Source organism: Acinonyx jubatus, chromosome E4 (genome assembly GCF_027475565.1).
Source record: "Acinonyx jubatus isolate Ajub_Pintada_27869175 chromosome E4, VMU_Ajub_asm_v1.0, whole genome shotgun sequence".
Lineage (NCBI taxonomy): Eukaryota > Metazoa > Chordata > Mammalia > Carnivora > Felidae > Acinonyx > Acinonyx jubatus.
Genome location: NC_069395.1, coordinates 5,807,162 through 5,862,132, shown reverse-complemented (window position 1 = coordinate 5,862,132; position 54,971 = coordinate 5,807,162). Strand labels below are relative to the sequence as shown.

The following is a 54,971-nucleotide window of genomic DNA, read 5'->3' as shown; positions in this document are numbered from 1 at the left end:
TCTCAGAGGAAATCTGAGTATGCAGCAGAGAGAGCCCCCTGGGAAAAAGGAGAGGAAAGAAGGACATTGACTTCTAGAAGACACAGCAGTAAGCCCAGGGCTCAGGCCCAGGGCCAAAGCTTGAGCCACTGATCCTGAGGAAATCAGAGATAGGAGGCATCTGATAGCTTGAGAAACCTAAGGAGACGCAGGAATAAGGGCGATAGGGAGGCCCTAGCATCTCTCTTCAGCTCCAGGTGGCCTTATGGGAACCGTTGTCCTTGCCTCCGAATGTTTGCTGTTTGTTCAAGGCCTACTTAATGGCAGGGCCCAGGCCTCTGGTCACAGGGACCACATTCCTCACCCCTCCCCAGCATAACACCCACGTTGAGATGAAACAAATCATCAGAAATGGGAGAATGCAGTCCTGCTTGAAGTCAGAGGGAGGGCCAGCGTGCCCCTTCAGCTGTGCAAAAACCACAGATCAGAGCAGACCTGTTGGCAACATGGCCATGAGAGAACGGATACTTCTCAATCTAAAATAAGCATTTAGAATAGATTTTCCATTATCTGAGAGACATGTATTTTTGTGCAGGTGGCCCCAGGGACTCCAGTGGGGGTTGAAAATATGGGCGTGGGGAGAGTCAGTGAGGCAGTGAGCCCTGCAGCTGAGGTGATGTGAAAGACTCTGAAGCCTCAGAAGAGGAAGAAAATTCTTGGCCGGATCTAATAAAAATTAAGAAAATGAAATGTGTTTAGATGGACCTCCACTCCTAACACTCCCTAAAACAGAGTCCCGGGGTTAGATAGGTCTTTAAGGGCCTTCTAAACCAACCACAAAGATCTTTCCCTCTCTTTGGCATCCTTTCAACTTAACTGCCCTTGCCACAGTGTCATGACTGGATAGAGACCCTCCTCTGTACCGTCTGCATCAACTCACGAGATCTCAATATGGGAGACGAGATGGCCTCTGAAGATGTGGGGCGAAGCTATCATATTCTTGCACTTAAATTCCTACAATGGTCTCTGGGAAATTTTACCCCCTTGAAGCCTAATCAATGAACTAGTTAGTGGGGAAAAGCCACCTCGGGCCTTGCGATGCGCTTATGAAGACTGAAATCCAGTTCACGGAGGGAGCCCTGCCACCAAGATCATCCCAGAACCCTCATGGGGAACTGGGACAAGTCCCTGCCTTCACCCCATCCCAACACCAGTTGGGATGCCATTCCCAGCTGCACCTGGCTTGTCACTAGTGGGCTGGTGCTTCTTTTTTCTTTTTTTTTTTTTTTTATTGAGTAGATAAAAATATTTATAAAGATGTGAAGGTCTAAAGACTAATGATGCAATATGCAGTTTTGTGCCCTCACCCAGTGGAAGAAATAGAATATTGCCATTATCCATGAAGTACAGTGTGGGTCCCTTCTGATGACACTTCCTGCCCCATGATCATCACCCACAATCCTGATGGTGTATCTGTCACTCCCTTTATTTTATAGTTGCAATAACTTTGTACTTTTGAACCTTTAATAAATAGAATCACATTATGTTGATTGTTCTGAGACTTGCTTTCTTCTTTTTTTTTTCTTGTGAATTTCTTTTATTAGCCTTTTGCTGGGCTTGGACAAGAGGTCCTTAATTCCTTATCTGCCATCCTTCAGGTCAGGTGTGTGTGTGTGTGTGTGTGTGTGTGTGTGTGTGAGTGAGTGTATGTGTATAGGATGTTAAACAGGATTTTTTAAGAGTAGTTTTCGATTCACAACAAAATTGAGGGGAAGGTGCAGAGGGTACCCCTGTGTCCCCGGCCCATGCACAGACTCCCTCATTAGCAACATTCTCCCAAGAGTGGTACATTAGTTACAGTTGATGAACCTACATTGATACATTACCATCACTCAAAATCCATAGTTGACATTAGGGTTTACTCTTGGGGTTATCCATTCTATGGGTTTGGACAAATGTGTAATGACTTATATCCATTATTATAGTATCATACAGAGTATTTTCACTGCTCTAACCACCTTCTGTGTTCTGTCTATTCATCCTAAACCCTGGTAACCACTGGTCTTTTTATACTGTCTCCATAATTTTGCCTTTTCCAGAATGTCAGAGTTGGACTTCTACAGCGTGTAACCTTTCAGATTGGCTTCTTTCACCTAGCATTGTGCTTTTGGGTCTCCTCCATGTCTCTTTCTGGCTGGATAGTGCAAATATTTTTAGCCCCAAATAAAATAAATAAAACTGTTATGGACATTCATGTACAGGTTGTCACATGCACACTGGCTTTCTTAATTACTTAATCAATTATTTATAGTGAGATATCATTGACATATAGCATATTAGTTTCAGGTGTACAACACAATAATTAAATATTTGCATATATCACAGAATAATCACCACCTTAAGTCTCATTAACATCCATCACCACACATAGTTACAAATTTTTTCTTCTGGTGACGAGAACTTTTAAGATCTACTCTCTTAGCCACTTTCAAATATACAATCCAGCATTATTAGCTCTAGTCACCATGCTGTAGTTCTTTTTTTTTTTAATGTTTTATTTATTTTTGAGAGAGAGAGAGAGAGACAAACGGAGCGTGAGTGGGGGAGGGGCAGAGAGAGACGGAGACACAGAATCCAAAACAGGCTCCAGGCTCTGAGTTGTCAGCACAGAGCCCGACGCGGGGCTCAAACTCACAAACTGTGAGATCATGACCTGAGCCCAAATCAGACATTTAACCAACTGAGCCACCCAGGCGCCCCCACCATGCTGTCGTTCTATCCCCAGGACTTAGTAGCTTTCGTTTGTATTGAGTAATTAGGAGTAGACTGGCTGGCTCATGAGGTGTAGGTGTATGTTTAACATTTTTATTTCTAAATTTTTACTCTTTTATGTAAGTAAAAGGTAAACAAGCGTGTATTTGTATAATTTGCATAATTTTTTTATTGTCGTAAAATACGCCATCTTGATAAAATCGACCATCTTAACTATTTTTAAGTACACAGTTCAGTGGTATTAAATACGTTCATCCATCCCCGTAAGACTTTCATCTTGTGAAGCTGAAACTCTGTCCCCATTAAACAAGAACTCTTCATCTTCCCAGTAGAAGGGCAATCACCTTTCGACCTTCTGTCTCTGTAATCCTGACGACTCTAAGTACCTCACATCAGTAGAGTCACTTATTTTCTGTTGGTTTTTCTGCGAGTAGCCATCCTAATGGGTGGGAGGCAGTATCTTATTATAGTTTTGATTTGCATTTCCCTAATGATTAGTGATATTGAGCATCTTTTTATGTGCTTATTGCCCATTTGTTTATCTTCTTTAGAAAAATGTCTATTCAGGGGCTCTTGTGGGGGGGGGGTGGGTTGAGCATCCAACTTCAGCTCAGGCTATCATCTCACAGTTTGAGAGTTCCAGCCCTGCATTGGGCTCGCTGCTGTCAGCTCAAAGCCCAATTCGGATCCTTTGTCCCCCACCCCCACCCCCTGCCCCTGCCCCTCCCCACTTACACGAGCTCTCTCTCTCTCAAAAATAAATAAGCATAAAAAAATAAAAAGAAATGTCTATTCAAATTCTGTGCCTATTTTAAAATCTGATTTTTCTTTTGTTGAGTTTTAGGAGTTCTCTGTATATTCTGGACACTAACCCCTCATCAGATTTATGACTTGCAAATGTTTTCACTCATTCTGGGGGTTGTCTTTTCATTATGCGGATGTTTTTTGATGCACAAAATTTTTAACTTTTAGAAAGTCCAATTTGTCTATTTTTCTTTTGTTGCTGGTAACTTTGGTGTCACACCCAAGAAATCAATGCTAAATTCAATGCCATAAAACTTCTGCCCTATGTTTTTTTCTAAGCGTTTTATAATTTCAAGTCTATATGTTTAACTATTTAAGAAACCGTCAAACTGTTTTCTCAAAGTCACCGAGCCATTTTACAATCCTACCAGCAGTGTAGGAGAATTCCACTGTTCATTTCTTATAAAAGAAAGACAGAAGAAATAAAGGGAGGGAGGGAGAGGAGGAGGGGGAAAAGGGAAGGAAGGAGGAAAAAGACGAGGAAGGGAGAAAAGGAGGGAGGCAGGGGGAGGGGAAAAAAAGAATACTCTCAGGTCTATTTCAGGTTGTGCAGGTAGAAGCTGGAAGTGTCCGGATAAGCCAGACATCAACTGACATGCCCCAGATGCGTGGTTTTTTGTTTGTGTTTTTTTAATGTTTCTTTATTTATTTTAAGAGAGTGAGAGGCAGAGGGGGAGGGAGAGAGAATCCCAAGCAGGGTCCATGCTCAGCCCCACAAGGGACTCGATCTCACAACCGTGAGATCATGACCTGAGCCGAAATCAAGAGTCAGACGCTCAATCGACTGAGCCACCCATGCACCCCACAGGCATAGAGTTTAGAACATACATTCAGAAACCAAGCACAAGGATGCTCTGAGTCTCCCATGCACCAAGCCTCTCGCTCGATTGTTTCCCTCTCAGGGAGTGGTTCCAGTCCTCAAGCAAGCCGATCCCTTGTCCCCGGGACACTAGAAGTATGAGAAACTCATTCTGCTGCCAGGTGGGCCTCAGTTTCATGAGGAAAACACACATCTTCCTGGAAGATCGTGTCCTGAGCTTTTCCTTTAACTTGACTGCCGGCAGCAAATGAAAGAATTAAGGCTATTTCATGGAGGATAGTGCCCTGAGCTTTTTTCTCCTGGAGAAATTAATACTGGTTGAGGTTCTTGGGCCACAGAGGATTAAAAATACTTATGCGTGTATTTTTTTCTTACTCCTTTTGTGATGGGTCTGCAGGCTGATCCAGCAAAACAGAGGAATTCTGAGCTGACTCCTTTCATGATGGGTCTGAAGACTCATCCAACAAAACAGAGGAATTCTGAGCTGCCTAGAGGTGCATCACAGAGGCAGGCAGGCTTCTGCTGGGGCCCAAGATGACAGTCTACCTCCCTTCTCTTGGCTGCTTTATTTGGGCCTGTCTTCAGTTCTCAGTTGCCCTGTGTATTGGTTAATGAAATTTGTTAGTTGAAATACATCTCTCAATTTCTTTGTTGAAGTAATAGTTCTAGCAGAACCACAGGCTTTCCCCCCACAACACACACACACATGAAAAAAACTCAAGGGTCAATAGAGCAATTTTACAAGTATTTATTCTGTGCAGGAATACAGAGATGTCAATGACCACATTACTGCCCAGGCAACAAAGTAAAAAATAAGATAACCAGATAGAATTATGGGTTTCCTTTTGAAGGGTCATTTTTGCCGAACATAGCCATCTTTCAAGAAGTTCTTCCACAAGCCCCCCCTTAGTCACATTTTACTTCCATAACTAGAATTTAAATAAAAATTTGCAAAAGAAAAAAAAATTAAAAACTTGATTAAAAGAAAAAGCAAAAAAAAAAAGTTTTACTTCCAAAGACAGGTTGATATTAACAGAAGAAGTTGGTAAACAATTAGGAATATTCACACAAGTCTCTTTTTCCGCTCAAGATAACGGGATTGATATTCCCATAAGAAGTCTCTACTTCGACACCTTCTCGAGTTGGATTCTTTGGGCCAGGTTTATGATACAGAAGGATCATGCTCCCTCTATTGATTCAGAAGAGAAGGGACATTTATTTCATTTCTTTTAAGGCTCCTTTTAATAGTTATGAAACCTTGCATTTTTTTTTTAAGGTTAAAGCCTGCAATTTTTTTGGTTATCACTGTAAGTAAAAAGAAAGCTTACAAAACTCTGTTTTACTGGCAGAAATGATGTAGAAATGATTAAGATTTTTCTTCACTCAGCTAGTAATCTTATTATTGTGACTCTATATTCTGGTTCAGACATCTCACTTGTATCTGTGTTGACCAAATCTCTGGCTGTCATTCCTTCCTGTTCTTACTTTTGGGGTGAATTGTTTCGTTTCATCATTTTGAAGGAGGAAAAGGAATGAATAAAGTAAAAAAAATTTTTTTAAGAATTAAAAGCAACACAAAAAAATCAAATAAAAGATGCTAGATCCTAGATGTCTTTTGGTCTGGTTGTTGAAAGAAGCTTGATAGAGAAAAAAGGGAAAGAAAAGAAAAGGGGGAAATAAAGGGGAAAAAAGGAAAATGATTGAAAATTGGAAAAAATGAATACAATCAAATGAAATGAAAATAAAATCGAATTTTAAAAAATCACAATAAAGTAAAAAATATAGTTGAAAAAATTAAAGGAAGTTTTTTTTATAAAGACGGAAAATAAAAATAAAATTTTTCCCTTTCTGCTAAGTTCTGTAGTACAAGTTGTGCAGATTGCTGTGTTAATCCCCAGATCAGTTTTCTAGGTGTGCAAGATGGTTTGCTGTTGATCTGGCCACATTTCAGGGATGAGAGATAAAAACAAAAAACAAAAAAAAAAACCCTTCCATGCTATTCAAGATCTTTCTTAATAATATAACAGCATAAGGCACATAGGACATCAAGCTTCCAAATGTTATTTGCAATGATACATGCTAATTGTAGAAAGTGAAGAAAATACAGAAAAATAAAATAAAGAAATAAAAATCATCAGAATTTCTTTTACCTAGAGACTTTTCCTATTGATAGTTTGGTTAATTTTCTTCTTAGGTGTTCCCCCCACCCAACAAGCTCAGGAATATAGACCATGATTAATCTTATGTACTGGTAAAAAACATAAGATTAAAAATGTATATTAAAAATATAAAGCTCTAATATATATATGTATGTGTGTGTGTGTATATATATATATATGTGCACACACACACACACACACATATATATAGCTCTAGATGTCTAAAGTAGGGAATATAGAATATAGGCACTCTTCCTTATTCTCCTACTAAATACAACTAAAACTTCTGCACATTACATATAAAAATAAGATCTTTAAAACCTTTAAAAAGAAGGGGAGCCTGGGCGGCTCAGTCTGTGAAGTGTCTGACTCTTGATTTCAGCTCAGGTCATGATCCCAGGATGGTGGCATTGAGCCCTGTGTCAGGCTTCATATTCTGTGAGCTCTGTGGGATTCTCTCTCTCTCTCCTTTCTGCCCCTCCCTCCCCCTTCTCTCTCTAAAATAAATACATAAATAAATAAATAAATAAATAAGTAGAAGAAAGCAAACCAGCTAGGGATCTTGGAACCCAAGGAACAGATGAAGGTAAGTTCCCTGGATTTTTTTTTTTTTTTTTGCTTAAATTTTTTTTTTACATTTATTTATTTCTGAGAGAGAGTGGTAGAGTGCAAGCAGGGGAGGGGCAGAGAGGGAGACACAGAATCCCAAGCAGGCTCCAGGCTCTGAGCTGTCAGCACAGAGCCTGACGTGGGACTTGAACTCACCAACTGCAGGATCATGATCTGAGCCGAAGTTGGGCGCTTTTAACTGAGACACCCAGGCCCCCTTCTTTTTGCTTTATATATGCCAGACTTGGAGCTGAAAAAGCCAGCAACCCAGAAATGCAATGGCACAGTGTGGGGGGGAGGCGGGAGCCCCAGCAAAAGTCTGCTCTCTTTAGCCAAAGGACTGGGAAAGAAACAGTTTAACATGACAGAAAACATTTAGACAATAAATGTTCCACTTCAGCAACATCACAGGAAAAAACTATGGCCCCACCACTACCCACAAAAGCATTAGAAAACTGGGGCCCCTGGCCGGTTCAGCCGGAAGAACATGTGACTCTTCCTCTCAGGGTCGTGAGCTTGAACCCCAGGTTAGGTGTAGAGATTACAAAACACAAACAAACTTAAAGAACAAAAGCAAAAGCATTGGAGAAAGCATCAGTAGACTTCGGAGCAGAGGAAATTACCACAGACTGAGAGGGACATTATGTATTAATAAAATGATCGATCCATAAAAGACATCTCACATGTATATGGACCAAACAACAGAGCTGCAAAACCCGTGGAACAAAAACGATAGACTAGAAAAGTTGACAGATCCACAGTTACAGGTGGAGTCTTCACCAATCCTCTCAACAACTGGATAGAAAATCAACAAAGATATGAAAGAAGGTACCACACCATCAACCAAAAGACCTAACCGATGCTTGTAGAATACTCCACTCAGTAAGAGGAGAACACACATTCTCTGTAAGTGTCCACAGAGTATATACTAAAATAGACCATAGCCTGGGCCAAAAAAACTACTCAACAAATTTTCAAATTTAAAACTATACAGGGGCACCTGGGTGGCTCAGCTCATTGATCGTCTGACTCAGGTGACGATCCCAAGGTCGTGGGATCAAGCTCTGCATCGGGTTCTGCGGTGAGCATAGAGCCTGCTCGGGATTCTCTCTCTTTCCCTCTGTCCGTCTCCACTGCTCGTGTGATCTCTCTCTCTCTTTAAAATAAAATTAACAACAAAGTTAAAAACATACAGAATGTGTTTTCCAGCCACAATGGAATCAAACTAGAAATCAATAACAGAAAGAGAACAGAAAAATCTCTACACAGTTGGAAACGAAGCAACATACTTCCAAATAGTCCATGAGTCGACAAAATTTTAAAACAGATACACTGAACTGAATGAAAATGAAGATACAATATATCAAAATTTGTGGGACATGGCTAAAGCGGAGTTGAGAGGGAAATCTAAATTTTTATTAACATTTATTTACTTTTTGAGAGAGAGCAACAGAGCATGCGCAGGGGAGGGGCAGAGAGAGAGGGAGTCACAGAATCCCAAGCAGGCTCCAGGCTCTGAGCTGTCAGCGCAGAGCCGGAGGCGGGGCTCGAATTTGTGAACCGCGAGATCATGACCTGAGCCCAGGTCAGGTGCTTTGCTGACTGAGCCCCCCAGGCACCCCTGACAAGGAAATATATAGCGATAACTGCATGTATTAGAAAACAGAAAAATCTTAAACCAATAGTCTAAGCTCCCTAAAAAAAGAATAGTAAAATGAATCCAAGCAAGAAGAAAAAAGGAAGCGCAAAGATAAGAGCAGAAAAACGATAAAACTGAAAATGGAGAAGCAATAGAGAAAATCAATGAAGTTAAGAAACGAGAAAATCAATCTTTCTTGAGAAGATTAGCACAATTGACAAACCTCTAGCAAGACTGGAAAATACAAGCCAGAGAGAGAAGACACACATTACCAATATCTAGGTGCAACTGAGGATATCACTACAGGAACTGCAGATATCAAGAAGACAGTAAGGAAAAACTATAAGTAATTTAATACATGTAAATGTGACAACTGAGGTAAAATGGGCCAATTCCTTGAAAAGTCCGCCCTATAATTATAAAGGAAATTGAATTCATAATTTTAAAACTCCCCCAAAAGAAATCTCTAGGCCCAGATAGTTTTCTTGGAGACTTCTACCAAAAATTTAAAAAATTAACCTCAGGGGCACCTGGGTGGCTCAGTTGGTTGAGCGTCCAACTTTGGCTCAGGTCATGATCTGACTTTCATTGGGTATGTGGAAATCATAAATTGATGGGTTTAATTTATTTGACTCACATAGTTACAGAAATGTATGTAACAAGGTGTTTGAGGAAGTCCTAAGCCATCTCGTCGTATAAACCATAGTATAAACATAATTTATAGCATAAGTTATATGTATATTATATATAGTATAAACTATAAACTCTGTCAAAATTATGCTTTTTGCAAAAATAAAAGACGAGAAATAAGGAATTTTTAATTCAGGCGGACACAGGAGTACAGTAAACAGAGAATACATTAGTGGGGTAAATATCTTAGATGATTTCAAAAATACATATATTCCTTGGTATTTAAAAATATAAAAGTATTAGACATAAGAAAGGGGATATTATTAAGACTAAAAATTCAGACTAAAAAAGAAGAGACTATAGTGTGCAAGGTAGAAGAAACAAGACAGAAGACTTGATCAAAATATCAAAAGTTAATTCTGCGAAAGCCATAGGCCTTTGACTAGTCTGATTAAGATTAACTGAAGTATGAGGATGTCTAGGGGCACCTGGGTGACTCAGTGAAGCATGTGACTTCGGCTCAAGTCATGATCTCATGGTTTGTCAGTTCGAGCTCCGCTGTGCTGACAGCTCAGAGCCTGCAGCCTGCTTCGGATTCTGTGTCTCCCTCTCTCTCTGCCCCACCCCTGCTTGCACTTTGTCTCTCTCTCTCTCTCAAAAAAAACCAAAAACAAAAAACAAAAAAACTGAATAAATGTTAAAAAAAAGTTTTTTTTAAAGTATGAAGATATCTCTAATATTCAACCATTAAACAACAATATTTTGTTTAATATCTATGAAGTAAAGTGATGACCACTAATCTTGGTCCTGTTGTTATAGAAAATTGGGTTATAGGGAATCGAGTTTATTTCCCTAATGAGGAAAATACCAATGAGAAGCAAGATGATTTTCCTGAAAGGTTCAGGAATAGGAGGAATTAGGTACAACACAATATATAGATCAGGAATGATTTTGAAAATGAAAGGCTAGCTGGAAAGTCTACACAAGGAGAAATTAGACGCTTAGAGCCTCTCTTCCATCCAAGGAGGGGTGGGTGTTTCCAGGAGACTAATTTTTCCCCCACCGAAGTTAAACGCTCAAGAGAAATTAAACCCAGTAGCAAGTGCAGATGAACTCAGGTGAGCTCAATAGGTCGACAGCTGGGGCATCATTGGCACCTGGCATACCACCCAGACGCTCTTTTTCTTTGCCCTGGCGAAGGTGCTTCAGCCAAGCAAGGAAGTAAATGAAAAGAAAAGGAAGACATAAGATTCAGGAAAAAAAGAGGTTTAACACAAAAGACAGATGCAGGGAAGTCCCAGGACAGCAGCATGGCAGGGGGCCTAGAGATCCGACAATCCAAATTAGTGCCAAAGACCCGTGGATCTCAGGGGACACTTTTTGCTGATGAAAATCAAATAAATAAATAAACAAATAAATAAGAAAAAGAAACCGAAAAACTTCTTGGTGCTTTTACCCATGTGGGAAATAGTATTAAGTGGCTTCAGAATGTTTTTCAAAGTCTTAGGGAAAAGCTAATAATAGGCACATAGAAAACTAACCAAATGACCAAAATGAAGCAGCTATTATCTCTAGAGAGGAAAAGATTGTTCGGGAAAGGAAACGTAATCAGCGAACACTGTGTGTCTCAATAACGAGCAGCAGCCATAAATTGTGATAAAGCTGCATCGGAGCGGTGGCTAAGGAAAGAGGGAAGTTGCCAATGATGGTCTGATAAGAGCAATCTTCATATTCTATGGTAGGAGTTCAAATGGATAATATCTAATGTTGAAAAAAATCAAGAAATAGCAGCATATTCCATACCGAGGTGAAGTAACAGAAGACATAGCTAAAATTGTTGAAAACTATTATTATTTAACTGCCTCTGGGGAACAGGGCTGAGGGGTGTGAGGAAAGGGCCAATAAACAGCTATCTTCTTACATGCGTTGCATTCTATTACACAATTCAAATCGTGTGTGTGCTCCTTTAACTGAAAAAAAAAATCATTTAAAAATGAAAGAAAGCAAAAAAGAAAAAATAGAAAATAAAGAAAGATGAAAGAAAGCGTTGTCTTCCCACATACATTTAAAGATATTTCCCCGGGGAAAAAATCACACAGGCCACATCACTGTGTAGCGAAAGTGGAAAATAACAACAAAGGAGATAATGCTTATTCCTCTTGGAAAGAAAACCATGAAGAAAATAAAACAGGCTTCTATATCAACCGTGAGTTAAGAAGGGAGTGAAACTGAAGTTATAGATTATTTAGAAATAAGGAACAAAGACAGGAATACATACAAAAGTCTAATGAATGTGGCCAAGATAACAATAAGAGGAAAAGTGATAGCCTTTGTGAGTTTGTGTAAAAACATAAGCTTAGGGGCACCGGGGTGGCTCAGTAGGTTAAACATCTGACTTCGGCTCAGGTCATGACTTCATTTGTGAGTTGGAGCCCTGAACCGAGCTCTCTGCTGTCAGCACAGGGGTTGCTTGAGATTCCCTTGCCCCCCACCCCCTCTGCCCCTGCACTGCACTCTCTCTCCCTCTCTGAAAAACAAATAGACATTAAAAAAAAGAGAAGTTTAGAAATAAATGAATAATGAGGTGAATCTAAAGTGGAGGAAGGAAATAATGCATGAGGAAATAAAAGGCAAAGACCTGATCAATAAGACGAAATCTATGACAGGACTAAGAAGACAGACAAACCTTTGGCAAGTCTGATTAAAACAGATAGAGTGGTCAAGGGGGTTGCCTCCCCAACAGTCATTCCACCTCAGAATGGGTAAGCTGAGGAAGTTATGGTGGCCAATCTCATTCCCCTTTCTAGTGATTGACTTAGAAATGGGCAGGTTACCCTGTCCTGACCAATATGGTATGGCAATATTGCTGGAGAAAGTTTCGACACTCAAGAAAGAGACATGTAGAAGAGGTACTTGGTCCCTTTCTTTCTCTATATTTTTGGGTCTGATGCTTGGAGCTGCTAGAATCATCTTGCTGCTAGCCCAAAGGCCATGCCCAGAGAATTGCAGAAAACTGGGTCCAGAGTCCTGATGTACTGGAGACATCCTGTCTCTACACTTTTTGTTGTGTGAGATAATACATTTCCTCACTGTTTAAGCCAATTTGAATCATGCTTTCCTGTTATTTCCAGCTGAAATCATCTTGCTGATAAAAGAAAGAGAGCTCCAAAGCGAGGTATGAGAGGGGGAATGATTTATGTGGACAGACACATAAATTATTACCAAAAAATAGAAGAAAATGTGTACAGCCGCATACCAATAAAATGGATGATTCTTCAAACTTGACTCCAAAGGAGATAGACAAGCCTGATGAGACCAATAATAATAGGGAACAAAAGTTTGTCAAAGATGTATCCCAAAAAAGGGTATCGAGTCCATGTGATATTATAGGAGAAATCTATCAAACCTAAATTGCCTATCCTAAGGGGAAGATGACTGACCTTAGAAAGTACAAGAAACAGGGCAGGTTCGAGGATGTAGGAAGTTGGTCTCATCCAGGCAGCGTCACTGGGATGAATGAACCTCACCTGCCTTCCGTCATGGTCTAATCTGTTCCAAATTTAATTTTTTTTATGTTTATTTATTTTTGAGAGAAAGAGAGAGAGAGAGAGAGAGAGAGAGAATCCCAAGCAGTCTCCAAGCTCTAAGCTGTCAGCACAGAGCCCAACGAGGGGCTCAAACCCACAAACCGTGAGATCATGACCTGAGCCAAAGTCGGGTGCTTCACCGACTGAGCCACCCAGGCACCCCTAATCTCCAGATTTAACTTCCAGGGAGACGGCACCTGCTCGACCTGCTGGGGTGCGTGCTGTCCTCTGGGATCCGATAGGTATACAGTGAGCCTACCTACCCACACGGACTGACAGAGGCAGCAGAATCGTGCCAAAGCAAAATCAGTCTGTTACGAAAATTGGGGGGAAATTCATGCTGGGTCGGGAACAGTAACATAGTCCATTATAATCAGATTGGCACAAATGTAAAATTTTAAATGCCCACCATGGACAAGGGCGTCAGGAATTGGGCACCCTAATATACGCCGGGGGGTGGGGTGGGGCACGGAGGCTGCTTTCTTAGAGACAATATGAAAGTATCTTTGAGCCAATGATGCTACATTTAGGACTTTATCTTTCAGAAACAGTCACACGTGCAGTCAAAAATATCCCCCCCCCAAGCATTGTTTATTGCAGCATTGTATGTAACAATGAAAAATTGGTAACATTTAAAGTGTTGGCTAAACAAAATGTGGTATTGTACTTTCACTGTGGAACACTATATAATCCTTAAAAAGAAAAAAGTTCCATGGAAAGAACTCCATAATATGCGGTCAATCGAAATAAACCAGCTGCATAAGCATTTGTAAAATATGGTCCCACTTCCGGTCTTAAAAAGACCGTAAATATGTGTTAGATGCATACCAAACAATTCAGAAATACACACATGGTCAAGAGCAGTTACCCACAGAAAGGGGAACAATATGGGGATGGTTAAAGGGAGCATTTGCTTTTACCTGATATATCCCTGTATTATTTGAGCTACGTACTTACAGTGAGCATGAATTTCTGTCTATGTGCACTTATGCACATGTGACAATACGATGTGATCCGATTTTTAAAATACATATACCTATTGCTACAGATGGGAACACGGATTGGCACCCTTTGAATGTCGGCATTGACTGTTTCCGGTTACTAGGCGTATAGGTGATTTTAATGATCTCTTTTGCTTACCTGTATTTTAATTTTATGCAAAGAATATTAGTGTAGTAAAATAATTTACAGAGAAATCTTGATTTCCTTTTGGAAATAAGTTGCTACCAGGAAATTTATAAATAGACATACATTATTCCCATAAAAACGAGCATGGGAACAGGAAGAAGAAATGTGAATGGCTAATACTCTGAAACTCTCTAATTCTAAAGCACCTAGTCTGGGATAAAGTAAGCCCTCAATAACCTAGTAATTAGGTTATTGCATTACTATTCCTTATTATTATAACACTATGTGCGTGTGAAATCTGATTGTGGGACTATAAGATGTATCCTAGAAAGCTATGAAAACTATACTGAGAAGGAAGCTGCTAAATCCCAAATGCAAGGATGCTGTTCAAGGAGGCTGTGTTAGCGTCCCAGGAAAATGAGGCCGCTCCAAGGGCACCCACCAAACCCTCAGGGGAGCTGTCAGCCGTGTTTCGAACCTGCCAGGATGGCTTCTCTGAGAGGGTCACGTCCTGCTGGTAAATATAGGAGGACCTCAGCAGCAGGAAGTCAGCAATCTCTCCTGAGGATTCATCTGAAGCTTGGCTTCCTGAGAACAAGTGTTACAAAACAAAGCGATTGTTTTCTTTGCCATCGGAGGAAAAGAAAGAAGACATGGAAACCGGAAGACGTGTTTGCTGAGAGTAGTCAGTTTTTTTTTTTTAATTTTTTTTTAATGTTTATTTATTTTTGAGAGAGACAGAGACAGAATGCAAGTGGGTTAGGGGCAGGGAGGGAGACACAGAATCCAAAGCAGGCTCCAGGCTCTGAGCTGTCAGCCCAGAGCCCGACATGGGGCTCGAACTCACGAGCCGTGAGATCGTGACCTGAGCCGAAGTCGGACGCCCAACCGACTGAGCCACCCAGGCGCCCCAAGAGTAGTCAGCTTTAAGTGGGACATTCACCCTATACTCCAAATCTTCCCTCTCTTCCAACTCCTTCCCATCACCACCTACCCAAGATTTGTATCGCTGGAAAGAAATAGACCTGTCTACACTCCAACCAATACGGCCTTTAAAAGGTAAAGGGAAAGTTGTTTTCATAGTATTTTATTATAAAAGGAACACACGGTCCGTGTAGAAAAATAAGGAAGGAACATGGAAAGCACCCATAATTAACGCCATGACCCTGAAACAACCACTTTTTAAAAAAAATTTTTTTTTCAATGTTTATTTATTTTTGGGACAGAGAGAGACACAGCATGAACGGGGGAGGGGCAGAGAGAGAGGGAGACACGGAATCGGAAGCAGGCTCCAGGCTCTGAGCCGTCAGCCCAGAGCCCGACACGGGGCTCGAACTAACAGACTGCGAGATCGTGACCTGGCTGAAGCCGGACGCTTAACCGACTGCGCCACCCAGGCGCCCCCTGAAACAACCACTTTTAATGTGTGGGCCAATGTTAGTCTGTTTCATCATTTCTGAAATTGTACATACTTCCGTCATGTTTCTCATGTGCCTGTGACATAAATATTTCCCATGTTGCTACAATCTCTTAATAAATGTAATTTTTTATCTGCCGTGTGGATGTATGCAGAAGAGTCTCGATGGTGAGAAGGAGAGAGACGCAGAAGGACTCACTGCAGTCAGTTATCTGGGGCCGTATTGTCTTTGAGGACAGGGAGCTTCAGGATTCACACAGGTCGCTCTGGAAGAGTCCTTCTCCTTCTTTGGAACCGCAGCATCCTCTTGTCCTCCCCAAGGGGAGTTCAGGCCAGGCAAGAATTCTGATTCTCTGATTCTGGCCCCTCTGATTCTCCTCCCCCGGTCTCAGGCAAGACAATGGAGATTAAATGTGGTTCTGGTAATCCGGGTCCTCTGCTTCTTCCTCTATGGCTTCCGGGTGCAAGAGAAGTGAATAGGTGATGGCATTCTCAGCCTAGAGAGAGCAGAAAGGAGAGTCACAGGGATGGAGGCAGCAGAAGAGGGGGGAGAAGGAGATGGCTGGGACGGCTCACCTCAACTTTGGCTGCATCTTCAGCATCTGTGAGATTGGCTGTGGGCAACAAGAACAGAGATCAGCCAGGGCACTGTTGCAGAAGAGGACCTACCACACTGCCGCAGAGGCTGCAAAGACAAAGCCCGAACCAGACCTGCAAGAAGGACCTGTAGGCCAAGAGCTCCGTTCACCACCCAGGCTCCCCACCCTGGCCAAGCTGGCAGAAGGAGGCAGTCTGTGCTGCGTGCGTTTCAGAGAGTGGCTGACTTTTTCTAGAGGCAAACTAGCCAGCTTGGGGGATCTGAGAACCGGGGAAGAGCTGGGAGCTGTTCAGTATCACAGGGAAGTCAAGTCCAGATTTTTGCCAACCCCAGGAGACCCGGGGTGGGGGTGGGGGGCGTCTGGGCATCGGCCAGATGCCCTGCATCTTGCTGGGAACTCTCAGAAGAAGGTGATGCTCCCTGACGTTAAAAGGAAAGAAAGCACAACGGTGAAAGCGAGGGAGGGAAAGAGGGAAGCAAGCAAATCAGGCCAGTCGACTCCCTGGTAAATCGCTAAAACACACCAAATTCCCACATGTGTTTTGCCAAAAAGCTCACTTCGCCAGGGCGGGAAGTAGCCTCAGTATCTGCGAAGCAGCATTCCTCAGGAAGGGGCTGGAGGGTCTGGGACAATACGTTTAGTGTCTCCACTCCCCCTCTGAACACAAAGAGTCTCTGTTCGCCATGCTGCAAAGTCTGGAGCAAACCTCTTCCCCAATTCTCCTTCCAATACATTTCTCAATAATCCCAGCAACCTCGCCAGCTGATGGGAAACAACCAGCCCCAGTGCCTGGCTGTGAAATAAATACTCGTGGAATATATTTATGCCAGTATGGACGGAGCCAAACCTCCAGGTGGCTCTTCCCAGTTGTGCTGGGGCTTTACTCTACATCTGCTTTGGCCTGGTGTGGGCTCAGGCCCCGCGTCCCCGCGTGACCTGGCCAAGAACGCAAGGGCCTTGCTCAAAGCACAGCGGGACGAACGCCATTTTGCTCAAGCTCTCGAATCTGTTGGTCCTTTTCTGAGTCACACTCCTGCCGTCTGACCCAGAGTCCTCGAGGGCCTCCTGTTCTTCTCTTGTTGCTGCTGGGGAGCCCCTCGAGAATGTCTTGGGTTCCCTCGTGCTCCAGCTAAACTACAGTCAGGAGGTCGCCTGGAATACTCCTGTTCCTACCTCAGCCGGGGGTTGAATGGTCACTGACTCTCAGAGTGTCGGGCCTGGAAGGGCTTCAAGGTCATCCAGGCCACTCCACTCCTGTCCTCAGGGAGGTCCCTGCACCCCCATGGTGGGGAACATTCAAGATTCCACCTGATGATGATGACAGAGCTAGGACCACGTCCGTGTTTAATAAACTTACTCAAGTGGGCATCAGAACCAAGCTTTGCCCACAAGTGAAGCTCACTGATGAATGCACCCAGTCCTCTAGAACTTTCTCAAGCCCAGATCTCCCCCTGATGCCCCACCCTTACCGCATCACTCCCAGAAACTCCTCACCATGTCCTGGGAGTATTCCCTAGGTCTCCCCCTCGTTTCCTCTCAATCCTATTCGTCTCAGTCTTACCACTTCTAACCTCTGTCCCGTGCCAGCTTGGCCAACCCCCCCAGAGAGGCCCAGATATCTCTTATTTCCTGCTCTGGAAACGTTCCCAGCGTTCCTGGCTCCGAAATTCGGACACGGCCCTCCCCTCTCTATCTGGGACAGGTGGTCTTCTGCCCCTCATCCCCAGTGAGGTCCTCTCGAAGCCCAGGAGTTAGTCTCAGAATTGACCAAGCGACTTGAGCCCCTGTCCTCCTCCCACTGCCCCCTCCCTCTCCTGCGCTCCCAGCTGAACTCACACAAGCCGCTTCCTGCTGACTCCAATCCACCTGGCAGCCCCAGGCAGGGGAGCTGCACTCACCTGGTTCCTCAGGGAGGGTCTCTCCCATTTCCCTGTGCTCAGGGTATCCTAGGAGAGCCATGGGGGAGGGGGGGGCACATAGAAGGTTAGTAGGACTACGGGCTGGGGCCTGAGTCCTGGGACAAGGACCCAGGGCAGGAATGGATTAGAACCAACACAGACCCCTCCCCCACAGAGACTCCTCCCCACGCCCTGGCTCTCCTGCCCAGGCCCTGCCTGTAAGAGGGCTGGTCCAGAGAGACAGGTTGGGCGCTTGGGTTAACGGTGGCGTCTCCTGGGACCGCCAGAAAGGCCCCTCCGAGGCATCTTTCTCAGGCTCGTTCTGCCTTTTAAAAAAGCACTACTTTCTCCCACTCAGTGTCTCTCTCTGCATCTCCGCACTTGCTTGTCATCAGTGACTGAGGCGCAGGCTTGCAAAGTGCTTTGCGAGGTATTATTAGTAACAGTCTTTCCTCCTCTCAATGGTTCTGAGTCCTTTTCCGCCTTCTTCCCCTGGGTGTCTTCCGACTTCCTCTCCAGCAAGCCGGCTTTTCCACGTGAGGAACAGCGACGATTTGCCTATTAGATCTCTATGGCACCTGCCCTCCTCTCTCAGCTCCTTTGCTAACGTTAGTGCTAAGCGGGAAGGAACTGGTTTCCAAGGGCCCAGAATCTTCAGCGCGCCCATCAGTGAACGGAAGGCTGCCTGGCAAACTGTGCTGGGTGGTGCAGAGGGGAAGTGAGCGAGGAGTTACGGCTACTTCCCTCCTGTGGTCTTGCCATCCTCTTTGGAACACAGTTTCGTTCTTTAATGTGGCCTCCGCGGTCTGCGTGACCCGGCCCTTGTCCATTTGCCTGCCTGACTCACGCCTCCTTCCTTCGTGCCTTGCAATTCATGGCCTCAGTGCCTCCAACTGCCTCCAGCGCCCTCCTTGCCCTTCCCTCAAGTCCCAGCCCAGCTGCAGTGTTCCCCATTTCCATGTCTAGAATGCTCTTCCGGCCCACTTGGCCTGGCCAACTGCTCCCCTCACGTACGGCCTCCTCCATAATGACAACGGCTCTTACTTGCGTGCTGTTGGCTAGGTACTCGGCACTGTCGTGCGAGCTCGGCCTCGTTTATCCTCCTACAATCCTGCGAGGTGGGTTCGATTAGCGTCCTCACTTTCCAGATGAAGACACGGAGGCCCAGAGATGGTGAATAACTCACCCAAGCTCACAAAGCGGGGGAGCCGTGGAGCCGAGATCTAAACTCGGGTGGTCTGGCCCCTCCACGTGTGCGTGGGTCACTACACGCGCCACAGCGTCGCGAGAAAGCTTCTCTGATGGCTCGCCGTGTGCTGCATCGTGTGGGCTCTCATGTCCTCTGAACCCACAGCCTTTGCAACTCTCTACCATTGCTGTCATCCCACCCAGTTATAACGATTTACTCGGACTTCTGCCGTTCCCACGTCTGTCGTTCCCACTGCACCGTGAGCTCCTTGAGAGCGGAGATCGGACTTAGCCTCCGCTGCCTAGCACAGTGCTGTGCACGTACACAAGTTTGTTCGAGCCTTGTTGAATGAATGAATGAATGAATGAATGAATGAATAAAACGTGGGTTGTGGGGGCACCTGGGTGGCTCAGGAGGTTAAGCATCTGACTCTTGATTTCAGCGCTCATCAGGATCTCACGGTTCGTGGGATCGAGCTCCGCACTGGGCTCTGCACTGACAGCAAGGAGCCTGCTTGGGATCCTCTCTCTCTCTCTCTCTCTCTCTCTCTGCCCCCCTCTCTCTCTCTCTCTTCCTCTCCCTCTCTCTCAAAATAAACAAATAAACTAAAAACAAAACAAACCAAGGGGCTATGTCTGAATTATAAGGATTCTCTTAGCCCCAAGAGAAGGGTTCTGGAAATGTTTGGGGTTAGGGCGTTGGCCAAGTAGGAACTGATAGCAAGAGGAACCAAGAGAAGCCACAAACCTGAAGTCTGCTTTTGCCTGTGGCGGAACCAGGCCACAACGGCAGCAAGGATGGCCACGGCAGCAATGCCAGCGACCGCGACCGCAATCATCACTGTCACTGAGGAGTCGCTCCAACTGGACCCTGAAGAGGAGAGACTTCAGGACAGGCGGTACTCTCCCACCTCCCACAGTGCTCAGTGCTTCTCCCCGGGAGCTGCTTTGTGTCTGGGTCCCTTGCAGATGCTACACTCACTTCCTCCCCCACCTCCCCTGAATGGGGTTGCTGTGGCTGGATGTGTGCCTCCCCCACACCAGGTGCCTCCTAGAGGCACACGAGGGCCTGTGTGGGAGCAGAGGGAAGGGCTCCTGTCAGCTTCAGGGAGAGAAGGGAGGGGGGCCTGAAGCCTTCCTTGGTGGAAAGCACCACCACTGGACCCAGCAAGACCTTGAACTGTCGGGGACACGCCACGCCTTGGGGAGCAAGCCAATGTACGTGGCACGAGAACTAAGAAGAACCGAAACCCTCAGTTCTTGGGGACGTCCAGGAGCTCAAGGAACCTCTGCACCAATGAGGGAGCTCTGTGCCATTGCTGTCCTTAGTAGGGGCCTGCATTTTCAGCGACACACAGCCTTTTCAGCTGGGACCTGAGGCTGAGGGCTCTGAACCATAGCCCCTACTGCTGCCCCTTGGCCAATGTTTATCAAGCCCCCCCCCCCCCCGTTCCTCCCCCTTTTGCCTCAGCGCCCGACTGTTTCGGCTGTGGCATTTCTCAGGCCTCCAAGTGGGCCCGTAGGACCTCGGCCATAACTGTCCAGCCCCCAGTCCTCTCTCCATCCTGATGGGGTTCCCACCTTGGACGGTGATGGCCACGGGCTGTGACGCCTGCAGACTCTTCCCTATCAGCCCTGTGCAATGGTACTCGCCGCTGTGACTGAGGTTTGCCCGTGGGATGGAGAAGGTGGAATTCATGGCAGAAAACTGCTTGGATTTTCCATTCTGGAAGAACGTGATCTTGTACAGAGGCTTGTTCCTCCAGCTGTGGCACCTCAGCACGATGGGCTCCCCCTTCTGGAACACCAGGCTAGGGGTCTGGAGCACCAGCCAGTCTGAAAGACACAAAGGGACCCCAGGACCCAGCAGGTCTTGACTCAACTCTGAGACCCACCCTGTTCTTACTGGTGGGACACAGTGTGTGGAGGGAAGAGCTTGAGATCGCAATCCAGCGGCCTCGGTCTCCAAAGCTGGCTCCATCATTTGGGAGCTCGGCAATCTTGGGCCTCTTCTGGGCCGTGGATTCCTCAGCTGTGAAAATGGATGACGTAATACCACGCATCTACAATAGTTTCTGGCACATAGTAGGTGTTCAGGATACGCCCGTCTTCTCTTTCCTGTCCTGAGAGAGGGCAGCTACAGCCCTGTCCTGCCCAGGAGGCCCTTGTGAGAAGGATACAAGAGACCGCACCCAAAAAGGGGGGGGGCGCCTGGGTGGCTCAGTCAGGTAAGCTGTCGACTGCGGCTCAGGTCATGATCCCACAGTCTGTGAGTTTGAGCCCTGCGTTGGGCTCTGTGCTGACAGCTCAGAGCCCGAAGCCTGCTTCAGAGTCTGTGTCTCCCTCTCTCTCTGCCCCTTTCCTGCTCACGCTCTGTCTCTCTCTCTCTCAAAATAAATAAACATTAAAAAAAGAAAAAAACAAAATACCAAAAAAAAAAGACCCCAGGATGCGGTCCCTTCCTTGGGGGAGCGATGGGAGAGATCCAGTCTGACCTAGGAGGTAACATGTGAGGGGACACGGCAGCGACATGCGTCTTCCGGGAGAGTACGAAATCATGGACATGAAACAAATATTGGTTTATTTGACGTATGTTGGTAACGTGGAGTTTTACTTCAGCGGGGTCTTTGCCTGAAGGCAGCAGTGTCATGGGCAGGGCACTAGCCTGCTGCATACCCCTTCCCCCCCCATTTTCATCCTTTTACCGAGGAAGAAAAAAATATTTAGTAATTTTGTTGTATAGGGAAAAGAGCCTATGAGGGATATTTGTACTCCTGACCTCAGCCCAGGTACTCCTTTTCTTTTCTTTTCTTTTCTTTTCTTTTCTTTTCTTTTCTTTTCTTTTCTTTTCTTTTCTTTTCTTTTCTTTCTTTAATTTTTATTTTTGAGAGGGAGAGAGACAAAGAGAGACAGAGACAGAGCATGAGCAGGGGAGGGGCAGAGCGAGACGGAGACACAGACTCCCAAGCAGGCTCCAGGCTCCAAGCTGTCAGCACAGAGGCCGACACGGGGCTTGAACCCACGAAGGTCATGACCTGAGCCGAAGTCGGATGCTCAACCAACTGAGCCACCAGGCACCCCACTCCTTTTCTCTAAAGCCGGAGGACAGAGCTGAGCACAAATTGGAAAGAGAGGTGGAAGAAGAGAGCAGAATTAGAGGGAGGTAGGGGTGGAGGGGGGGCGGAGGGGGCGGGAAGAATGACAACAGCCAGGCGCCGGCTGGCCCCAACCAGAATGAGGCCAACCAAGTCTCTACACTGGCTGGTGACCCTGCCGCGGTTACAGGAAGAGATACTCAGTACCCAGGATACTGTGCCCCAGCTACAGCGGGAAATCTGGGCGCAGAGGATGACACCAGATCCTGCCACTTGGGTCCCACCAACTAGAAAAGCCTACCCCTCCTGCTGGGGAGACACGTTCCACCCACTTCCTCCCCTTTCCCTTCGGCAGATTCCTCCTCTCGGAGAACCGGGACCCCGGCTGGACACTGCACTCCAAGGTGAGGCCAAGTGGCCCTGGTCCCCTGGACTGACTGCCTCTTTCAGAAGATGGGACGAGGGTAGGCAGGAATGCTGAGACTGTCAAACTTTTAAAAACTAAAGTAGAGGGGCGCCCGGGGGGCTCAGTCTGAGGAGCATCCGATTCTTGGTTTCAGCTCAGGTCACGGTCTCGGGGTTTGTGGGATCCTGCCCCGCGTCGAGTCAGGTTCTGCGCTGACAGCTCAGAACCGGCTTGGGATTCTCTCCCTACTACGTCTCTCTCTGCCCCTCTCCTGCTCACGTGCTCTGTTTCTCTCTCTCTCTCTCAAAATAAATAAACTTAAAAAAGTAAGAATAATAAAGTAGAGCCCAGAGAAAAAGCCAAAGCTGCTGCCACGTGGCCCCAGCAACGGATTCCTGCACATCTCTTCCCTGTCTAGGTGACTGGCCCTTTCTTCCCTGCCAAGTCTGTGCTTGCACCAGGTTTGGACCTGAATACTGGGGAGTGTCCGCCTCAGGCTGGGTTGCGAGCGGGCCACCTGAGGTCTCCTTGAGCCCATGGGTCTTGGGGCAGATCTTGAGAGCAGGGCCCAGTTTCGTGTTCGCGGCCCCCATATGTTCTTCGGGTAATCCAAGGGCCTTTCTGTCAATCTGGGAACGAAAGTCCTCTGCAATCTTCTGGAAGCCTCGCCGAGAAGGCGCACACAGCCCCTCCCTGCTCCAATGACTGGCTGCGGATGCACTCTGGGGGGGTGTGGGGCGGCTGGGGGGGCTTGGTTGAGGGGGACGCTCTCACCTCCTTCCCTTCACCTCCTTCCCTTCCTGGAGGGACAGGGACACACAGGTCAAGGCCCTGCCGGTCCTCAGAGCTTTCCCTCCAGGCCTGTCACTTCCTGCTGGGCTGAGAGCGGGCCCCTTGCTTTTGAGGAAAATTCGGGAATCAGGTGAGGGAAAGGGACGACAGGAAGAGTGACAGTGACGGGTATGCATCTCAATTGCCTGGTGGCTTTTCTTCGGGGAGAAACTACTGTTTTGTCCGGAGCTTTGTATAACCGGTCCTCTGTTTAGCAAACATCCTTTAAGGCCTGCCCTCGTCAGGGGCTGGAAATGCAAAGATAGTTAAAACACAATTTTCAGGTCAAGTTGCCTGGAGGGCAGGGGGCAGGGAAATGCTGGTACCACCAGGACCTGGGGAAGGAGGCATAATTAGCCCCCAGGAGCAGATGAGGAAACAGGCCCGAGGGCAGACCGTAGCTCGGAGTTTACACGGCTGGTAATGTCCAGGCCAGGGACGCAGCTGTGGTCCATCTGCACTCCGTGACCGCTACAAAAATGGGTTTCTATGCAGTCAGAATTTCCTTCTGCTTCTCTCACACCCCGGGGCTGCTTGTTTGTAGCCCTCGTAAGGTTCTCGCTCAATCAGGAATCTCTTAGGAACACACACCGAGCAAAGGGGGTGGGCGAAAAGGGAAACGAGTGGAGAAAACAACTTCAAACAGCTCACTGGCGATGCTTCCCAGTAAACAGGCCACCTCGCTTCCCTAAAAAACCTCTGTAAGCAGATTCCGTCTCTCCTTGCCCTCCCGGACCGTCCCCGGGGCCTTCCTCCACTGACCGGAAAACACATCCAGATACACGGGGTCACTGAGGCTGGTCTGGTCCGTCTGGCACGTGTACTCCCCTCTATCCTTCTCGGTGGCCTTAAAGCTGTAGTTGGGCCGGACCTGCGTGGGGATGGAGCTCCCATTATGGAACCACCGGATGGAGTGGTCCCCGGCTGTGTGGGCCCCCTGGCACTTCAGAGTCACATCGTCCTCCCGGAGCACGAGGATCCACGGGGGCTCCAGGTCCACCACAGCCTTCGGGAGACCTGCTCCGGGGCAGAGAGAAGGGGAAGCATGAGGAAAAGGGGCCCCGAGAGCCTAAGCGGGCCCCGAACTTCAAGCACCTGAGGTCCCGCTGGGGACATCAAGCGTGGAACCCGGCCCAGAACCGTTCTGCAAATGTAGGCAGCTCCTTTTACTCGTACACCCCACCGCAGGGGCCCCTGGGAAGCCAGGTCCCCTCAGAGAGTGTCGCCGTTCCTCAGAAAGACAGGGCAAGAGGTAAGAGAAAGGGAGAAGGGGCAAGGCAAACATTCTAGAAGTATATCTCACCGGGGGCCATCCGAAGCAGGTCTTTCTTTCTTTCTTTCTTTCTTTCTTTCTTTCTTTCTTTCTTTCCTCTCTTTCTTTTTCTTTCTTTCTTTCCTCTTTCTTTCCTCTCTTTCTTTCTTTCTTCCTTTCCTCTCTTTCTTCTTTCTTTCTTTCTTTCTTTCTTTTCTTTCTGTCTTTCTTTCCTCTTTCTTTCCTTCTTTTCTTTCTTTCTTTCTTTCTTTCTTTCTTTCTTTCTTTCCTCTCTTTCCTCTCTTTCTTTCTTTCCTCTCTTTCTTTCTTCTCTTTCTTTCTCTTCCTTGTTTCTTTGTTTCTTTCTTTCTCCTTCCTTCCTTCCTTCCTTCCTTCCTTCCTTCCTCTCTCTCTCTTTCACACACACACACACACACACACACACACTACACATGCATGCCCTTTTGGAACTCACTTTCCTCCCCTGTAACCTGAGGCATGTGAACACTGTGGATAAACTCTCTGCAGAGCTGGATGAAGACCGTGGGAGCATCTGGTGAAAGTGTCAGGCATGAGGCAGACATCAGGTTTCCGTTCTGACCTGATGTCAATCTTTATCCCTTAGACTAGACCTATCCTCACCCAAGTACAGTGGAGGCTCTGTGGCCTCAAAAGGATAAAGAAAGAGAGAGAAAGGCTGGGGTGGGGGGTCAGTCTAGGGATCCTGGGTTCAGTGCCCCAGGGAGAACCTCCGCCTCCCCCCCTGGGGGGCCTGGGACCTGGGGAGCTTAGTGGCAGAGAGAAAGAAGGCCCTGCAGAGTTTGCTTCAGCAAGCTGCACCCAGGGGTCTCTCCTCCTATTTCCATCCAGGGAAACAGGCCCCGAAGCCCTCAGATACACCCAAAGTGGAAAATTTATCAACACACGGAGACATCCCGGGCAGATGATGGGATTTTGTGTGCAGCTGAAACTAAAATTGTCTGGGCTCTTGATTTTACTTGGGGAGAGGAAGATGCGAGAGAGACGATGAGTTATGTTCTGTGACGGTATCTGTGACAGCTCACCAGCAGGGAACCAGAAGGGCTGAAGCCACCTATGCCCCCAAGGCTCCCCTGCTTCCCTGGGAGAAGGGGAAAGAGAAAGGAGGGGAGGGGACGGGGCATCTTCCGGGAGACTCCACTTCAGTATGGGGTTACTGGGGCACTCAGGGCACCTCCAGATGGGGTGCTGTGAGTAGAGGAAGAAGGTGGCTGGGGGAGGGAGAGGGTGTGGGGGGAGCACTTACCAGGTGTCCCAAGGACTGGACCTGTAAGAGAGAAAAGCAAAGATCAGCCTGGAGTTTAGATCTGATGATTCATCATTACAAAGTATCCCCTCTAAAAAAAAAAAAAAGCCCCCTATGCAAATCCCCTTAACTTCCTTACCCTTGGCCGTCTCTGTATTGTCCCTGTCTTTACTGGTTCAGCCGTGTGTTACTAAAATCACCTACACAAGCAGGCAGATGGATGTTTCTATAAATTTGCGGTCACCATATTCAAAAGGACACTGAACTGTCATTCTGAAAATTTTTTTTTAATTTTCTTTTTTAATGTTTATTTGTTTTTGAGAGAGACAGAGACAGAGCCTGCGCAGGGGAGGGGCAGAGAGAGAGAGACACAGAATTGAAGCAGGCTCCAGGCTCTGAGCTGTTGGCACAGAGCCCGACGCGGGGCTCGAACCCATGAACCCCATGAACCGCGAGATCACCACCTGAGCCAAAGTAGGGCGCTTAACCAACTGAGCCACCCAGGCGCCCCTCTGACAATTTTCTCCAGTAAATTTGCTCTGCTGCCCAGTAACACTCATCTTTTCTCGCTGCCAAAACTTCCCTGCCCTCTGCCTTGGAACCCTTCTCTCCTAAAGCCCGACTCCTTCCTCCGTAATTCACAGAAAACACAAGCTGGTAGGAAACCTCACGCCTTCCCCCAGCTCAGTCTGCACCTCTGTCCAACTTCCTTTCTCCCTGTTCTCTGGACAAAGCCTCCCTGCGTCTCTCCCTGGTCCGTCTCCAGGCTGTGTTGTCATCTCTGTCACCCTGGCGAGCATTTCCCCCTCTCTCTTACTCCTATCCTCTTCTGCATCATCAATTTCTCTGGCCCGTCAACGTAAACATATCCCAGGATTTTTCATTAAAAGAAAAAAAAAAGCTTCTCGCTTGATCCCACATGCAATTCTAAAAGCGTTGCTCTGCTCCCTTTCAGAGCCAGATTTCTCAAAAATGTTTTTTTTCCCCGTGGGCCACCCTCGTTTCTACTCCTTCCATTCACTGTTTCGTTCACCGCAGTTGGGACTCTGCCGTTGCCGGTTCGCTCTAACGTCTCTCCCGTTCTTCCCCGCGAAAGTGTACGTCTTCACTATCTACCCAGTTAGCCAAGCCTGGAAACTGCAACTCACCTCTATTCCCCTCCTCCCAAGCCCCCCACCCCCTTTCACATCAGTGAATCTTGTTGATTCTGCTTCCCGCTTAGGCCTGGAGTCTGTCAGCTTCACTCCGTGCCCGTGACTGCCGTGCAGGTTTAGGTCACCACCAGCTTTTTCCACCTCCTAACTCCTCTCCTCACTCCTGTGTCCCCCTACAATCCACTTCCCACAGAAAGGCCGGAGTTATTTTTAAAATATCGCATCAGGGGCGCCTGGGTGGCTCAGTGGGTTAAGCGTCCGACTTCGGCTCAGGTCACGCTCTCGCGGTCCGTGGGTGGGTTCAAGCCCCGCGTCGGGCTCTGTGCTGATGGCTCGGAGCCTGGAGCCTGCTTCCGATTCTGTGTCTCCCTCCTTCCCTGCCCCTCCCCAACTCATACTCTGTCCCTCTCTCTCTCCGTCAAGAATAAACAAACATTAAGAAAAATTTTTAATATCAGATCAGAGGGACGCCTGGGTGGCTCAGTTGGTTGAGCATCTGGCTTTGGCTCAGGTCATGATCTTACCGTTTATGAGTTCAAGCCCCATACTGGGCTCTCCACAGACAGCTCGGAGCCCGGAGCCTACTTTGGATTCTGTGTCTCCCTCTCTGCCCCTCCCCTGCTCGTGCTCTCTTTCTCTCTCTCAAAAATAAACATTAAAAAATAATAATAAAAGTATCAGATTGTATAACATCACTCCCCTGCTTGCAAGCCTTCAAGGGCCTTTCTTTGCTCTTGAAATAAAGTGTACATCTTTATGAGGCCACACGGGGCGAGGGCTCTGCTCCCCTCTCCCCTCCCATCTTGAGGCCCTCTTCCCCTACTCACTGAGCTCCTTTTTAGATTCCTGACACTTGGGGTTTTTGTGTAAGCTCATCCCTCTTCTCTAGACCTACTTCCTTTTTCTCTTCCAATGGCTAGATCCTTGCTATGCTCAAAGTCTCAGCTCAAGGTCACCTCCTCAGAAAATACTTTTCCTATCATCCTGTTTAAGTGGGCCGCCCTCTCTTCTTCCCCACAAGGATTTCTCTTATAAGAGTCTCCTGTTTACATCTTCATGGCCCTTTCCAATTTATATTTACGCCTCTGTGTTTGCTTACTTGTTGTTTATATCCCCCAGGAGAATGTAAGCTCAAAGAGGGCAGTAGCCGTATCAGTTGTATTGGCCAAGGCTCTGGAAATCGCGTATTGAATGAGTCTAGGTGGGAAATAAGAGGGGCCACGGTCGTACTGACAATGGGAAGTGAAGAAGATACACACACGAGAGAAATTTAAGAGGCAGAACCGGGGACGGTGGTAATGTAAGCGGATGGCTAGGAGAAAGTTACTCCCGCTCGCACAGGTCTATGTGTTAGGAGGAGGTGTGCATTCGTAAGGCGAAGATGTTAAGTTGAGTTTGAGTATGTTTTGTTTCTGAGCTGGCATATCAACGTGGAGGCGTCCAACCGGCAGGTGGAAATACGCAATTGCAGTTGATGCAAACAAGAGGGATAGGTCTGGAAGCTGTTGACGTAGAGGTGAGAGCTAAAAACCAGCGTGGGACTGGCGAGAGGGCAGTGCGGGACAGGAGAGCAGATAAAGAAGTAGAGCCTACGAGGAGGGGAAGAGGAGAAACAAGAAAAAGATGAGAAGAGCAGAGAGAAGTCATCGGCCATTTATTCATTCCACACTCAACAAATGGTAGGGAACACACCCTCGGTAGAATCATTGTAAGGGAGACAAAGACCGCGTGCTTTAGGTCAGGAAGGCCGGCTGTCTTATTTATTGGTAAATACCCAAGTCGTAGAACAGGGCCTGTACATAGCATTTATTTAATGTTTCAACAGGGCAGTTTGTGGAATCTGCAGAAATTCTGCAGGAAACGCAACGTACACATTGCCTGGCTGTAGAGGAAGATCCACTTGGGGCAATGGGAACATGGTTAAGAGGGTAGAAGTGGGGCTTTACTGGGGCGCCTGGGTGGCTCAGTCGGTTGGGCGTCCGACTTGGGCTCAGGTCATGATCTCACCGTTGGTGGGTTTGAGCCCCGCATCAGGCGCTGTGCTGACAGCCTAGAGACTGGGGCCTGCTTCGGATTCGTGTGTGTGTGTGTGTGTGTGTGTGTGTGTGTGTGTCTCTCTCTCTCTCTGCCCCTCCCCTGCTGGGTGCTCTGTCTCTATCTCTCTCAAAAATAAATACACATTAAAAAAAACAAGGAAAAAAAAAGAAGGGAGGCTTTATTCAGTAGAGCAGCACTGGAGGCGTTTCTGAAGTGCCGTGACTCAGCTGTGGCTGTACTTGAAGAGGCCATGGCCTCAGTGTAAAGCATGGATTCAGAGTAGAGGAGACAAGAGATTCGAGGTGGGGTCAGAGGCCGTTCTAAAAGTTGAGTTATCGAGTGACGAAGACCTAAATGTGGTGGCCCAAGGAAGAACGGGAAAAATGGACCAAACCCTAGGTGACTTAGCAAAAGGGCAAACGGGAGAAAACATCAAGTGTCGCCCAGGTGACCTGCACGTCAGTAGCACTGTCAGCAGAGAAGCATAGCCCCTCTCCAGGCCTGAGCTTCCCCCTGTGAAAAAGGAGACCGCCCAGCACCCTTTTAACATGCTATGCCCCTTCAGTCCATTTTATCCTGCTCCTGAGGGAACACTCTCTCTTGCTCACCTCCACCCCCTATCCCAGTATCATTCAGCACTGAGGGCCGAGGGCTCCCAGAGATGCCCAGATTTCATTATCAGTCAGAGCCCCTGACTTGCGGGGTCTGGGGCCATCCTGAGGTGTATTTGAGGCTGGAAACTTTAGCAGTTGAGCTTGGAGAGACAATCCCGGCAATAGAGCTCCCCTAGTTGGTCTCCCCCGACTTCTGCCCAGCCGGCACCATCAGTCTTCGGCTCTCCATCTTGGCCTAGGACTCTGGCTTTCTCCACATCAGACCCAGGACCTAGCCCCGCGCGCATGTGTGCAGTACAAAGAGGCATGCGTGGTTTCTCTGGTCCTACGACGGGCGATTCCAGAATTGCCCAGGTCGGGTGTTCTCTGAGCCCCTGTTCCCTGGATAACCCAGACCCTCTTGTGCTCCTTCCCAGGGAAATCTGACACATGAACAGAAGAGGCTTCTGCTGCCTGAAGTGGTTTCAGGGGCACAGAGAATGGCTATTGCTTCCTCCCTACCCCTTGTCTCAGACAGCCTTAGCCCTCCCGCCTGAGATCTGGTCCCTGGGAGACACAAATTTCTAAGGAAGGGAAACGTGCTGGCCACTCATTAGTCACTCAAATCTAGGTCACTGGACTTTTCGGGTGTAGTGAGTGGCAGAGCACCAGTGACCTGACTGCCCCGGGATCCTGGGCAAAAGACACTAAAAACAACCACCAAAACCGCCAGTGTTCTTGTTTGCCAAAGGCAGCCGGGTTGTCCGAGTTTGCTCTTCATCAGCGGGCCTTCACCTCCTCGTTTCCTTGATGTGCTTCCCGTGCCACCCCTCATCCTCGCCCGACCTCTGCCCCACCAGGGTGGCAGCAGCTGAGGTAAGAAAGTGCACCTGCCTCTGGGGACCCAGACTCACCCAAGAAGAGCAGAGCTGTCCACAGTAGCATGTCGCCCAAAGGGGGGCAGGGCACACACTCGGCTCGGTCACTACGGGCAGCAGGGAGGGGGCGGGTTGAAGGGATCTGCATCAATTCCTGGCACACGGTGGCCCTGGCAGCACCGGCGTGGCAGTCCCAGACTTCTCTCGAGGCCTGACCGATTCCACCCCGGGGGAGGACAGACCAATTCTGAAGTCCCAAAGAGGAAGTGAAAAGAAATGTTGTTTTACCATAGGCCCCTCCCCTTCCACCCTTTTTCCTCTCAACTGTTCCCTCCCAGAAGATTCGGAGCTTCCCAGAATGGATCTGGCCCAGCCCAATTCCAAATTCACAGAAATTTCAGCAAGTGGGAAACAACTTCTGTGTCTTTTGGGACACAGCCGGGCTCAGCCTCTGGGAGCAAGAGGGGAATGGCCACCCAAGCTCAGCTCAGACCCTCCTATCTGTTCCCAGGCCTTTAGAAAAAGCAGTGGAAAAGAATGTGGAGTCAGTCTTCTCTGACTTCTAGTTCCATTTGGAGGCCCAGGCGCCCACCATCAGTCGATTTTCTTTATTATCCAATCCCTGACTCACTCCTGGATGGTGAAACAAGAACAAAGAGGTGTGTCAGGTGGAATCAGGATGATGATCCCTGTCCCCTTATTCCCCTTGGACATGCGTTCTTTTGCTCGTTCCTTCAACAGGGATCTTTTGAGCACCAAGCTGTGCCCTGGTTCTTTATCTTCGCCACCCTCGTTCCCATCCCTGTCTCTTTCACTATGGCGAAGCAGCACGGGCCTTGGAGCTAGATAAGTCTAGTTTTGAGTGCTAGGTAGCTTCTCAGAACCTCAGATAGCTCGTCTGTAAAAAACGAAGGTAATCAGGGACACCCGGGTGGCTCAGTCGGTTAAGCGTCCAACTTCGGCTCAGGTCACGATCTCCCGGTTCGTGAGTTCGAGCCCCACATCAGGCCCTGTGCTCCCAGCTCAGAGCCTGGAGCCTGTTTTGGATTCTGTGTCTCCCTCTCACTCTCTGCCCCTCCCCTGCTTGCACTGTCTCTCTCAAAAATAATAAATAAACATTAAAAGAAGAAGAAGAAGGTAATCAGGACTACCCTTCAAGCAGAATTTCCCAGCCTCAGTGCTTTTGATATTTGGGGCCAAACGGTTCTCACGGGGAGGGCCTGTCCTATACATTGTAGAATAATTAAGAGCACCTCTGGCCTCTACCAGCGAGATGCCAGGGGCCACCCTAGTTGTGAAAATCAAAATGTCTCTAGACTTGGACAAATGTTCTCTCAGAGGCAGAGTTGCCCTGGGTTGAGAACCACTGCATTCAAGGTTCTTTTGGAAGAGAAATGAAAATTGGAGGGCTAGCCAAGTGCCTGGTACATCATGGGTACCCAATGAAGGCTAGTTTCCTTTTCTTGCTTTCTATCACCATCCTCATCACCGTTTCATCCCCAGAACATAAGATTCTCTTCTCAGGGCCCTTTCCTGGGGCCTCTTTCCCAAATGCCCTCACAGGAAGCAAGCTTTAATACTCAAGGAAATAACACCATCACACCTCTTCTCACACCCGTAATTTTCAGAAACCTCAACAGCCTCAGCCCATCAGCTGCAGGCTTTCACTACTGGCTTCATTCAATGCTCCTAACCCCAATCTATTTCCAGCCCTTATCTGATTTTCAGGTGAATTTCTTCCCCGGTGACAAGACACCAATGATCGGACATCAATACTTGAAACCTATCAAGTTAATTTGTATCTCGAGACTCACAAAATGGAAGCACCCCTGCCAGTGGCCTGGCCCACATCACAAAATCTAAATCTAAGTCAGCCTGTGCTTACAGGAAACACCTGTCAAGGAAACCTCATGTACACCAATCACAATCTATGTACGTGGCTTTGGCTAGCTTTCCATATCCTAGAAAAGAGGGAACTGCCAGCCTTATAGGGAAATCTCCAACCTTCCAGCTGATCAGGCCATTTCCTAGTTGCCTCTTCCAGTGATCTATAAAACTCACTGTTCCCCCAAATCCCTCAGGAAGAGTGCTCTACTGCTTGTGAGGTCCTGTACTCCCCCAACCCATGGAATGTTTTCCCTTAAATAAAGGACATTGAACTTGTTATTAATTGTTTTAGTTTTGTCATTTGGCAGTCTTGCCAATGAGGATGGGAGCCCAAGACCGTTACTAAGAATCTGGGGTTGGTGCCTAGATGCAGGCGAAGGTCTCCACAGAGCCGTTTTCATTCCCTGCCTCTTTGGCTGCTTTCTGGGATCTCCGGCAAACTTCCTTCCAGTTGAGCTCTGCCTGTTTCATACGCTGAGTTCTTCAAGTGTCTTTGTTCTACTCCTTCCAGGAGGAAAATCAGGGTGTGAGAGACCGGATTTTTCACAGTGAGACATAGTGAGCCACCATATTTGGGTTTGGAGTCCACCTCATCTCCAAGGGAAGTGTCTTTCGGAGGTGCTGATAGGTCTCAGGGACGGTGCTCAGGCAGCCTGAGACAGCAAGTCTGGTTGAATTAAGGAGGATTATATCAACAAGGGAAAATAGTGGGTCTTCTTCAATCAAAGAAAAGTGTGATGGGAGCCATTAGGGGGACGCGCAAAGCCTCAAGGCAAGTCCACAGCATAAAGAGTTGGAGGACTTAAGGAAATAAACAAAGACCCAAAATGTGGACCTTTCTGGTGGACAGCACATCAAAATCTAAGAAGACACAAGCAGACCACTGAAATTCACTAGAGGGGCACCTGGCTGACTCAGTGGGTAGAACATGTGACTTTTGATCTTGGGGTTGTAAGCTCGAGTCCCCCATTGGGTGTAGAGATCACTTAAAAATAAAATTTAAAAAAAAATCCATTTGAGTGTCTGCCACTGTAAAGAAATATTCTCGGGGGTGAAGGTGGGGAGATAATCTTTATAAAAAGGATAAGAGATCTATTGCTAATGAGAATCTTTGAAGCCAAAGCCACAAAATTAGTAGGCATGGGTCAAGGTCTTAAAAGCCACTTACCACCCAAATCTAAGGTTCCCATGCTAGCAGAAGTTTGGTCATAGAACAGTTTGGACCAACACTAGGTCACCTGCTAACCCAAGAAAATTCCCAAGCACTGATGTCTGCTGGACAACACTACACAGCCCTCAACCCAGTGGCACATCCCTCTCGGTTATTAATTTGGCTCCGAGAGACCCACGCCTTGGCTAACGAAATGGGATCCTCAATTTGCAAAGAATCAAGCATTGTCGCCTGCCAGCACACCTGCGTCTTTGATGTCTGAGAACCACGGTCCTAGAAGCTGTAGACATCTATAAATAATGGCGAAATCTTACTAAAACACACGAGAAGGACCACAGCTATTCCGGGAAACATTCTAATAAGGCAAGAGCATTCATTTAAGAAGTGCACTTGGGGGGCACCTGGGTGGCTCCGTCAGTTAAGCGTCGGACTTCAGCTCAGGTCATGATCTCACGGTTCATGGGTTTGAGCCTGGAGCCTGCTTCGGATTCTGAGTCTCCCTCTCTCTCTGCCCCTCCCCAGCTCCCCCTGGGTGTGTGTCTCTCTCTCAAAAGTAAATAAACATTAAAAAAAAAAAAGAAAAAAAGAAAGAAAACAAGAAGTGCACTTAAAAGTAAGGTTTCCAACTCAAACAGAGTGAGCTACCTATTTTTTAATTAATCAATTTATTTATTTATTTATTTACTGAAAATTAGATGTTACAGTTCATTCCATCTTCATAATTACAGACCTTACAAGGCAAATAAAGCAAACTCTTCTCCCGTTTAACCAGGTGCAGCATTTGGGCACTTTTCTGATAACACAGGTTGGCCTAATTAATCAGCCTGGGTTGAAAGCTGGCAACCACAAATCTTTGCAACGTAGGATGTTCCTCCACAGTGACTCCAAGGATCTTAACTCCTCAGCTACACTGTGAGCTCTGAAATGGTTTTCACTGCAACATTTTTCAAGCTTTCACATCTTAACCTGAAATCTGACCCCTCGTCTTACGGCAGGGAACTCTGTTCAAGCGGTCTTCCTGTTGGCCAACCCAGTCTGCCAGCGATCTTAACAGTTATTATGTACAAATACAGCCGTGCTCCCGAGCGCTGATTAAAACTTGTGCTGGGATCCCATTTCAGAGCATCAGCTCCCTGAGGGAAAAGAGAGATCCAACCAATTGCTTCCATGAGTCATAACCCCAGTACCATGTACCTAATGTCCTTTGCAGCAAAACTCAAGAGGTCAGGCAATCTTCATCATCCTGACAAGTTTATCAGTGTTTCCATACAAAGGACATTCGGAGCTGATCCCAGACCAAGCACTGCAACCACAATCCCAAGAAATCATTCCGTTTTAGCACAAAGAGTGCCTGCAAGATGCCAGAGTACGCGAGAAATCATCTCGAAGCAAAGAGTGATGGTTCATCGTCTTACAAGCGAGAGGAAATCCAGGAGGAAAGAAACCTCCTCCCTCCTAACCTCCTCATTCACACTGATGGCTACTTTCACAGCCTTAACTGACGAAACCCAGTGCCCTCTACTTCCTGATTCAAGGAGTCCATTTTTAAGGTGACCGTCAAGGTCAAGAAGAACTGTGATCTATGAATTCTAGTTCTTCAATGGGAAGCTCCTTCTCCATTATCGCTTTCTGAACACATTGCTGGTAGCGCTTGAAGAGGTCGGTGCGCGGGTCCCCAGAGCCGTCCCCGTTGAGGAACCTCTCGGCAAACCAGTGATTAAAGCACTTATCTTACGGGTGCTTCCTGTCCGTGCAGGCCTCCCCTGCGCTGTTCATGGTCATGGCGACGGAAGTGCTGGGCTACCTATTTTAATTGGCATGAAGAAGCTTCCAAAAGTCTTCAAGATTCGAAAATAACTTCGTTGAGAGATTCACTGCAAAAGGCCAATGAAAAGTTAGGGACATAAGAGGCATCTAAAACAAAAGACTGTGAGACTAGCATGACTCCCCTTTTTCACTCGAGTATTCACACCCTACTCATTCCTTATCTGAATTGCCTTCCACTCTGAAAAGACTATAAGGCCATAAACACGAGCCTGACAAGGTAGTGACCTTATGGACACCTCCCGTATCTACCCTCAGAGGAATTCTCCAGTAAATTGCTATCAGTTATTCCCTTAAATAGCCGAGGGGAAACTAAAATTAAAATTAGGGGTGTCTGGGTGGTTCAGTAGGTTAAGCATCTGACTTTGGCTCAGGTCATGATCTCAGGGTTTGTGAGTTCGAGCCCCGCGTCGGGCTCTGTGCTGACAGCTCGGAGCCTGGAGCCTGCTTCCGATTCTGTGTCTCCCTCTCTCTCTGCCCCTGCCCTGCTCACACTCGCTCTCTCTCTCTCTCTCTCTCTCTCTCAAAATAGTAAGTAAACATTAAAAAAAATTTTCTTTAAGCTATTTTTAAAAAATTAGTGGAGGGGCACCTGGGTGGCTTAGTCAGTTGAGAGTCTGACTCTTGGTTTTGGCTCAGGTCATGATCTCATGGTTCATAGGATCGAGCCCTATGTCAGACCCTGTGCAGACAGCTCAGAACCTCCTTGGGATTCTCTCTCATTCTCTCTCTCTCTCTCTGCCAAAATAAACAAACTTTTTTTTTTTTTAATTAATGGAAAACCTTTCCAAATTCAGATAGATAGTGGAGCTACCCTTGACTTTAGATCCCTCTCAGTCTAGAATCTGCAGATGGGATCTTGGGGAAACTGGCAAAAACTGGCCAAGAGTAAGAATTTTTTTTTTTTTTTTTTTTTTTTTTTTAGAGAGAGATGCAGGGGCTTGATCCCACGACCCTGGGACCATGACCTGAGCCAAAATCAAAAGCCAGATGCTCAACTGATGGAGCTACCCAGGCACCCCGAAGAGTGAGAATTCTTATCCGAGTCAGCTCTCTTCCATCTCTGTAGTGCCTGGCCAAGAGAAGAAAATACAATTTCGCATTGTCTTTTCCTTTCTAAATTCAGGCTCCTGTGACTTTGGTTTGGGGGTATCCATTACTTCCCAAATCTTTCTTTCTCAGGAGCATCTACTGCCTTCTTGTTTGTTTTGTGTCCTGAGAACTTCATGTGGCAACTGTGAGGTTGGAGGCCCCCAAAATACGGCTAGACAGAAACATGGGTTGCCCCTGGCTCTAGCTGGAGTCTTTCTAACTGCTGCCAGCTCTCAGAGAATTGTCTAAGTCCTTCTTTTGGCTGTCTTCGGGAATGGCTCTGGATCTTGGGAGGATTAATACCTTTTGCACCCTCTTTGGGGGTGCCTCGTAGGTCCATGGGATTGTTTAATATTGCAGGAACAATGGGGTGCCTAGGTGGATCAGTTGGTTAACCTTCCAATGCTTGATTTTGGCTTGGGTCGTGATCTCAACAGTTTGTGAGTTTGAGCCCCATGTCAAGCTCCACACTGGCAATGGGGAGCCTGCTTGGGATTTTCTGCCTCCCTCTCTCTCTATCCCTGTCCTGCTCACTCTTTATCTCTCTCTCTCTCTCAAAATAAATAAACATAAAAAAAAATACTGCAGGAACATTTACAGTTTGTCCTAGCTGAAACCGGACAAGATATTTGAAATGATTTTTTAAGTAGCTCTATGATCAGAAGTTGACTAAATTTGAAGCGGATAATCAGAGCCCAGTAGAAACTTTGTTTTTTTCCTAAAGATGATGTATTTATTTTGAGGGAGACAGAGAGACTGCGAGCGGGGCAGGGGTAGAGAAAGAGGAAGAATTCCAAGCAGGATCCCTGCTGTCAGCAGAGTCCATGCACGGCTCCAACTCACGAACTGTGAGATCATGACCTGAGCTGAACTCAAGAGTCGGATGCTTAACCCACTGAGCCACCCAGGTGCCCCCCAATAGAAACTTTACATACTCAGAGGAGAAGAAAAACATTCCACAACAAAGAACTGTAAATCTAGAACATAGGTTCTTCTGATTTCTAAATTAGTTGAGATGTTTTTCCTGATATAAAGAAGCAAATTGAAGAAAATGTAGTTGGCCTAGTGGGCCAGCCCTTTAAATGTCATTCAGGTTGCAACCCAATTCTCTGAGGAATTAAAAACAGCTCTTTTTGTCTTGTTGAATCTTTCAAGAACAGGAATTCAGCTCTATGAGCAATTCAAAGCCCACCTACCCTTTTGCTGATTCCAAAACTTCCTCTATTTATTTCAAAAGTTTTGTGGGTATTCTCGAATTCTAATTTACGGAATGGAAGTCATTCTTGAAGACACTTGCATTCTTTCCCTGTGCTTTCAATATAGAAAATTCTACCCACTCTTCTCTAGGAAACCTTATCCGGGCTAGCTCTGTGAAATGTAAGGTTTAGGAAAGCAATTCTTATCAGAAAAAAAAGAAAAGAAAAGAAAAGAAAGAAAGAAAAGGAAAGGCTATTTGGAAACTAAGCAAATGAAAAATCTTTAAAGTTTTCACAAATATTAAGGAAAAGTTTAGGGGCGCCTGGGTGGCTCAGTGGGTTAAATGTTCGATCGTGATCTCACGGTTCCTGGGTTTGAACCCCACATGGGGCTCTGCACTGACATTTCGGAGCCTGCTAGAGATTCTCTTTTCCTCTCTCTCTGCCCCTCCCATGCATGTTCTCTCTCTCTCTCTCTCTTTCAAAATAAATAAATAAACTTAAAAAAAAAAGTTTCCAGGGGCGCCTGGGTGGCTCAGTCAGTTAAGCGTCCGACTTCGGCTCAGGTCATGATCTCACAGTTTGTGAGTTCAAGCCCTGCATCGGGCTCTGTGCTGACAGCTCAGAGCCTGGAGCCTGCTTCGGATTCTGTATCTCCTTCTATCTCTGCCCCTCCCCCACTTGTGCTCTGTCTCTCTCTGTCTCTAAAAAATAAATACATGTAAAAAAAATTTTTCCAAAATCTTTTCGGTAACTTGAAATCTTAATGTTGTACTAAGATAAGTTAAATGATGGGTATCTGTTGCCTATCCAGATCATTTCTAAATAAACTACTGAAACGTTACTTCCTGAACAGAGGTTTATCCACTTTTGGCTTCCTTTTACAGAGTAAGTAAAGGTGTCTGGGTGTATTAGTAAACATGGTTGGTGCCACATTGAGTAAGGAAGAAAATGCTAGAAATTATGAAATGTGTTTGTAAATTTGCCAGTGCAAAGAATGCTAGCCTAACAGTCCATGATTGTTTACCTCTTAGTTTTCACTAAGAATTAAGGATTCTGAGGGTTAAGAATTCTAATTAATATATGTAATTAAATCTACAAGAAATATTAAGGGAAATGTCTCTAAGCAAGCAAAGTAGTATGTGTTTTTGGTAAGAAGAGGTATGAGAGACGGAGATCTTTTTGTTAAGGGAAAAAGAGAGTAAGCTTGTCCTAATTAAAATAATTGTTCCAAAATGAGAAAGAGGAACAAACAGGACAAACTTTAAATGGAGATAAAAAATGTATAAAAGACTTATAGAAAATGAATCTTGGGAAAGCAATTTTAGGTGTGGTCAAGCCGGCTAAGATTGGAATGGGTCTATTTAAGTTTTGTTTTGTTTTTTGTTTTTTAAGAATTTTAACGTAGGAACACCTGGGGGCTCAGTAGGTTAATCGTGTGACTCTCAGTTTTGGCTCAGCTCATGATCTCACGGTTTGTGAGTTCGAGCCCCACGTTGGGCTCTGGGCTGATGGCGCAAAGCCTGCTTGGGATTCTCTCTCCCTCTCTCTCTGCCCCTCCCCGGCTCTCTCTGTCTCTCTCTCTCAAAATAAATAAATAAAGTTTAAAAAAGAATTTTAATATAAAAAATACACCGATGCAAAATTAGAATTTGGCTTTCTCTTTGTCGAAAATGTAGCTGGGGTGCAGGTGTACAAGAACAGCAGGCTCTGGGAGTCCCAGACAGACGAGATCCGGCCACCCACCCCTGACAAAATCCACAGGCAGAGAGTTGAGTAGTGGTAAAAGAAGAAAAAGAATTTATTTCAGTGAGGCCACCACCAGGAAGACAGCAGAGGAACGGCTCCAAGACGGTCTCCAAAGTGCTGAAAATACTTCCAGGTTTATATAAGGAAAATGTGGGACAAAGATGGGGGAGTACATGCATGTGGGCAGTCAAGGTCAGGTGCATCATTATCTTAGGTTCAATCTCAAGCTTCGTCTTGCTGGCTCGGGGCACTCCTGATTGCTTGAGGGGTAGTTTCAGTTCCCATCATGGGAAGCTTTGCCCGCAAGGTCTTTTGCCAGAGTTGAGTTGAAGAAGCATTTCATCAATTAGAAAGTTTGAGGTCAAAGTGAAGGTAGTTGAAGTCCTCTTTCAAAAGGACAAAGTTTCCTTGGACTCTTGGTCAGCTCCCTTTTTTTTTTTTTTTTTGATGGAAGTATAGTTGACACACAATGTTACATTAGTTTCAGGTGTACAACATAGTGATTGGACAAGTCTACACTACGCTATGCTCAGGCAGGTGTAAATACCATCAGCCACCATACAGCGCTTTACAACACCATTGACTATATTCCCCGGGCTGTATCTTTCATCCACATGACTTATTCATTCCATAGCTGGAAGTCTGTACCTCCCATTCCCTTTCACCGATTTTGCCCTTCCCCCCACTCCCTCCCCACCGGCCACCAGCAGTTTGCTCTCTATTTATGGGGTCTGTTTCTACTGTTTGTTCATTTGTTTTGCCTTTTAGATTCCACTTATAATTGAAATCGTCTGATATTTTTGTTTGACTTATTTCATTTAGGATATTCTCTAGGTCCAACCATATTGGTCTGTTCTCGGTAAGAGCTGTGAAAGATTTTTTTTTTTTTTTAGTTTTGTTATTCTATTTGAGAGAGAGAGAGAGAGAGAGAGAGAGAGAGAGAGAATCTTAAGCAGGCTCCACGCTCAGCACAGACTCTGACAAGGCTCCATCCCACAACCCCAGGATCATGACTTGAGCCGAAAGCAAGGATCAGATGTTCAACCCACTGAGCCACCCACGCTCCTGAAAGTTGTTTTTTTTTTTTTTAACCTTTTGGCTAATCTACCTGGAAAGCAATGATTTTGTGTCTTACCAAAATAATTTCCTGTGCTTCATGTTGTCTTTTTCAGGTCTTTGATTACTTAAGAAAATTCAGTCTTCTCAATATTAAAAGAGCTAAGTTTTAGCTCATATTAAAAGAGCTAAGTATCAGCTCTTTTATTATTTTATTAAGCTCAATAATATTTTATTAAGAGCTCATAACTATGTAACCTTCCATATTTGCCTTTAAAATCTTTTATTGTCACTTTCATTAAATAGGTAATTATGTATTATTTCATAATGATCTGCGATTTTATTTAGTCAAATGTTCAAACCCTTTGCCATTTTGACAACTTTTCTAAATCATTCTAAATAGAGTCTTTGTGATTTCAGATTTCCTACAGGGTCCCTGGAAACCTCAAAGGACTTATCACCTCTGTGAAGGAGAGATATTAAACTAATTAGGCTTATTTGGTATGTTAAGTTATATGGGAAGCATTGAAAAATAAGAAGTGATGTTAAACCTTCTTAGGTTATACGCATGTGGATCTATTTACTGATTTAGGTATTCCAGAAATTGTTTAAAGGTTCTAGAAATTTGTCAGTAGTCTCATTGTTCAGTTATTACCCTAAATTATTTTTTGCCACAGAAATAACTACACTTGCTTGTGAAATGAACTCTCATCAGATCTTTACCCATGGGCATTTTTAAGTTTTTTGGTCATTTAGAGGCAAATACTGTTCCAGTCTGATGCTTTTGTTACTGAACGATCTATCACAGCCACTAACTCAGGAAATGAATGAGTAAGCCCCGGTGCACTGCCCTGGCCAACTGCTCCAACTAGGGGAATGAATCCCAAGGGCCCTGGACAAATCAAGGTCACCTCTCCTGTCTGGGTTTGCCAAGACTGTGGCCTAACAAGCAGCCAAACTCATCACTCAAGAAGACAATAATGCAACAGATGAGGTTTGGGAAGAGAAAGGGGAAAATTGGTTTTGGTGCCAGCAGCCAGGGGAGGTGAGAGACAATCAAGCCTTCCCAACCAACTGCTTCACCTACAAGATGGACACCTAGAATTTCATAAGGAGAGGTGGGGGGGGAGGGGCAGTACATACAAGAGAGCAGGCCGAGAGCACATGATCATGGGTGGGGGTCAGTATGTGTTCTTGATCATTGACCAGGAAAGGGGTGTATGGGGGTGGTCTTCTAAGCATCTCTTGCTATCAGGGCTTTTCTGGCCTGATGGTTGGAATGTTCTCTGGTCCTTGCAAATACTTTCATCAATGCCTCAAGAAAGTGCAATAAGAAATGAGCACAATGGGGGGCACCTGGCTGGCTCAGTCTGAAGCATATGACTCTTGATATCAGGGTCCTGAGTTCAAGCCCCACACTGGGAAAGGAGCCTACTAAAGAAACAAACAAACAAACAAACAAACAAAATGAGCACCATGGGTTTCAGTTAGAGCATGAATTAAGTGGTCTTATTTGTTTCTGTTTTTAAATGTTGGGATCTACTTTTGAGCAAGAGAGTCCCTGACACTTTTACAAAAGTGAGACTCATAGAAACAACCCTACTAAGAATTCTTGACTACTAATGATGGGGTTTTGGAGTAGTGGTTTTGGAGCTGATGGCCAAGAAAAAAGACATCTTTGGTGCAAAAAGGTGATTTTATTAAAGCACAGGGACAGGACCCACGGGCAGGAAGAGGGACACTGGGGTAGTGAGGAGTGACTCGTTATATACTATGGAGTCGGGGGAGGTAAAGGCCAAAGGGAAGCATCTACAAGGACTTTCATATGCTAAAGAAGACTCAAAAGATGCCAGGGGTTTTGCTATCATCAAGCTAAGGTTGTTTTCCCTCTAGGAAGGCATTAACATTACCGCAGTAGGGGGTTCCTGGAGAAATGTTCTACTCTGTTTTTGCCTCAAGTATTTGTCACTGGGCTGCCAGTTATAAGGAAATTTAATCTCACCTGCCATTTCCTTCTTGCCTTGGTTCCCCATATCACGATGGAAGGGTGAGGTTGGGGCTCCAAGAAACCGAGTCTACAGGTTTCTGGAGATTAGGCGATTGATAAGATCGCCTTTTTCTTGTAATTTACCAAGATATTTGTAAACTGATGGAGACCCCAGTGCTCCGTGACTGTGATCTCTGATCAGTTAACCATGTTTTCCCCTTTCCTTTGTTCCTGGGCAGCCAGGAGAGCCTGAGGAATGTCACACCTGGGGTGGGGGGCGCGCTGTGTTTGCGGGTGACAGCTTGCCTGAGGCTCCCTCCTCGCTGCCACTGTTGCCAAATTACAAAGTGTTGAAATTTGAGTGTATATTTCACAACTGAGGGAAGCCCCACCTGACATCTGGTCCTCTACAAATGCCAGAGAAATCAAAATCAAGCTCATTAGAATGAGAACATGCTGACACCACTACAGGGACTTCTTCCGCCCAACACACTGGCATTAGAATCCTGGTGCCTTCCCCTCTCATCACGACCCCCTTTCACCCTTTCATACCTGCTTTGCCATTCTTCTTTCTCATTCTGCCAGTTGGAAATGTAATGCTGTTGCAGGATTTTCTTTACCTCAATACCCACGGTTGGTTGTCCCGCGGCTTCGAAGACTACCGAGATGGGCACAAAATGAGTAGCAGGCAAGAGCTTATTAGAGTGTAAGATCAGAAAGAGTAGGAGGAAAGCTCACTTTACAGTGCAGACATTAGAAAGTGAATGCCCGAGGATCACAGGCCATGGGCCTCGTTTTGGGAGGTTCTGGTCACAACCCCCTTCCCTTCCCCCTTGTTCCTTCTCAGCTCCTACCCTTATTGGCTGGATAACTCTGGGTGCTGGGTTGTCCATTCCTGATTGACTGGTTTCCACTGTAGGAGGAGTGACCTATGGCCATACTTAGGTCTTTCAGTCAAATTCCTGAGGGAAACCTGAGGGGGAGTAGGTGGGGTCTGTTACATTCTTTTTTATTTTTTTTAATTTAGTTTTTTATTTTTAAAATTACATCCAAATTAGTTAGCATGTAGTGCAACAATGATTTCAGGAGTAGATTCCTTAGTGCCCCTTCCCCATTTAGCCCATCCCCCCTCCCACAACCTTTATTCTCTATATTTATGAGTCTCTTCTGTTTTGTCCCCCTCCCTGTTTTTACATTATTTTTGTTTCCCTTCCCTTATGTTCATCTGTTTTGTCTCTTAAAGTCCTCAGCTGAGTGAAGTCGTACGATATTTGTCTTTGACTAATTTCACTTAGCATAATACCCTCCAGTTCCATCCACATCTTTGCAAATGGCAAGATTTCATTCGTTTTGATTGCCGAGTAATACTCCATTGTATCTATATACCACATCTTCTTTATCCATTCATCCGTCAAGGGACAGTTTGGGCTCTTTCCATACTTTGGCTATTGTTGAAAGTGCTGCTAGAAACACGGGGGTGCATGTGTCCCTTTGAAACAGCACACCTGTATCCCGTGGATAAATCCCTAGTGGTGCAATTGCTGGGTCGTAGGGTAGCTCTATTTTTAGTTTTTTGAGGAGCCTCCATACTGTTTTCCAGAGTGGCTGCACCAGCTTGCATTCCCATAGGGGCCTGTTACATTCTTAAGAGGAACCTTGAGCCTGAGGGAGTCAGACACTCCCAGCATTATTCCAAAATAAGTGTTTTTCCCCCACCCAGGGACCTCAAATCCTAATCCTATTTTATCCTATCTTTTCCTACCATAATGCTATCATCTGTATTTCTGGAGCTCTAGCATAGGGGGTAACCTATATGATTTTTGAGTTTGCCACCAAAGACCACACTTGGTCCACGATGCTGCTGATCCTGTCATTCTGCCCGTTAAAAACTTCTCCCTGATTTCCAGTGCTTCAGTTTAATGGACCAAATGAAGCCCCTTCTCTGATGACTGAACATGAGGCATGCTGAGGGGGCCAAAGCACAAACTAGCACCCCGCCCCACCCCCACCCCTGGTGGGATCTGTGTGATGGGACACTCCTGCTACCCAAGAACAAAGGAAAGGGGTTTAAGTGCTTGCCATGGTGATGTGGGAAACTAAGGCAAATGAAAAATTAAATTCCCTTACTGTCTATATTCCATTGACAAGTCCTTGAAACAGGCAGAGTGACCTCCCTCTAGGAGCTCAGCTGCAAAAAGGATGACACTTTGCTAGTGGCAGAAGAAAACCTTGGCTTAATACTGTCCCAACCTTGAGGATCCTGTAATTCACTTCCTTTATTTCAACTGCCCCAGGTTATATGCCGGCAATCATGCTCCAAGCTTATGCCCCCCTCCCCCCCACCGCCCCTCATATGCATCTGAAGGGTCTCAAGACTGAGGTTTCATTAAAGGTGATAAATAGTGTTTCTCCACCAACAGCTAGCCCCTCAAGGTCCTGGAATCCTTGCTTCCAAAATTCCTTAGACTTAATCTATCCCTGATCCTCTCCCAACCTGAAGGCATATAATGAGTTACTGTCACAACCCCAGTGCAGCTCTTCCTGTCCACGGGTCCTGTCCCCGTGCTTTAATAAAATCACCTTTTTGCACCAAAGACACCATCAAGAATTCTTTATTGGTCGTTGGCTCTGGACCACCCCACCATCACTCCAAAACTTCATTATTCTCTATCATGTCAGACTCCCTAAAATAAAGGACATAAAACTTGTTCCTTCATTGTCATTTGACAAAACAAAAGCATAGAGTAATATATAGTTAACACATTAAGAGACCAAAACTAATAGTTATATAAGCATATGAATGCTTACCGGGGAGGGGGTATTTTATACATATTATCCTTAACACAACAATTTCAGAAGGTAAAGTATATCATCCTCTGCACATGAAGAAACAGTTAAAGGATAAACCGAGGCATATTAAAATGTCTTAGTTTATTTGAGCAAAAATCAATTCCTGTTGGGAATCTGGAGTGTTTTGGAGCAGTCCACCGACAGAAGCTTGGGGAAAGACTTCTATAGAGAAAAGGTGATGGCAAAGCAAGGTAATCATTTTATTGGCTCTCGCTTAAGCAGTTGCATTATTTGCAAAAGCCTAGTTGGCTGTTGTTGATTTTTTGTGAAGGGGAGCAGAATATGCCGCCCCAAAACATGCCTCTTTAGCATATTTTTAAGTAAGAGCAGACACAAGAGAAGCTCTGAAAACCAAGTAGGAGTTAACTTTATATTTACATTTATAAGGGAATCTCCACGTTTTAAGGGTGTCTCTCTCGGTACCAAGATGAGAAGGATGACTCTGAATCACAAGAAACCCTTATCAATGGAGAGGGCACAGACTTAAGTCTCTGTAAGAACTTTATGTTTTTCTATGCTTTTGCCAGTAACTTCCTATAACTGGTTCCCCCTTCCAATTTTTTATTCTTTTGTCTTTAGCTGAAGATAACATTTAAAGTGATGGCTTGGGCCATCTTGGGGAGTCACTCAGTTTTCCTGGATGTTTCCCTTGTTTTTTTTTTTTAATTTTTTTTATGTTTATTTATTTCTGAGACAGGGAGAGACAGAGCATGAGTGGGGGAGGGGCAGAGAGAGAGGGAGACACAGAATCCAAAGCAGGCTCCAAGCTCTGAGCTGTCAGCACAGAGATGATTTAAAAATCAGGAAGTCCCCCCCCACCCCCCCCACCAAAAAGTCAAGAAATTCCAGTGATTACAAGCATGGATTTTGGAGACAGACAAACCCAGATGATCAAAAATCTCACCCTTGCTAGCTGTGTAATCTGTAAAAAAAAATTTATTTTTTTTACACTTTATTTATTTTTGAGAGAGAGAGAGCACAAGTGGAGGAGGGACATAGAGAGAGAGACAGAGACAGAGACAGAATCCGAAGCAAGCTCCAGGCTCTGAGCTGTCAATACAGAGCCCCATGCAGGGCTCAAACTCACAAACTGTGAGATCACGACCTGAGCCAAAATCGGACGCTTAACCGACTGAGCCACCTAGGGTCCCCGAGCTGTGTGATCTTTGATATGTTATCTGATGAGGGAGCAGAAGGCAAGCTGAGGGCCAAGCACAAGCTAACAACCCCCCACCTCCAGGTAGGATATGTGTGATAGTCCTCTGGCACTCCTGACTGCCCAAGGACAAAGGAAAGGGACAGAAAACCAATGGTTAACTGATAGAGCTCACAGTCCTTCGGGACATGAGACGCCTTCAGTTTATAAATATCTTAGTAATATTACAAGAAAAGGGCAATCGTGTCAATAGCCTAATCTCCAGGAACTCCTACTGTGTTAACGATAATGCTTTGCTAGAAGAAAGACAACCTTAGCTTGACAATAGTAAGGTCCCTGGCATTTTATGAGTCCTCTTTAGCATATGAAAGTCCCTCTGGAGGTTTCCCTTTGGCCTTTACCTCCCCTAACTCCATAGTATATAACCAGTCACTGTTCACAATCTCAGGGCAACGCTTTCTGTCCGGTCCCCATGCTTTAATAAAATCACCATTTTTGCACCCCAAAGACTTCTCAAGAATTCTTTCCTGGCTGTCAGCTCTGGATGCCCATCGCTCCAAAATCCCATCAGTCATAACTGTCATTAAAGGACCGGGAGAGTCTAGTCTACTGCTTCCAGTGGGGAACATTATCTATGGACCCCCTTTGGAAAGGGCCAATTAATGCTATAAACTCCAAGGACCCCACTGCCAGACACTCTCCGATTCTGGCCGCTTGATACAGAAGGTGCTCTTTGCTCTTCGCTGCTTGGCTGGGTTTTGTTTCTCTTCCTCTTAATACTCTGACCACCCTTTTAGTGGATCCCCGTGATTGTTTTATCAGTTCTCTCTAGGGTTTCCTCATTACAGCCACTTCCTTAAGAACTAAGCCACCCTATGCAGCACTACAATCAGCTGCTGATCCAAAAGAAGAGAAAGCCTGGGAGGAAAGACAACCAGAAGGGAAGAAAGGAGAAAGAATGACTGAGTTATGGAGACTCTGGTTTGAGGTATCTCGGCCAGGTCCCCGCACTAACCTCACCAGTCTACCCCAGAAACGTCCTCTGAGAACTCATGTCTTTGTGCTAAAACATTGTCATCTTTAACAACCTCTTAGAAATGCAAATGCCCTAAGCTAAGTGGGTCATTAACTTCAGAGTATGCATTTGTTTACTGTTTCCCAAGGCAGCAAGGTACTGAAGAATTTTGATGACAGGAGAAGGAACTACTATGACAGGCTATTTCCCAGGAAGCTGAGAGCCATGACAAAGTGGCGGGGGGGGGGGGGGGGGGGGAGGGGGGGGGCTTAGACAACAAAAGGCTATCCCTGGGGACCTAAGTTAGGAAGGAAGAGATGAGACCTGATTTTAGACCTACCTTTCCCACTCAGTGGTCTTGGACAAGGCATTTTGCTTCTCTGGACCTCAGCAGAATGAAGGGAATGGACAGGATGCTCTTTATCAGATAGGACTTTTGCAAATATTCTCTTCCAGTCTGTGACTTGTCTTCTGATTCTCTTGACAACATTGTCTGTAGAGCAGAAGTTGCTAATTTTAATAAAATCCATCTTGTCGATTCTTTCTCTAATGGAGCATACTGCTGTGTTACACGTAAAAAAGTTATCATCATATCCAAGGTCATCTAGATTTTTCTCCTTTGTTGTCTTCCAGGAGTTTTAAAGTTTTGCATTTTACATTCAGGTATATGGTCCGTTTCATGGGCAGGAGACACAAAAAAACTTCCATGTTGTTCCGCCATCTTGGCTCCTCTCAGGTCAATGGTCCATTTTGAGTTACTTTGTGTGAAGGGTTTTAGGTTGGGGGCTAGATTCACTTCTTTGTAGGTGGGTGTCCAGTTAGTTGTTCCAGCACCATTTGTTGAAGAGACTCTTTTTTTCTCCATTGGATGGCTTTTGCTTCTTTGTCAAACATCGGTTGAGTGTATTTATGGGTCTATTTCTGGGCTCTCTATTCTGTTCCATTGATCTATTTGTCTATTCTTTTGCCAATAACCAGATGTCCCTTAAGAATTCTTGTTCTAACCAGTTCTTCCTATTCATTGACCTATATGTTAATGAAGATAAACGTGGACTTATATTGGGCCGGAAACGTTTCCTCTACCCTACAATATTCTTTTGGTTAGTCTAAGAATTAATTTGACTTGCAACAGATTAACAGGGGAAAATCAATTTAATTGCATTCATACAGGGGCTCCATCAGGATAGGAGGCCCCCGGTCAGTCAGGCAATTAAGTCTTATACGCCATCCAGAGCTAAGGAGAAAGAGGTAAGGGCCTGGAACTTGATTTTTTTTTTTTAATTTTTTTAACGTTTACTTATTTTTTTTGACACAGAGAAAGACAGAGTATGAATAGGGGAGGGTCCGAGAGAGAAGGAGACACAGAATCAGAAACAGGCTCCAGGCTCTGAGCTGTCGGCACAGAGCCCGACACGGGGCTCGAACTCACGGACTGTGAGATCATGACCTGAGCCGAAGTCGGACGCTTAACTGACTGAGCCACCCAGGCGCCCCAGGTCAGTTCATAAGGGAAGGAAGTCAATTCATAAGAAGATGAAAAAGAGTACATGTTTTGTAAACAAATATCTGCTGGACCATACAGAAACAATGGAACGTAACTTCCTCCCTGTGTACCCCTAAATCACATCGTACTGTAATCCTCTATGGTGATATGGTGGTAGCTCCCTTTCTGGAGAAGATCCTTGGTCTAAGTTCCTTTAGGCAGTTACTGTAAGATCAAAAGTTCTTCTTGAACCTTTGGTTTCTTAAAAGTAATTAACCTACAATTATCCACATGCCAAAGAGACTCATTTTGGGGCGGTGAATTTTGCTCCTTTGAAACTTCTCCAAAAAGTTTTTTAGTCCAGAGGCTAAGTTGGTAGATGATTTCATCTTACTGACAACAGTCTCTTAGTCCTGACAATAAGTCAGTTCAGTTAAACTCATTTCAGAAGACAGCGATGCAGGTATGCTCCCAAAATTAGGCCAATGGTTCAAGTAATCAGGTATTAAATAAGAGACATTTTTATGGGGATAAAAGAAAAAAAAACATTAGTTAATGATTGGAGCAAATTATCAATTCAGCTTCTGAGTGCTGAAGGCAGCCAGTTGAGATGACTTTTAAGTGTTCATCTTGAAGCACATCTAGACGGAGTGAGAGCAGGCCGTGTCAATCTGGCATGAAGATTATCCATACATGAGCTGTTGTGGTGATTTCTCTAAACTTTATGTTAAGTCATTCATATTTCGTTGGTAGGGCTTCAGGTAAAAGAGTAGCTTCATTTCCCGATGATTTCAAGTCAGATGGGTGAGACAAAAATTGAAAGCATTAGTTTGGAGAGTTGTCAACAGACATTAGAGGCCCCTGGTAGAGTCGGGATCTAGTCCAGTTTACAATGAACAGTATCAGAATCTAGTAATCCCAAAGGTGTGCTACTGAAACATTTTTTCCCTCCATAATCACCTCAATTTCTGGCAAAGATAAACAAAGTAAGACCAATCTATTTGCAACATAAGTCTAATTTCAGCAAAGTTGGCCTTTATTATTTGCATAATTTTATGATTTGCATAATGCTTTATTATTTGCAACAAGAATGGCAGTTAATCATATAGGCTGCAACTTCTCATAAGGAACCACCAAATTAAACTTCTGATCTCGAGACCAAGAAGCCAAGCCAAATACTTGCCATCGGACTTCACCTGCAAAATTTATAGATTTGGGTTCATTCCTCTCTTCTCAAGGTCCCTGAAATATCCTGAGATTCCTGCACCTGCCAGGAAGTGGCATTCTTTACTCACCTGGTAAGCTGCTGGGAACCCTGTAAGCAAGGTATCAGGCCAGTATTTCCAAAGGACTTCACTGGCTCCATAAAGTCAATCTTAGTTCCTTAAAGCTCTCTGACCACATCTGGGTCTATAGACATCTCTCTCAAAGAAGACATTCCAGTCAAAGCCTTGGTAATACAAGCAGTATTTCCAATCGTGTCCTGTTCCAAGGAGAATAGATTCTCATATGCAAATAAATATATTGGCATAAAAATAAGAATATTCACTAGGTTTTCCAATTCTGGAGGGGTCCAGAGGGAAGAAAAAGATAAATGTTTCCATTCTGCTTACAATTTGCCAAATTGCTATAAGTCATAGTTAGTTTAAGAAGAAATGTTTTGTTATATCTGAAAAAACAAAAAATTAAACAACCAGCAATATTTGAAACAAAAAGTCATAAAAGTTATAATCATCCTCAGTCTATTCAGTCCCATGTAATTAATTCTTGTTCTCCTTAAATCTGTTTTTTCCCCATTATTCCATTTTCTGGAATACTCAGTTCAGTTTCAAGATCTTTTTTTAAAAAATATTTGTGTGTTTGTTTGTTTGTTTATTTATTTAGAGAGAGAAAGAGAGTGTGGGGGAGGAACAGAGAGAGAGGGTGAGAGAGAATCCCAAGCAGGCTCTGCACTGTCAGCCTCACAAACTGTTAGATCATGACCCGAACCAAAATCAAGAGTTGGATGCTTCACTCACTCAGCCACCCAGGTGCCCCCAGTTTCATAATCTTAAAGGTGTTTTCTAGCAATCCTTATCAAAATAACACCAGCATTCTTTACAGAGCTACAACAAACAATCCTAAAATTAGTATGGAACCAAAAAAGGCCCCAATTAGCCAAAGCAATCTTGAAAAAGAAAACCAAAGCTGGAGGCATCACAATCCTGGATTTCAAGATATATTACAAAACTGTAATCATCAAGACACTGGCACAAAAACAGACACTCAAATCAATGGAACAGAATGGAGAACCCAGAAATGGACCCACAAACGTATGCCCAACTAATCTTTGACAAAGCAGGAAAGAATATCCAATGGAATAAAGACAGTCTCTTCAGCAAATGGTGCTGGGAAAACTGGGCAGCAACATACATAAAAATGAACCTGGACCACTTTCGTACACCATACACAAAAATAAACTCAAACTGGATAAAAGACCTAAACATAAGACTGGAAGCCATCAAATCCTCCAGGAGAAAGCAGGTAAAAACCTCTTTGATCTTGGCTGCAGCAGCTTCCTACTCAACACGTCTCCAGAGGCAAAGGTAACAAAAGCAAAAGTGAACTATGGGGACCACATCAAGATAAAAAGCTTCTGCATAGCGAAGGAAAGAATCAGCAAAACTAAAAGGCAACCGACAGAATGGGAGAAGATATTTGCAAACGACATATCAGATAAAGGGTTAGTATCCAAAATCTATAAAGAACTTATCAAACTCAACACCCAAAAAACAAATAATCCAGTGAAGAAATGGGCAAAAGACATGAATAGACACTTCTCCAAAGAAGACATCCAGATGGCCATCCAACACATGAAAAAATGCTCAACATCACTCATCATCAGGGAAATACAAATCAAAACCACAATGAGATACCACCCCACACCTGTCAGAATGGCTCACATTAAAAACTCAGGCAACAACAGATGTTGGGAAGGATGCAGAGAAAGAGGATCTCTTTTGCACTGCTGGTGGGAATGCAAACTGGTGAAGCCACTCTGGGAAACAGTATGGAGGTTCCTCAAAAAATTAAAAATGGAACTACTCTATGACCCAGCCATTGCACTACTAGGCATTTATCCATGGGATACAGGTGTGCTGTTTCAAAGGGACACATGCACCCCCATGTTTATAGCAGCCCTATCGACAGTAGCCAAAGTATGGAAAGAGCCCAAATGTCCATTGATGGATGAATGGATAAAGGAGATGTGGTATACATATATATATATATATATATATATATATATATATATATGTATATACACACAATGAAGTATTACTCGGCAATCAAAAAGAATGAAATCTTGCCATTTGCAACTACATAGATGGCACTAGAGGGTGTTATGCTAAGCAAAATTAGTCAGAGAAAGACAAACACCATATGACTTCACTCATGAGGACTTTAAGAGACAAAACAGATGAACACAAGGAAGGGAAACAAAAATAAAAACAGGGAGGGGGACAAAGCATAAGAGACTCATAAATATGGAGAACAAACAGAAGGTTACTGGAGGGGTTGTAGGTGGGGAAATGGGCTAAATGGGTAAGGGGCATTAAGGAATCTACTCCTGAAATCATTGTTGCACTATATGCTAACTTGGATGTACATTTAAAAAGTAATTAATTAAAAAATAAAAAAATTAAAAAGAATAAAAAATTTAAAAAAGGTGTTTTCTAGGGGTGCCTGGGTGGCTCAGTCAGTTGAGCGTCTGGCTTCAGCTCAGGTCATGATCTCATGGTTTGTGAGTTTGGGCCCCGTGTTGTCGGTCTCTGTGCTGACAGCCCAGAGCCTGGGGCCTGCTTCGGATTGTGTCTCCCTCTGTCGCTGCCCCTCCCCCGCTCAAGCTCTGTCTCTCTCTCTCTTTCAACAATAAACATTAAAAAAAAATTTTTTAAGGTGTTTTCTAGGTTCCATTTCATGAGTCTCCCTTAAGATGAAGCACTTTTTCAGGAATTCTTTTGTAAAATCATCTGAGTAAAAAAGTAAACATACGATATTTTCAGACAATAACTAGATTTATGACTGATAATGTTATACATATCACATATCATAATTTTAGGAATTTTATAGAATATCTAGAACATTTATATTGATAATATTTACCCACACAGCATAATCTAAGAAGGTTTTACGTCACTTATTTGACAATGTTTCCCATGTAATGTAACATATCAAATAAGCTTACTTAGTTTAATAGCTTTCTTTTATAAAGAGAGAACAAATGTTTTGTTTTTTTTTTCAAGGACCCTCTTGAAAAAGTTATTCTGAGGTTTAAGAAAAAAAAAAAGCTTCGTTTAGGATTTGATTTTTTGGAACTTTGTGAAAAATATTAAAAAGTTGGGGTGCCTGGCTGGCTCAGTTAAAAGGGCATAAGATGCTTGATCTTGGGGTCATGAGTTCAAGTTCCACACTGGGTGTAGAGATTACTTAAAGATAGATAGATAGATAGATAGATAGATATAAATAAGTAAGTAAATGAACTTAAATAAATATGTGTGTGTGTATAAAAGTTTTAAAAACACTTAATCAAATAGGATCATAAGTTACTATGTAGTACTAATGATACTTAGTTATCCATTTAACCATGGTGACAAAGATTTTGCAGGCAAACACAGAACATTAAATGGCTGATGGAAGGGAAAACGTAGGTCTTATAATATTGAGAAGATTCAGTTTTCTTAAGTAATCAAAGACCTGATTAAGACCACATGAAGCACCAAATATTATTTTGATAAACACAATTTTTTTTTTGTTTTCTGGGCACATTACTTTAAAGGCAAAGAAAAACCCTTCATAATCTCTTGATACTAAGAGCAGACCAATAGTCCAAGAAAAGTTTGTCCTCCTAACCCATAGAAAAACCAAATTTGGAGGTGCCTGCTAGTTCAGTTGATAGAGAATGCAACTCTTGATGTTGGGGTTGTGACTTCGAGCCTCATGTTAGGTGTAGAGATTCCTTAAAAATGAAATCTTAAAGCCAAATTTTAATTTTGTACCAGCTTACTTTTGACATTAAAACTCATTACTTAATTAAATTCATTCCAATATTAGCCAGTCTTCGAATTTTGTGACCATACATAAAATTTACCTTCAAAGATTTCTTGCCCATAAACCTTCTACAACTTATTATTATTTTTTTTTTTGACATTCAGATTTTGTCCTTTCTCTTTCCCATAACGAGTTTTACTTTAGGACAAGTTTTCTTTCTTTTCCCTCGACAAAACAAATCCATATCTTTTTCTTATCCTACTTTAATTGTACTATTATTTCTAGTAGTTTTAACTACATATATTAATTAAAATTAACCCTTAAAACTGTTTTTAGGTATGTATACTGGTGCGGAGAACAAAGGCAAAACAAATACAGAAAAAGTTAAGGTTTCTTATAACTTACAGCCTAGTGGCGAGTACTTGAGACAGAGTGACCTTCCTCTGGGACTTCAGCTGCCTCAATGTGAATACTTCCCTAAAAGCAAAAGACAACCTTAGCTTGATCTTAGCCCAACCTCCAGGATCTGGTAAGTCTACTTTAACATATGAAAATCCATTTGGAAACTTCCTTTATCTCTACCCCCCAAGATATATATTGGCCATCATCCTCCAAGCATAGGGTCCCCTGATACACATCTGGAGGGTCTCATGACTAAGGGTTTACCAGACAGTAGGAAATGACCTTATCCTAACAACAGCTTGCCCCTCAAGGGGG

The 54,971-nt window shown here is 45.0% G+C and overlaps 1 protein-coding gene and 1 long non-coding RNA gene across 3 annotated transcripts; both read right to left on the bottom strand.

The window, feature by feature from the left end:
* Window positions 1-15,534: 15,534 nt before the first annotated feature.
* On the bottom strand, window positions 15,535-31,020 carry FCGR2B (Fc gamma receptor IIb). Of its 2 annotated transcripts, none has more exons than XM_015084975.3 (7): window positions 30,797-31,019; window positions 26,099-26,119; window positions 24,324-24,578; window positions 20,811-21,065; window positions 19,978-20,100; window positions 16,121-16,158; window positions 15,535-16,041 (listed from the first exon to the last, which is right to left on the bottom strand). In XM_015084975.3, the coding sequence occupies exons 1-7, from the start codon at window positions 30,906-30,908 to the stop codon at window positions 15,952-15,954; spliced, it is 894 nt and encodes a 297-aa protein (XP_014940461.2). In that variant the 5' UTR covers window positions 30,909-31,019; the 3' UTR covers window positions 15,535-15,951. The 2 variants fall into 2 exon arrangements, 1 of the variants encoding a protein (XP_014940461.2); XR_008293040.1 differs by having other exon boundaries at window positions 15,931-16,041; window positions 16,121-18,089; window positions 30,797-31,020.
* Window positions 31,021-40,347: 9,327 nt separating this feature from the next.
* On the bottom strand, window positions 40,348-54,710 carry LOC128313042 (uncharacterized). The gene is made up of 3 exons (XR_008293159.1): window positions 54,660-54,710; window positions 48,084-50,709; window positions 40,348-42,166 (listed from the first exon to the last, which is right to left on the bottom strand). It is a non-coding gene; the product is annotated as an uncharacterized LOC128313042 (long non-coding RNA).
* Between the last annotated feature and the right edge of the window lie 261 nt (window positions 54,711-54,971).

What these genes read in the sequence shown, in the direction of transcription:
- FCGR2B (XM_015084975.3), bottom strand. Translation starts at nt 30,908, where the DNA reads ATGCAGATCCCTTCAACCCGCCCCCTCCCTGCTGCCCGTAGTGACCGA. An exon ending in CGTGGCCATCACCGTCCAAG is followed by an intron (nt 20,101 to 20,810) that starts GTGGGAACCCCA and finishes TCTCCTCTTCAG; the next exon opens with GGTCCAGTTGGAGCGACTCC. An exon ending in AAGATGCAGCCAAAGTTGAG is followed by an intron (nt 16,042 to 16,120) that starts GTGAGCCGTCCC and finishes TGCTCTCTCTAG; the next exon opens with GCTGAGAATGCCATCACCTA.